We start from the raw sequence: 72,089 nt of genomic DNA, 5'->3' as shown, positions 1-72,089 counted from the left end.
ATAGTCTGAAGTCAGGGAGCCTGATTCCTCCAGTTCCATTTTTCGTTCTCAAGATTGCTTTGGCTATTCGGGGTCTTTTGTGTTTCCATACAAATTACGAAATTTTTTGTTCTAGTTCTATGGAAAATGCCAGTGGTAGTTTGATAGGGATTGCATTGAATCTATAGATTGCTTTGGGTAGTAGAGTCATTTTCACAATGTTGATTCTTCCAATCCAAGACCATGGTATATTTCTCCATCTGTTTGTATCATCTTTAATTTCTTTCATCAGTGTCTTATAATTTTCTGCATACAGGTCTTTTGTCTTCTTAGGTAGGTTTATTCCTAGATATTTTATTCTTTTTGTTGCAATGGTAAATGGGAGTGTTTTCTTGATTTCACTTTCAGATTTTTCATCCTTAGTATAGAGGAATGCCAGAGATTTCTGTGCATTAATTTTTTATCCTGTTACTTTACCAAATTCATTGATTAGCTCTAGTAATTTTCTGGTAGCATCTTTAGGATTCTCTGTGTATAGTATCATGTCATCTGCAAACAGCGACAGCTTTACTTCTTCTTTTCCGATCAGGTCATTCTTATAAATAATTGTTCTGTAAATAGTTGAAATTTTCTTTTGCTCATGGGAGGAGGTGAGCTCAGAGTCTTCTTATGATAGCATCTTGGCCACCTCCATGTTAAGAGGATTTTGAATGGAAAAAAAAATCCACCTTTTTTAATAACTAGAGCAAGCACTTCAAATATACTTAAATTCTGTATCGTGTCAATTAAAGTGGAGTAAGAAAGAAAGGAAGGATGAATTAGAGGAAGTGGGGGTGATGTGAGAGAGAAATAAAAGAAATTGGAATAAAGATATAGATAAGTAACTGATTAAGTGTCTACTCTAATGAACATGTCATATTTCGTTCTGCTTTGCCCATAGCAGTACTTTTCTAAGAATATCTTCCTTGGCTGAGGTCTCCTTTTGGAAATGGTGGTCTAAAATATTTCACCAAAATTTGCTTTCAGATAATCCTGGCATTATGACCACAGCTAATTAGATCCAGATTTGGAGCCACCTGAGGCAAAGTCAATTATCCATGTGCTATTCATGGCCAATGACATACTCTGACAGAAGAACTCTATCTAATCCAGGTATTCTAAACCTGGTTTGTACCTCCTGAGATCCTATTCTTTGGAATGTCTAAATCCAAGACATATGAAAGTTCAGTTAGGCAATAGCATCAAGACCAGTAGAAGTAGAAACAGAGAGTTACCACATAGTAAAATACAAGATCAGGAACAAGAGCTATGTGCTTTGGAAGGTCAACACTATACATCACTGAGTCACCTTCTATTCTGTATAACCCAGTGGTTTCTATTCTAATTTATTTCTCCATATAGCCTTAAAAGAACTTTCCATTACATGAAGCAAAGCAAGCTTCTCTCTATGCCTTGCTAACAACAACAACAACAAAAATCTCTAAAACATCCATTAGAGCATAGAAAGAGACAACATGATGTTTAGAGGGAAAGTTGGGATTTTTAACTTGAGCTCTAGTATGGTAGAAATACAATTAATTCCATGAAATTTTACCTGAAAATGTAATGGTGGTCAATGAGAAAAATTATGTGATTTTGTGTGCTATATGCCATATGCTAAAAACTCCTAAAACTTATCTCTATGCAGCATCTCTTCACTGAACTCTAGACTTGTGTCTATAACCATCTACTTTACACCTTAGCCTAGATGTACAATAAACATCTCTCACTTGCTACATTCTAAGTTGAACTCCAAATCTCCACCCAACATTGTTCCCACCCCAAATTTCTTCATCTCAGTAACTACAACACTCTAGTTGCTCAGGACAAAAACCTTGAAGTTATGACTCCTCTCACACCACCACATCATATCTACCAGCAAGTTCTATTTACTTCTCTTCCAAAATATATCTAGAATCTGACCACTTCTCACCACTATCATTGGTATCACCTTGGTCTAAGCTGCCATCATTTTCCACCTGAATTTATGTAATAGTTTTCTTATTAATCTCTATTCTTCTACTCTTGTTCTTTTATGATTTTAGTCTTCATACAGAATCCAGAAGACAAGATGGCTTAGGCCAGTTTTCCTTACCTTCCTAGTTAAGTACAATTTTAAATCCTGGAAATAATGAAAGAGGCAGCCAAAAGAGAACTATAAAAGGTGAAAGAGGAAGGGAAACTGGTTAGGGGTCTTAAAACTAGAGAAACAACATAGTAGCATGGTGTCATATGATTCTCCCCTTATCCAAAAGAAGAAGGAAACACAGGCCAACTGTTTCCCAACCCAAATATAGCAGGATGATGGCTCAGATATGCTTATTTTTCTCTCAGATCAAACAGAAGTCCACTGATAATACTTAGAGATCCTGGCAACACCAGCAAGGGAGATTAATTAGGAGCCTCACTAGTGATAAGTAGACAGAGGAAAAACTTTCCTTCTGTGCTGGGTCTCAAATTCCCCTTCTGTCACCAAGAGACACTAAGCAACTGATGAAACTGGCAAGAGGTGTCTCACCACAAGTGGTTTAGCCTGGGAAATGCTCTCCTTTCTAGTAGGCATGAGAGTCCCTTCTCTCAACTTAGATGTAATAGGTGACTTGGCCCAGGGAAAAATCTTCTGTCCTTCAGGCAGCACAAACAGAAATTAGTGGAAATATCAGCAGCACCAGATAAGTCAAGTAGACCAAAATAACACCACAAAGGCACTAAAAATTAAATTATCACTGGAACCAGAGCCACAAAAGACAAAAGTAGGCCAAGACCTACAAGCTAAACCTAAGCAGAATGACAGTCGGCAAAAGCAAACAAAAAAACATAGGATGAATATTCTCCTAGTGTAATACCCCAAATCTAGAGGATACAATAAAAAATTACTTTCCATATCAAGAACCAGGAAAATCACAATTTGAATGATAAAAAACTCAACAGACACCAATACCAAGTTGAATCAGATATTGGAACTATGCTGCAAGGATTTTAAAGCAGCTATCATTAAAACACTTCAGTGATCAATTATAAAAATTCCTGAAAGACATGAAAAAATAGAAATTCTCATCAAATAAACTTAAGTTATAAAAAATCAAATGGAAATTGTAGAACTGAAAGATACAATAACAGAAATTAAAAACTCATTGGGTGGGCTCAAGGTAGAATGGATATAACAGTGAATAGAATCAGTAAACTCGAGGGCATATCAATAGAATTTACCCAATCTGACCAACAAAGAGAAAAATAGACTGAAAAAAATAATTGAACAGAGCCCAAGGAGCCTGTGGGATAATAACAAAAGATCCAACATTTTTATAATCAGAGCCCTAGAAAGAAAGGAAAAAAGGATAGGACTGAAAGAGTATTCAAAGAAATAATGGCTGAAAATTGATGAAAAGACCATAAGATTCAAGAGATTCTACTCCCAAAGAGGATAAACCCAAAGAAAAGTATTGCAAAGCACAACATAATTAAACTTTAAAAAAATAAAGGCAAAGAGAAGATCTTGAAGTCAGTAAGAGAAGCAACGTCTGACATATAGAGGAACATCTATTAGAATGATGAGATATCTCATTAGAAACCATGGAAACCAACAGAATGTGACATAAGTTGCAAAGGAAAAGAATAGTCAACAGCAGTTTCTATATCTTGTAAAACTCTTATTTAGGAATAAAGACATTTTCAGACAAGGGAAAACTAAAAAGAGTGTGTTGCTAGTAGACCCACCCTTAAACAATGCCCAAAGAAGTTCTTCAAAAAGAAAAGTAGTGATAAATGATAAAAGAAGGAATCTCATTTCATCAGGGAGGAAGAAATGGCAAAAAGGAACATAAATAAGTACGGGCAATAAACTATCTTTCTCCTCATTAATTTTATAAAGTATATTTGATTAATGAAACAAAAATTATAACACCATTTGATTTGCAAAGCCCCACACAACCTTGAACCCCTGCCTCATTCTCTCTCTAACCTAATTTTTTTTTACCACTGTTTCTGTCACTGTCTTTGCTCCAGCCACACTGGCTTTCTTGCTGTTCCTCAAATACATCAGGTATGCTCATGCTTTTGGTCTTTGGCACTCACAGTTCTTTCTGCTTGGAGTATTCTTCTTTCAAAATTCCACTTGGTCTTTGCTCAAACATCACCTCCTCAGTGATGCCTGACTATTTACTTTAAAATTGATCCCCTGCACCCCTAGCACATTCTATCCACATTTCTTGTTTTATTGTCTACTTTACAAGAATTTCACCTCCATGAATGAAGAGATTATTGTCTTTTTCTTCACTTTTGTATCTCCAATGCTTAAAACAGTATGTAGCATATACCCGAGACTCATATGTTTGAATGAATGAATGAATTCATTAACAAATCCAAGACTCTTCTCTCTGGGAACCCTGGGAATAACTTAATGCCACATTTGGAACAGATTGCATGCCTCGCCTTTTCCTAGGCTGAGAGAGAAATCATTACAGTCTAGAAGGCCCCCAAAAAAGGAGAACATTTACATTTATATAAATATTTATAAATTCATGAACATCTTCCTTTTTATCCTGATTTCACCATCTCCTATTTATTGAGTACCTCCTGTTTTATTGACCTTTATATAAAAATCTTATTTAACACTTGCAACAATCTTATGAAGTAGGCATTGTCATAACTTGAAAAAATATTAGATGCTACAGATTGAAAAATTAATTTCATAAGTTTTTTTTTTAGGAAAAGAAAGAATTAAAAAAGTATGAAGACAAGAAGGAAGGACAGACTCCCACAGTAAATATGCATATAGATTTTAGGATGCTTTCCAATTTCAGAAGCTTTAAAATATTATAACATTTGAAGCAATATGTTATTAACTCCCTTTCACAGATGAATAAGTTGAAGTTCGGTGAGGATAAGCATCTTTTTTGAGTCACAAAGCCAAGTAAATGGACGAATTCAAATACAGGGCTACATGATCCCAAAGCCTGTGCTGTATCCACTACAGTTCCCAGTTTCCTAAGAGGTTTTCCGAGTGGTTCTCAACCAGTGTTCTTAAAGGACTTTTAGAGATGTGGGTTTGATGACTTAATAACTTAAGAATACTTCTGGTATTTAGTAGATGGGGGCCAGCGAGGTTAAATAGTCATACAATGCATGGGAAATTTTTACCCAACAAAAAATTGTGCCCCCCCAAAATCACATGGCAGAGTAATCAACAACATTTACTGAGAGCCCAATCTGTACCAGTGATGGGTTAAGTACTGGAAATACAAAGATGAATAAAACCTGGTTCTTATCCTCAGGAAGCTCATCAGCTAGTAGGAGACTCAAGCAAACAAATAATTTTATCTCATACAGCACAATAAGTAATTTATCAAAATCATGAATAAAGTAACATGGGCTTACAGAGACTCTTAGTCTTTCATAATCTTAGTCTGACAGAGTCAGAGAGGTAATAAGCAGGATAAGTCAGGAAAGGCTTCAGTGAGAGGGGGATCTTTGGTTTGAGTTGTGAAGAATAAGTGTGAGCTTTTGATTTAGAAAAAGGGAGGTGAATGTCTTCAAGAATATATGATAGCATACATGAAGGCACAAGTGTTAAAGGATATGTCAGGAAATGCAGTTATATGATGTATGGGCTGAAAGTGCAGCTCTAGGGCATAGCTGCATTCATATTTTGCCTTTGCTACTTCCTAGCTGTGAATCTGAAAGCAAACTACTGAACATCCCTGTGTTTCAGTTCCCTCCTATGTAAAATATGGATAATAATAATAGAATATATCTCATGAGATTGATGGGAGAGTAAAAGATTTAATATATGTGAAATATTTAGAATGACAACTAGCACATAATAATCTTTCAATTAATGTTAGCTATTTATTATTTTAAAAACAGATTTGTTTGTCTTATTGTTTATACTCTGTTCTACCAAGGATTTAATATAGATGATTGATGGATGGATAGATAGATGATAGATAGATAGATAGATAGGTAGGTAGATAGATAGATGTAAAGGAATAAAGATCTGGAGATATTGGAATTGATGAAACTTTAAGATGTCTGTTTTAACCAAAGCTTGAGTTAGAGTGCATGAGAATGGAAAGGTAGAGTCAAGTTCAGATCACATATGTCTCTATATTTATAACATAAAACACATGTTTAAGTTTTATCCTATAAGAAATGGGGAGCCATGGATGGATCTTAAACAGAACAGTGGCATGATCAGATTTGTGTTCTTAGATTACTCTGACTCCAGTGTGAAAGATGGACTGGATGGGAGAGACTTAAAACAGGGAGACCAAATAGGAAGCTGTTGAATAAATCCAGGATAGAACCTCAGGCAATGGTAGAGTTTCAAAGAGGGGATAGATTTGTAAAGAAATCACAATCCACAAGACGGTTTTTGATTGATCAGGGTTGGAGTAGTATGAAAGAAGAGTGGAAGAATTCAGATCTGGAAGTCTCTTGACTTTCTTCCAATGCTCTTACCATTTCTCTAAGCTGTTTACTTTTCCCTGCTGCTGCTATTAGCTTGTGCTGGACCTCTTCTTTGGCACACGGGCCTGCTGAATATCCTGTGTATTCTTCTTGTCTCTATTATTATACTAAAGGGCTCTAAGCTGGGAGTGCAACTTATCTCTTTTCTCTATGTTCAGAGATTCTCATTAACGGAAGCATTCCTGGAGGTTGGCCATCCATTACCCAGGAGCCCTTAGGCCTATGAGTGGCCTGGGCATAGGGACAAGGATTGAGGAAGGTGCCTACAGCCCTCTGCTGCCTAATGGCACAGTTCTTTGGGATCTACTTCTGTGTCTTCGTGGGAAATCTCTGCAAATACTGTGTGATCCCACCTCCCCTGGAGGCTTTGCCCAAACAGAGAGTGCTCTTGCCTGAGCTGCTGCTCCTTCCATTTCTAAACTTTGTATATTTCAAGGGAAATCTGATCTGGACCCTTCTGATTCATTTACACTTAAATCATCCAAGGGCTCTGTTGTAAGAGTGGATTCAGCTCCAAAAATATCTTATAAGCTTTGGTTATAAAACTCCCTAAGATTTTGTGGGCTAGAATATTTTTACTCCCCTTTTCTTTGAAACAAGATGTTGTGACTTTGCCAAGAGTAAATGGATTTCCAACCTCAAAGAGGTCGTGTTTGGTTCAAGAGTCAAAAATCATGAAGCTCAAAGACTCAAATGCATTCTTCAGGAACTGGTAATAATGAACCCCAGGGGAATGGGATAAATGATGGGATACATGATAAATCTAGGAGGCTGTGGATGAAAGGGTGACAGGGGGCATTCATTTTACCCTTTTGGCTCAGTGCCCAAAAGCCTCAAAACTTTTGTCCCTTAACTGGGGAAACAGGGCCATGAGAGAGCACACTCCTACAAGGCACAAGCAAAATTAGACAGAGAAACAACTCTCATTTTGAACAAGTGCCTGACAGTTTAGAGAGTTCTTTTCACAGTTTTTCCTCTCATTTAATCCTTCAATAACCCTGTGAACCAGGGAAAATTACCCCCATTTTCCAGAGGAACAGAATGAAGTTCAGAGGAACTAAAATGACATATCCAAGGTCACAGAACTGATCTAAGCCAAGTCAACAATTCTCTTTAATTAACTTCAGACTGCAATAGGCTGGGGAGAGATAAGAGGTAATCACTTACCTTGAGGAGCTGACAGACAAGAAGGCAACTATGACAGAATGGCTATCACACTAAAATTGTTCTTAAACAAAATTGGATATGTGGAGTACCAATTCCAACGATGTGCATATGTAGAGTGTGCATGTTTTCTTACTTTTACATGTACTTAGAAATTTGTCTCTACTCCTTTGCTCCTATGTTGCCTTACTTTTGTATTGACTTCCTTAGCCTATCATAGTGGTTAGTACAAAGTAGGTATTTGGGCAGTAATAAACAAATGAGTTAATGGATGCACAGAAGAATGGGTGATAGGTTACAGTGACTGGTTTAGTGTAGGTTAGTGTTTCTCAAACTTCCCTTGTGATAAAAATTACTTTGAGCACTAGTTAAATAACAGATTACTATACTTCTTCCCTGGAAATTCTGATTTAGAGGTCTTGGGTTTGGATTCAGGAATCTGTACTTTAACAAGTTCACCAGGTGATTCCCAACATCAGATAAGCTTTGGACACAGGTCTAGAGAAGCTCCAGCTTAAATTTTACTTAGGTGAGTTCAGTTTTACCTGTCTCCAACACAGTGGAGATTGAGATAGGGACTCAGAGTAGGGTACACATTTAAAAACAACAATATAGTATCTCCTAATATGTACAATTCCTCACAATTGAACAAAAACTTCTTTCTACATTGATGTCAGAGATTTTTGGTACTATTGGTACTCATGAATATTCATGTTTTTATCTTTTTCCTGGGCATAAAGCTAGACTACATTTCCAAGACTTCTTTGCCCTTAGATGCAGCTATATGACTGAGTTTGGTCAATAGAATACAAGAAGTAATGTGCATAATTTTGAATATTAACCCTAACAAACTCTAGTGTGCAATCATTCCTCACTTTACTTATTGATCACTTGAATGGAGAGTACTCCAAGTACTAAGAGGAGTGTAGAGCTACAAGATGGAAAAAGTCTGGAGCTCTGAATGACTGTGTAGAGAAGAGTCCCCTGCTAACCTGTTTTGGATTGTGAAATAAGTGGGGGAAAAAAGTATTATTGTTTTAAGTAACACACTTTAAAAATTTTGTTGTAGATTTTTATTAAAGCAATTAACCTACCTGGACTAATACAACATTCATCATAGCGACTGAACATCCAAAATTTCAACTGAGCTTCGTCACAGTCTTGTAACATAAAAACACCACCATTTTGTAGACAGGAAAACTGAGCCTCAGTGAGAAGGTATTTGCTTACCAAAGGCATTTAGCTATTAAACAATAAAACTGGGATTAAAGAATAGCTTATCTGTCATGTCTTTGGTTTCTTAGGCATATCTTTCAGCCCAAATTTATCCCCAAAGAGCTGGGATAAGTTATGAAAACAAGAAATGATTATGAAATCCTAATTTTTCTTTAGAGCCATTATCTAATGAGATCTCCAGGAAGTTCTTCTTCGATATCCTCTGCTAAGAGTTGTCTCTTGCTGCATTGTAGCCCCACAGGAAGTTTGTTCATGCATTTATAGAGGATGTTTAATATGTTACCTTTGTCTTACAGTTACTTGTGTATTTATCTTATAAACTTTATACTCATTAGTCTCCACACTTTACCAGTCTACAAGCATCTCAAAGGCTGAAATGTACCTTATTCATCTTTCTGTCCAGTTTCTAGTTCAGTGTCAGGCACAGGATAGGGTTGTTTCCCAATAATTGTTGAATAGATATACGTTTAGAGAGTGAATATGTGAGCATGAACAGACATAAATGTGTGTGTAGGTTGTTATGTGTTTGTGAGGGTGTGAGAATGAATGCATTTTAGAGATGTATAGACCTTGGTCGTGGGGATGAGTGTGTATTTGTGTCAGAAAACTGGAGCTATGTGTATGCATGTGTGTCTGTGTGTATACTGGGACAATGCAATTCCGTGAGTGTGCTTTGGGGTGAGGTCTGGACAATTTTTTCCCTGGGACTGGTTAGGAAGGAGACTTTGGGTTTGCTGAAATAATTCTTTAACAAAACCAAAGGGTTTTATGGCTGCTGCTCAGCCCTGAAAGTGACAAAGGCCAGCGCTAAAGGCATGTCCAAAGTCTCTGCTGGTGATTTCCCACAGGGAAATGGGTCACAAAACCAGGAATTAGAAAAAAATGAAGTCAGAAAATTTACACTTAAGGCCCTTACTTCCCCTTTCTGTGGCCTTTATTGCACCCTCCCTCTCCACACAGAGCCTGTAGGGCCCTCAAGTTGTAACAAGTCTCTTGGACAAAGATATAAGTAAGGTTGTGCAGATAGAGACCCAAGGCCTTCCTTTCAAAACTGAAGACTTTCAGGTTCTTCTGGGCTGCTGCTAATTTCCTCCTGCCACCACTCATATGTTCCAGGAGCAACTACAGATTTTCTAAAACCTCTGACCTCTGAGATATAGAGAAGTTGGTTTAGGAAGATAGAAGCCATCTGACAGGATCTTCCTTATTTTTGCATCAATAAATCTGTAAATCTACTTACAACTGGACCTATTTTCTCGCTACACTTCCTATTACAATGAAAGAAGGATTTCTTGTACTATCTAAGACCAATTTTTCTAGCTATATTTTGGATCCTAGTCCTTCTCACATTACCAAAGGTTTATTAATTTTCCATCCATGTCCCTCTTCCATATTTTCTCTCCTACTGGATCATTATCTTCATGCTTCAAGCATGCTCTAGTGCCTTTAAGTTACAGAAATATTTTCCCTTTATCCCACATTCCCCTTTTACTGACCTCTCTAGCTATTTCTTTGTTCCACTGAACCATGTTGAGAAATCCAATGGATATTTTCTATCTTTAAATTACTAAACCTCACAACAAATTTTACATGTTGATCACTCCATTCTTAACTATTAATTCTTTCAGCTCCCGTGATGCTACACTCTCTTGGCTTTCTTTCTGTTTTACTCATTTTATCCTGGGCTCCTCTGATGGCTCATCTTCCTTAAACATTGAGTTTCTCTAGGGCACTCATATGGGTCTGCTTCTCTTCTTTCTTCACCCTCCCTGCATAGTTAATGCTTTCTAGCACCACAGTTTTTAACTCCATCTATTGATGTATTCACTCTCTCTCTCTCTCTCTCTCTCTCTCTCTATATATATATATATATATCCATGTTTGATTTTTCCCTGAGATCCAAATTCATATATCTATCTGCCTACTTGTTATCTCATTATAGATATCTCATTGGCATCTCAAACAAAAACCTGGCCAAAATAGAACTCTTGATCCTCAACTTTAAACCTATTCCTCACAGTCTTTCTCATCACAGTAAATGGTAAAAGTATCCACCCATTTGCTCAAGCCAAAAATGTAAAAGCCATCCTTAATTACTCTCTCTTCCTTATCTCCCACATCCAACACATTAGTATGGCCTGTCAATTCTGCCTCTAAATAGAGAGTTCTAATCCTTTCACTTATCTTTATATCCATTGTTATCATTATCTCTCATCTGGAGCACTTCTTGATTTTACTTTCCCACTGCCACAACCAAATCCATTTTCAACAGAGCAGCTGTAATGCACATGTCACCCTCTTGCTTAACACACTTCAAAAGCATCTTATTGCATTCAAAATAAATTCCAAACCTCTTACCAAGGCCTACAGAGACCTTTATGACCTTGGCCTTGGTCTACGTTTCAAACATCTTATCCCACTCTCTCCCTCATTTACTATGGTCCAGCCAAATTGGTCTCTTGACCTTTCAGACTATTTTTTCAATCAAGCTTTTGTCCTTATGTTTCCTATACTTGGAATCCTCTTCCTATATATTTATCATTGTTGGATCCTTTTTATCCTACAAGTCTAAGTTTATATCTACCTCCTTAGAGTAAGGCTTTCCTGGGCAATCTCTCTAAAGTGTCAGTCCCAAATCCTTATCATTACTATCTCCCACATCGTTTTTTTTCTTCATAGTGCTTATTGTAATCTGTGCATTTATTATCTTGTTTATTTATCTATGTGTTTAATATACAATTTTTTCTACTAGACTATAAGCTCTATATGAGCAGGGACTTTTTCCCATTCAATGTTGTATCCCTAGAATTTAATACAGTGTCTAGCACATAGGAAATGTTCAATAATTTTTGAATAATGTCCAAGGTGCTATATTCAAAAGTATCTGGATTCTTAGCAAAAGAATCTATCACATAATAGAAATTGCTTCTCCATAGCAGTTAGGTTACTGACCATTTCTTATTACGCCAAATGCCTTAAGTGAATAAAGTATTTATTTCAAATGTATGCAGAGAAATTCTGGTGAAGGAAATTATCCTTTGTTTCTTATGTTTAGAACTTTCACTGCAATATGTAAGGTCTTGCTTTTGACATTATACCAGCTCATTACCTGGCCTATGGCAACCTATCCTCTTCTCCCACTCACAGATACCACCTTGAAGAAGATTCTCTATTTCCTGTAAAGATAACACCACATCAATGATTCCTAGATCCTTTATGGTCTCACATCTTAATTATACAAGCCCTATGACACAACCTTCCACACGAACCCTGCTTTTTGTGAAGTTAAAATTATTACCCAACTCCAAGCTATAGTGGATGTTATACTTTTTTCCTTTCTGTTTTCTGGCCTCTCTCTGACTTTTCTCTTGTCACATTATCCATAGGTAGGCATTTCTGAAATTGGTCTCACTGATGCATCAACAAGGGAGTAGTAGATGATGGGATGAAGTATTCAGTGGGAAGCAAATATTTGGCAGGGTGATGAGAGGTATCTTTCTCTTATAGGGCAGAGGATAGAGATGAATAAAAAGGTTAGAATGGGAGAAAAGCAGAGCAGGCAACAATCATGAAATCCAAAGGAGGACACTGGCCAAATAAATTTCCTTCAATAAATCAGAAAATAACACACCATTGTAAAGCAATTATACTCCAATAGAGATGTTAACAAAAAGAATACATCAATCAGGCTGTACTTTGCTAACCAAGGAGTCAGAGCAACTTAATAGTGGATTGGAAAATTTTGCAGTTTGAATCCAGGAAGGGGGGAATTATTAGGCGGCAGGGTAACTGTGGTAGAATATGGAAGGAGAGAGACTGGATTTATGAGAAATGTACATATTTTGACTCCTCTCATGTACACAGACCTTTGCCAAAAGGCTTTCCCATCCATTAGCTCACTGATTCCTCCTATACACCATATACCTGAAGTGCTCAAATTCTTCATTCTCATATCCTGATCAGTCTTTAAGTGAAACTAGGGTAGAAGCACCCCCAATAGCTGGTCAGTGTAGAACCATATGCTAATCAGTTAGGGAAAGATTTATAAGCAGCTTCATTTTAAAAATAGGCAAATGAATCTTGGGGATGTGACTTGATTTGCTTCAGGATATTCTGTTAGTTATTGATACAGCCCAAGTTTCTCCTAATATTCATCCCTCCACACCTTGCAATCTGCCTCTCTGGGAAGAACTGTCATCCAGAACGTGTTGAGGGGTGTCAAAAGGAAAAGGACTCCAAGAAAGCCTGTGTGAGGATCAAGTAGGATAAGGAGCCAGGTTGACAGAAGTGTCCTTACCAGTAAAGGAGATTGACTTCAACTACAACCCAAACAGGCTATGCCACAGGCAATATTCCCTTTGCACTTGAATTTAACTGAAAAATAAATCTAAAACTCAGAACCAAACAACTCATTACCACAAAGTTTCTGTTTGTTTGCTCTTAGAGCTTGAACACAATATAACATTCATTATTCCAAAAGATTTCCTCCTTTGTACTGCCTCTCTCTCATCCTTCCCCTGTCCACATTCCTCACTTCACTCCTGTCCCCAGGCAACTACTAATGTTCTTTGTGTCATTATAAGTTAGTTTGTATTTTCTAAAATTTTTTATCAATAGAATCATTATAATTTGTACATTTTTTGATCTGGCTTCTTTCAGTCAGCATAATTATTTTTAGATTTATCTATGTCATAATGTGTATCAATAGTTCATTCCTTTTAATTGCTGAGTAGTGTTCCATTGCATGGATGTACCACAATTTATTTATCCATTCACCTGTATGTGGACATCTGTTTCCAGTTTTGGGTTATCACAAACAAAGCTACTATGAATATCTATGTACAAGTCACTGTAAGGGCATATGCTTTTATTTCTTTTGGTTAAATACCTAGGAATAAAAAGGCACATGGTAGAGTAGACAGATGTTTAACTTTTTAAAGAAACTTCTAAATCCTTTTTTTCCTCTTTGGTGTCTTTTTAAAAACCTTCCATTATGTGCACTTTCAAAAACAAACACTAAATAGGGAGACTGGCATAATTAACCCCGCAGCACACACATACTTATGGGGTGCAGATGTTCAATGTTAGTATCTTGCTTCATATAATGAGCCTGTGTTTTCTCTTAGAATATTTTAAAGAAAATCCCAAGCATTATGTCATTTCACCTTTAAATTTAAGGTTTTTTGCACAAGTTTTAAAAAATTATGTATTTTGAAATAAGAATTTTATGTATTTAAGGTATACAACATGATGATTTGGTACATGATTTGGTAAAATGATTACTACAGCCAAAGTAATTAACATGATCATCTCATATGATTAACATTTTTGTGTGTGATGAGTGCACGTGTAATCTACTTTTAGCATATTTGTAGTATTTATTGAAGTATTATTAACTATAATATCATGCCAGTACATTAGATCCCTAGGCTTATTCACCTGCATAATTGCAGCTATGTATCCTTTGGTACATCTCCTCATTCCCCCCAGCCTAACCTCCCCAGCCCTCGGTAACCAGCATTCTACACCCTGCTTCTATGAGTTCATAATGTTCTTAGATTCCACGTATAAGTGAGATCATTCAGTATTAGTCTTTTACTGTTTGGTTTATTTTACTTAGCATAATATTCTCCAGGTTCATCCATGTTGTCACAAATAATAGGTATTCCTCTTTCTCAAGGTTGAATGATATATTCCATTGTTTATATACACTACTCCTCCTTTTCCATTGATCTATCAATGGAATTTTGGGCTGTAACCACATCTTGGCTATTGTAAATAATTCTGCAATGAACATGGGAGTGTAGATATCTCTCTGAGTTACTGATTTAAATTCCTTTGGATATATACTAAGAAATGTGGTTGCTTGATCATATGGCAGTTATACTTTTAATTTTTTGAGGAATCTTCATACAGTTTTCCATAATGGCTATAAAAATTTACATTCCCATGTTCATTGTACAAAGGTTTCCTTTTCTCCACATCCTCACCAACACTTGTTTCTTCTCTTTTTTTATAATAACCACTCTAACAGGTGTGAAGTGATATCTCATTGTGGTTTTGATATGCATTTTCCTAATAATTAGTGATGTTGATCAACTTTTCATATATCTGTTGGCTATGTGTATGTCTTTTTTTGAGAAATGCTTATTCAGGTCCTTTGACCACTTTTCAATCAGGTTTTTTATTGCTGATGAGTTGAGTTTGGATACTGATCCTTTATCAGATGTATGATTTGCATGTACTTTTTTCAATTTCATAAGTTGTCTCTTCACTATGTTGATTGGTTCCTTTACTGTGCAGAAGTTTTTAGCTTGACGCAACCCCATGTATCTATTTGTACATTTGTTGCCTGTGTTTTTGGGTCATATTAAAAAAAAATTAGCCAGGGGGTCCCTGGTGGTGCAGTGGCTGAGCGTCCACCTGCTGATGCAGGGGACATGGGTTCGTGCCCCGGTCCAGGAAGATCCCACATGCCGCTGAACGGCTAGGCCCATGAGCCATGGCCAATGAGCCTGCGTGTCCGGAGCCTGTGCTCCACAGTGAGAGAGGTCACAACAGTGAGAGGCCCGCATACCGCAAAAAAAAAAAAAAAAAAAAAAAATTGCCCAGACCAATGTCAAGAAGTGTTTTCCTTATCTTTTCATTTAATAGTTTTATAGTTGTATGTCTTACATTTAAGTCTTTTATCCATTTTGAGTTGATTTTTGTGTATCATGTGAGATAAGGATCCAATTTCATTCTTCTGCATATGGAAAACCAGTTTTCCCAGAATGATTTTTTGAAGAGATGAAGAAACTATCCTTTCCCCATTGTGTGTTCTTGGCATCTTTGTTGATGCTCAGTTGACCATAAATGCATATACAAGTACCATGTTCTTTTAATTATTACTAGCTTTGTGGTATATTTTGAAATCAACTAATATGATGCCTCAAACCTTTTTATATTTGCTCAAGATTGTTTTGACTGTTTGAGGTGTTTAGTGGTTTCATAAGAATTTTAGGATAGATTTCTCTATTTCTGAGAAAATTTTTACTGGACTTTTGATAAAGATTGCATTTAATCTGTAGATTGCTTTGAGTAATATGAACATTTTCACAATATTAATTCTTCCAATCCATGAATACTGGATATCTTTTTATTTACTTGTGTCATCTTTAACTTATTTCATCAGTATTTTATAGTTTTCAGTTTACAGATCTTTCACCTCCTTGGATAAATTAGTTCCTAAATATTTTTCAGATGTTGTTGTAAATGGGATTCCTTCTTAATGTATATTTAAGATAGCTTGTTGTTAGTGAATAGAAATGCAACTAGATTTTTTAATACATTTTTTAATACAGGATATTTATATCCTGCAACTTTACTGAATTCATTTATTAATTCTGACAGCTTTTTTGGTAGAACATTTAGAGTTTTCTGTATACAAGATCATGTCACCTGCAAACAAAGATAGTTTTATTTCTTCCTTTCCAATTTCAATGCCTCTTATTTCTTCTTCCTGCTTAATTGCTCTGCTAAGACTTTTAGTACTATATTGAATAAAAGAGGTAAAAATGGGCATCTTTGTATGTTTATGATATTAGAGGAAAAGCTTTCAGATTCTCATCATTGACTATGATATTAGTGGTGGGCTTGTCATATGTGGTCTTTATTGAGTTTATTCCTTCCATACCTAATTTGTTGAGAGGTTTTATCATGAAAAAATGTTGAATATTGTCGAATGCTTTTTATGTATGTATTGAGAGGATCACATGACTTTTATTAATCATTCTGATAATGTGATGTATCACTTTTACTGATTTGTACATGTTAAACCATCCTTGCACCCAGCTAACACATTCCACTTGATCATGGCACATAATACTTTTAACGTGCTGTTGAATTCTGTGTGCTAGTACTTTGTTCAGAATTTTTGCATCTGTGTTCATCAGAGATACTGGCCTGTATTTTTTCCTTATAGTGTCCTTGCTTAGCTTTGGTTTGAGTGTTATAATGGCTTTGCAAATAAGTTTGGAAGTGTTCACTTCTCTTCTATTTTTTTGGAAATGTTTGGGAAGGATTGGCATTAATTTTTCTTTGAAAGTTGTGTAGAATTCTCTAGTGAAGTCATCATGTCTTAGGCTTTTATTTTTGGGGAAACTTTTGATTATGGATTCAATCTTTTTACTTGTTGGCCTATTTAGATGTTTGTTTCTTCACTATTCAGTCTTGCTAAGTTGTATGTTTCCAGGAACTTATCCATTTCTTCCAGGTTATCAAATTTTTTGGCATATAAATGTTTATAGCAGTCACTTATAAACTTTTTATTTCTGTGGTATCAGTTGTAGTGTCTTTCCTTTAAATAATAATAATTTTATTTATTTGAATCATTTCTTTTTTCTTAGTCTAGCTAGTGTTTTGTCAATTTTGTTCATCTTTTTTTAAAAAATAACTCTTAGTTTAATTGACATTTTCCATTGTTTTTCTAGTTACTAGTTCACTTATTTAATGTTCTTAACCTTATTATTTCCTTCCTTTTGCTAACTTTTGATTTAGTCTGTTCTTTGTCTAGTTCCTTGAGGTAAGCAAAAACAAGGGAGAAAATGGAATATGTAACTTGAAAATCAAGACAGTTTAGTATGGCTGAATCATGGGGTAATAATGCAATAAATAAAAGCTAACCTATCCATATCAACTCATTTAATACTTGTGGCAACTCTTTCAAATAGGTACTATTATTGTCTTCATTTTACAGATGAGGAAAATGAGGTTCAGAGAGATTACTTAATTTACTAGATGTCCCACAGATAAAAGGTGAAGAGGATAGGAGATGAACCAAGAATGATGGTTCTAGAGCTCATGTCCTTAACCGATGAAAAAGGTTTGGACTTTACTGTTAGTAAGAGGAGCTACTGGAAGTTTTAAATAGTGAATTGAATTAAGCCAAGTTAGAATTTTCTTAGGTCTCCCTGGTAACAAGGTGGAGGTTGTACTGGAGGGAGACTGGAAGCATGTTTGTGATTAGAGGGCAGTGGTAATATTGGTGGCTTGGACATGTAAGTGGCAGAAAGGATGGAAAAACACTAGATGGGTTTGAGAGACAGAGTGGTGGTTTCAATAAGTACTGAACAAAGACTTAGGTTTGAATAATAGATTGAAGAGTAATACAACAAGATCAGCAAAGTAGAACAGTTCAGAGCCTCTGCCCCTGAAATCAAATCCAGTTTTAGACTCTGTGACTTGCACTTTCTACAGATGTATGGATTGACTCTGCAAAAAGTAAGGTGATATTCGCAAGTTCCCCCAGCTTGAAAGTGGCTAAACCAGAATTTAAACCTAATTGAAAATACTCTTAAATCCCACACACTTTCTACTTATAGTGCACAACACACTACAGTTACGTAGGTATAGATTATAACACAAACGTGAGTCAGGAGTTCCAGAATCTAGTCCTGGTTTTGTACTGTGACCTTGGACAAGTCCTTTTACCACTCTGATCTTCAGGTTCCTCATATAAAAAGTGAAAATTATAATATCTATTTACACATGTTGTTGTAAGCTAATGATCAAGGCAGACAAATCTCACCATAATCAAAGTGCAAGGTAGAAAACACATCTGAGAGGATTAAGATAAATAAGGAAAGGAAAAGACAGGCTCTGAGTCTTATTCCTGTTTTTCTGAACTTCTAAGGATTGAAGTCTAATGGTTTTTATTTATTTTTTACACAAAATCTTACCTGAAAGCCTGATTTTTTAACATCTTTATTGGAGTATAATTGCTCCACAAAGGTGTGTTAGTTTCTGGTTTACAACAAAGTGAATCAGCCATACATATACACATATCCCCATAATTCTTGTCTCTTGCGTCCCTCTCCCACCTTACCTATCCCAACCCTCTAGGTGGTCACAAAGCACCAAGCTGATCTCCCTGTGCTATGTGGCTGCTTCCCACTAGCTATTTTATATTTGGTACTGTATATATGTCCATACCACTCTCTCACTTCATTCCAGCTTACCCTTACCCTTCCCCGTGCCCTCAAGTCCATTCTGTATATCTGCATCTTTATTCCTCTCCTGCACTTTGGTTCTTCAGAACCACTTTTTCTTTCTTAATTCCATATATGTGCATTAGCATACAGTATTTGTTTTTCTCTTTCTGACTTACTTCACTCTGTATGACAGACTCTAGGTCCATCCACCTCATTACAAATAACTCAATTTCATTTCTTTTTATGGCTGAGTAATATTCCATTGTATATATGTGCCACATCTTCTTTATCCATTCATCTGTCGATGGACACTTAGGTTGCTTCCATGTCCTGGCTATTGTAAATAGAGCTGCAATGAACACTGTGGTACATGACTCTTTTTGAATTATGGTTTTCTCAGGGTATATGCCAAGTAGTGGGATTACTGGGTCGTATGGTAGTTCTATTTGTAGTTTTTTAAGGAACCTCCATATTGTTCTGCATAGTGGCTGTATCAATTTACATTCCCACAAACAGTGCAAGAGTGTTCCCTTTCCTCCACACCCTCTCCAGCATTTATTGTTTATAGATTTTTTGATGATGGCCATTCTGACTGGTGTGAGGTGATACCTCATTGTAGTTTTGATTTGCATTTGCCTAATGAGTAGTGATGCTGAGAATCCTTTCATGTGTTTGTTGGCAATCTGTATCTCTTCTTTGGAGAAATGTCTATTTAGGTCTTCTGCCCATTTTTGGATTGGGTTTTTGTTCTTTTTTTTTTTGATATTGAGCTGCCTGAGCTGCTTGTAAATCTTGGGGATTAATTCTTTGTTAGTTGCTTCATTTGCAAATATTTTCTCCCATTTTAAGGGTTGTCTTTTCATCTTGTTTATGGTTTCCTTTGCTGTGCAAAAGCTTTTAAGTTTCATTAGGTTCCATTTGTTTATTTTTGTTTTTATTTCCATTTCTCTAGGAGGTGGGTTGAAAAGAATCTTGCTGTGATTTAGGTCATAGTGTGTTCTACCTATGTTTTCCTCTAAGAGTTTGATAGTGTGTGGCCTTATATTTAGGTCTTTAATCCATTTTGGGTTTATTTTTGTGTATGGTGTTAGGGAGTGTTCTAATTTCATTGTTTTACATGTAGCTGTCCAGTTTTCCCAGCACCACTTATTGAAGTGGCTGTCTTTTTTCCATTGTATATTCTTGCCTCCTTTATCAAAAATAAGGTGACTCTATGTGTGTGGGTTTATCTCTGGGATTTCTATCCTGTTCCATTGATCTATATTTCTGTTTTTGTGCCAGTACCATACTCTCTTGATTACTGTAGCTTTGTAGCATAGACTGAAGACCAGGAGCCTGAGTCCTCCAGCCCCGTTTTTCTTTCTCAGGATTGCTTTGACTACTCAAAGCACTTTTTGTGTTTCCATACAAATTGTGAATTTTTTTGTTCTAGTTATGTGAAAAATGCCATTGGTAGTTTGATAGGCATTTCATTGAATCTGTAGATTGCTTTGGGTATTATAGTCATTTTCACAATGTTGATTCTTCCAACTCAAGAACATGGTATATCTCTCCATCTGTTTGTACCATCTTTAATTTCTTTCATCAGTGTCTTATAGTTTTGTGCATACACGTTTTTTGTTTCCTTAGGTAGGTTTAATCCTAGGTATTTTCTTCTTTTTGTTGCAATGGTAAATGGGAGTGTTTCCCTAATTTCTCTGAAAGCCTGATTTTTAAAAGAAAGAAAATCAGATCTGTTCAGAGTGGAATGGAGAGTCCAGAGTTCACTCTATCCAGATACTACCAACAGACCCCAAAGGTGGTGCTTGTGGTTTGCAACCCAATAGTGGCCTTAAAATAAATTTTCTGAGTTAAGATCAGTACTTTAAAAATGAAATAGAGGAGAGAAAGTGGCCCAAGCTGGTGGTATAGGAAAATGTTGAGCCCACTTTCTACCATGGCCACACAAAATCTACAGCTACATGTGGGTCAATTCCTCCTGAAGGACTGAGGGCTGATTGTAAAACTACTGCATGAAGAAAAACCTCATTGAAATGGATAGGACAGACAGAGACATGGTATCCATGAGAACCCTACTAATGACACAGCTACCTTTAGTAGGAAGGGATATTGCTGAGAGGCCCAAACACAGACTCACCCATCGTAAGACTCAGCAAAAAGAGCAGCAATTTAAAGGCCACCTAGATTATACTAACTCTGCACCTTCTTCCAAATGGGCAGGGAACTTCCAGAGACCTGTCCAGAGTCAGAGGTGCTGGACTGCACTACTGAGTACTCCTTGGGGCTCCCCATGGTCTGTATCCACTCTACAGGCAGCTGCCCTGTCAAGATGGCCTCAGGTGTGGTGCTCCCCACGGACTTCCCCCAGACCAGGTCCTCTCCACCTCCAGTGGCCCATCAAGGTGACCTTAGTTATGATTTTCTCTGGGGACTGTCCTTGGCCTGCATCTGCACCAGCTCCAGCTGGCCTGCTAAAGCATCCAGGCAAAAACGGTCTACACTAAGCCACTCTTTCAAGGCAAAGAGAGGTAGATTTTTCACCTAATTTGTAGAAAAAAAAAACAACCCAAAATGTCAAACAAAATGCAGAGACAGAGACATGAGTTTTAAATGAACAAGCGAAATAGAATTACTGGAAAAAATCCCTAAAGAAATGGAGATAAGTAATTCACCTGACAGAGTTCAAAGAAATAGTCATAAGAATGCTCACCAAACTTAGGAAAAGAATGAGGAAGCTCAGTGAGGACTTCAACAAAGACTTAAAAAAATATAAGAAAAAAAATCAGAGTTGAGGAATATGATAACTTAAATTTAAAAATACACTAGAGAGAATCAACAACAGATTACATGATACAGAAGAATGAATAAGTGATCTGGAAGATAGAGTAGTGAAAATCACCCACTCAGAACAGCAAAGACAAGAAAAGATTTTTTTAAATGAGGACAGATTAAGGGACTTCTAGGACTACATCAAGTGAACTAACATTCACATTATAGAGGTCCCAGAAAAAGAAGAGAGAGAAAGGGACAGAAAACTCATCTGAGGAAATTATGGCTGAAAACTTCCCTAACCTGGGGAAGGAAATAGACATCCAGTTACAAGAATCAGAGAGTCCCAAACAAGAGAATCTCAAAGAGATCCACACCAAGACATATTATAATTAAAATGCAAAAGTTAATGATACACAGAGAATCTTAAAGGCCACAGGAGAATAACAACTAATCATATACAATGGAAATCCCATAAGACTATAAGCTGATAATTAGGGAGGAACTTTATAGGACAGAATGGAATGGCAGAATACATTTAAAGTATTGAAAGGAAAAAAACCTTACAATCTAGAATACTCTATCTGGCAAGGTTATCATTCAGAATTTCAGAATTGAAGGAGATATAAACAGTTTCCCAGATAAGCAAAACCAAAAGAGTTTATCATCATTAAAGCAGCCTTACATGAAATATTAAAAGGTCTACTTTAAAGAGAAAAGTAAAGGCCATTACCTGAAATTAAGAAATATATGAAAGAAAAATTCTCACAGGTAAAAAAATCAGCTACTTAGAATGTTAACATGAAAGTTAAAAGGCAGAAGTATCTGATTCACTTTGTTATACAGCAGAAACTAGACATTGTAAGGTAATTATACTCCAATAAAGATGTTAAAAAAAGACAAAAGTAATATAAGCAAGTATAAGTAACTACAGCAGGAAGGTAAAAGATACACAAAATAAAAAGACGTAAAGTGTGACATCAAAAACATAAAATGGGGGGGAGGAAAAATCTAGTGCTTTTAGAATGCCTTTGAACCTAAGAGATTATCAGCTTAAAATAGATGGCTATATATACAGGTTGATATATATGAAACACATGGTAGCCACAAATCAGAAACTTGCAAGGGATACACAAAAAATAAAGACAAAGAATCCAAACATAACACTGAAGGAATTCATCAAACCACAATGGAAGAAACCAAAGGAAGAGGAGAGGAATAGAGAAGAACTACAAAAATGAACAAAACAATTAAAAAATGGCAATAAGAACATACCTATCAATAACTACTTTAAACGTAAATAGGCTAAATGCACTAATCAAGTTGCATAGAATAGTGTTTGGTCAAGATGGCAGAGTAGCAGGACATAGAACTCACCTCCCTGTATGAACACATTAAAAATACTCTACATGTGGAACAATTCTTACTGAAAACTAACTGGAAACTGGCAGAAAGACTCCAATACAACCAAATCCTTAAGAAAGATCCACACATAATTGGGTAGGAAGAGAAGAAAAGTAATCAGTTTGGGACCTGTGCCCCTGGGAGGGGACTCAGAGGAAAAGGGAGATTACAGAGTGATATGAGTCCAAAAGACAAAAACAAATATCATATATTAACACATATATGTGGAATCTAGAAAAATGGTGTAGATGATCTTATTTGCAAAGCAGAAGTAGACATGGACATATGGAACAAATGTATGGATTCCAAGGGGGGAAAGGGTGGGGTTGTAGGAATTGAGAGTTTGGGATTGACACATATACACCATTTATACTATGTATAAAATAGACAACTAATGAGAACATACTGTATAGCACAGGGAAATCTACTTAATGCACTGTGGTTACCTAAATGGGAAAAAATCCATAAAAGAAGGCTATATATATATATATATATATATATATATATATATATATATATATATATATATATATAAAATTCATTTTGTTGTACACTAGAAACTAACATAACAATGTAAAACAAGTATACTCCAATAAAAATTAATTTAAAAACAGGGATCAATATAAGAAGAGGATATTACATTCATTAACATATACGCAACCAATACAGGAGCACCAAAATACATAAAGCAAATATTAATAGCCTTAATGGGAGAAATTGGCAGTAATGCAATAATAGCAGGGGACTGTAACACCACAGTTACATCAATGGACAGATCATCCAGACAGAAAATCAATAAGGCAGAAGTGGTCTTAAATGACACAATGGACCAGTTGGACTTAATGAATATCTACAAGAAATTCCATCCCTAAACAGAATAATACATATATTTTTTTCAGGGCACATGGAATGTTCTCTAGGATAGATTCCATGCTAGGCCACAAAACAAGTCTCAACATATTTAAGAGGACAGAAATTATATCAAGCATTTTTTCCAACCACAATGTTATGAAATTAGAAATCAGTTACAAAAAGAAAAATTGGAAAGAACAAACACATGGTGACTACACAACATGTTACTATAAAACAGTCAATGAGGAAATAAAAGAGGAAATCAGATAATACATCGAGACAAATGAAAATGGAAATTAACTTTCCAAAATCTATGGGATGCAGCAAAAGCAATTCTAAGAGTGAAGTTTATAGGAATACAAGAATACCTCTAGGAACAAGAAAAATCTCAAATAAACAATTTAAACCAGCATTTAAAGAAATGAGAAAAAGAAGAGTAAGGAAGCCCAAAGTCAGCATAAGAAAGGAAATAATAAAGATCTGAGAGGAAATAAATAAAATAGAGATGGAAAACATATAGAAAAGATTAATGAAACAAAGAGCTGTGTTTTTGAAAATATAAAAAAATTGATAAATCTTTAGTCATGCTGACCATGAACAAAAGAGAGAGGACCCAAATAAACAAAATAAGAAATGAAAGAGTAGAAATAAGAACCAACACCACAGAGATACAAAAAAATCATAAGAGAAAACTATGAACAGTTATATGCCAACAAATTGGACAACCTAGTAGAAATGGACAAATTTCCACAAATGTCATACAACCTGCCAATACTCAATGAAGAACAAAACAGCAATTTGAATAGATTGGTCACAAGTAGTGAAATTAAAATTGTAATAAAAAAATCCCAACAAACAAAAGTCCAGAACTGGATAGCTTCAAAGCAGAATTCTAGCAAATATATAAAGAAGAGTTAATACCTATCCTTCTTAAACTATTCAAAAAAATTGAACAGAATGGAACACTCTCAAATTCATTATATGAGGCCACCATTACCTGATACCAAAACCAGACAAAGACTCTACAAAAAAGAAAATTACAGACCAATATCTTTTAGGAATTCCAATGTAAAAATCCCCATAAAATGTTAACAAACCGAGTCCAACAATATATTAAAATGATCATATACCATGATCAAGTTAGATTTATTCCAGGGATGCAAGGATGGTTCAATATTTACAAATCACTCAATGTGATACACCACATTAACAGAAGAAAGGATGAAAACCACATGATCTTCTCAATACTACAGAAAAAACAGTTGAAAAAATTCAACATCCATTAATGATAAAAACTCTCAAAGTTAGGATGGGAAAAAATCTTAACATAATAAAGGCTATTTATGACAAGCCCACAGGTAACATCATACTAAACAGTGCAAAGCTGAAAGCCTTTCCTCTAATTTAGTAATAAGGCAGGGATGACTACTCAGGCCACTTCTATTTAATATAGTATTGGAAGTCCTAGCCATTCAAATCAGGCAAGAAACAGTAATAAAAGACATCCAAATCGAAAGGGAGGGAGTTAAATTTTCACTATTTTCAGACTTCATGATGCTACATATAGAAAACCTTAATGTCTCAACCAATAAACTATTAGAACAAATAATTGTATTCAGTAAACTTGGAGGATACAAGATTAATATGCATAAATCTGTTGCATTTCTAAACACTAAAAATAAAGACCTATCATAAAGAGAAAACAAACAAAAAACAATCCTGTTAAAATAGCTTCAAAAAGAATAAAATACCTAGAAATAAACGTAACCAAGGAGGTGAAAGACCTATATGCTGAAAACTATAATACACTGATAAAGGAAATTGAAAATGATTAAAAGAAATGGAAATATATCTGTGCTCTTTGATTGGAAGAATTAAAATCATTAAAATACTACCCAAAGCAATCTATAAATTTAATACAATAACTATCAAAATACCCATGACATTTTTTATGGAAATAGAACAAATTAATCTAAAATTTATGTGGCCCAGAATTGCCAGAGCATCTTGAGAAAAAAAAACAAAGCTGGATGTATCACATGCCCAGACTTCAAAGCTATACTACAGACTACATTACAAAGCTACAGTAATCCAAACAGTATGGTAGTGAGGACCTTCAAGATGGCGGAGGAGTAAGACGTGGAGATCAACTTCCTCCTCACAAATACATCAAAAATACATCTACATGTGGAACAACTCTTATAGAACACCTACCAAATGCTGGCAGAAGACCTCAGACTTCCCAAAAGGCAAGAAAATCCCCATGTAACAGGGTAGGACAAAGGAAAAGAGAAAAAAACAGAGACAGAAGAATAGGGATGGGACCTACACCTCTGGGATGGAGCTGTGAAGGAGGAAAAGTTTCCACACACTAGAAAGCCCCTTCACTGGCAGAGACAGGCCTGGGTGGGGGGGAAGCTTCAGAGCCATGGAGGAGAGCACAGCAACAGGGGTGCAGAGGGCAAAGTGGAGAGATTCCCACACAGAGGTTTGGTGCCGACCAGCACTCACCAGGCTGAGAGGCTTGTCTGCTCACCCACTGGGGTGGCTGGGGTCTGGGAACTGAGGCTCAGGCTTCAGCAGTCAGACACCAGGGAGAGGACTGGGGTTGGCTGCTTGAAGACAGCCTGAAGGGGACAAGTGCAGTACAACTGGCTGGGATGGAATCACGGAAAAAGTCTGGACCTGCCAAAGAGGAAAGAGACCATTGTTTCAAGGTGCGCAAGGAGAGGGAATTCCTTCCCCATGTGCCCACAGGAGGCAGAGCACTGCCTAAGTGAGCTCCAGAGATGGGTGTAAACCATGACTATCAGCTTGGACCACAGAGACGGGCATGAAACACTAATGCTGCTGCCACTGGCACCACAAATCCTGTGTGGAAGCCCAGCTCACTACCCACATCCCCCACAAGATCCTGTGCAGCATGCCACTACCAGGGTCCCTAGATCCAGGGACACCTTCCCCAGGAGAACATACAGGATGCCTCAGGTGCTGCAATGCCACCCTGTCCTATGCCATCACAGGCTCACCCTGCCTTCCAGTTATGACTACTGTACACATCCTGCTCCCCAGCCTGAGAGAGCAAGACAGCCATAATTAGCCACTGCTTTAACCCCCTCCTGTGTGGGTGTGGAAAAGACACCAGAGGGCATCATACACACAGAGGCATGGCCGAAATGAAAGCTGAAATCCAGGAGCTGTTCAAAAAATGAAGAGAAAGGGGAATTTCTCCAGGCAGCCTCAGGAGCAGTGGATTAAATTCCCACAATCAACATGATAAAACTTTCATCTGTGGAATACAAAAATATTAGACAATGAATGTTCCCAAAATTGAGGAAGTGGATTTTGGGAGCAATTGTATACTTGGGGATTGCCTTCTGTGACTGATTTCTTTCTGATTTTAATGGTTATCTTACTTTAGTTTCTAGTGCTAGTTATCATTGGTGGTTTTGTTCATTGGTTTGGTTGTTCTCTTCTATTTTTTATTTTTAAATTAAAAAAATTTTATTTTATAAACTTTTTAATTTTATTATTTTTAATTTACTTTACCTTATTTTATTATTAGTTTTTTCTTTTTTCCTTTTCTTTCTTCCTTTTCTTCTGAGAAATGTGGCTGACATTGTCTTGGTGCTCTGGCCGGCTGTCAGGCCTGAACCTCCAAGGTGGGAGAGCAAAGTTCAGGACATTGGACTACCAAAAACCTCCTAGCCCTATGTAATATCAATTGGCGAGAGCACTCCCAGATATTTCTGTCTCAACACTAAGACCCAGCTCCACCCAACAGCCAGCAGGTTTCAGGGCTGGACATCCTAGGCCAAACACGTAGCAAGACAGGAACACAATCCCATGCATTAGCAGAGAGGCAGCCTAAAATCATACTAAGTTCACAGGCACCCCAAAACACACCACTGGACATGGACCAGACCACAAGAAAGACAAGATACAGTCCCACCCACCAGAACACAAACACCAGTCCCCTCCAACAGAAAGCCTACACAATCCACTGAACCAACAACACTCACTGTGGGCAGACACAAAAAACAACAGGAAATACAAACCTGCAGCCTGAGAAATGGAGACCACAAACACAGTAAATTAAACAAAATGAGAGGACAGAGAAATATGCCCTAGATGAAGGAGCAAGGTAAAACCCAACAAGCCAAACAAATGAAGAGGAAATAGGCAGCCTACCTGAAAAATAATTCAGAATAATGGTACTAAAGTTGATTAAACATCTTGGAATTGGAATGAAAAACATACAAGAAATTTTAACAAGGACCTAGAAGAACTAAAGAGGAAACAAACAGTGATGAACTACAAATTAATGAAATTAAAAATTCTCTAGAAGGAATCAGTAGGAGAATAACTGAGGCAGAAGAATGGATAAGTGACTTGGAAGACAAAATAGTGGAAATAACTGTCACAGAGCAGAATAAAGAAAAAAGAATGAAAAGAACTGAGGATTGTCACAGAGACTTCAGGGACAATATTAAACACACCAATATTCAATAATAGGGGACCCAGAAGAAGAGAAAAAGAAAGGAGCTGAGAAAATATTGGAAGAGATTATAGTTGAAAACTTCCTTAATATGGGAAAGGAAATAGTCAATCAAGTGTAGGAAGTGCAAAAAATCCATAGAGGATAAATCCAAGGAGAAACATGCCAAGACACATATTAATCAAACTATCAAAAATTAAATACAAAGAAAGAATATTAAAAGCAGCAAGGGAAAAACAACACACAAGGGAATCCCCATAAGGTTAAAAGCGTATCTTTCAGCAGAAACTCTGCAAGCCAGAAGAGACTGGCAAGAAATATTTAAAGTGATGAAGGAGAAAAACCTACAACCAAGATTACTCTACCCAGCAAGGATCTCATACAGATTTGATGGAGAAATTAAAACCTTTACAGACAAACAAAAGCGGAGAGAGTTCAGCACCACCAAACCAGCTTTACAACAAATGATAAAGGTACTTTTCTAGGCGAGAAACAGTAGAGAAGGAAAACAACTACAATAACAAACCCAAAACAATTAAGAAAATGGGAATAGGAACATACATATCGATAATTACCTTAAATGTAAATGAATTAAATGCACCCACGAAAAGACACAGAGTGGCTGAATGAATACTAAAACGAGACCCGTATATATACTGTGCAGAACAGACCCACTTCAGACCTAGGGAAACATATAGACTGAAAGTGAGCAGATGGAAAATGATATTCCATGCAAAAGGAAATCAGAAGAAAGCTGGAGTAGCAATTCTCATATCAGACACAATAGACTTTAAAATAAAGACTATTAGAAGAGACAAAGAAGGACACTATATAATGATCAAGGGATCATTCCAAGAAGAAGATATAACAATTGTAAATATTTATGCACCCAACATAGGAGCACCACAAAACATAAGGCAAATACTAATAGCCATAAAAGGGGAAATTGACAGTAACACATTCATAGTAGGGGAATTTAACACTCCACTTTCACCAATGGACAGATCATCCAAAATGAAAATAAATAAAGAAACACAAGCTTTAAATGATATATTAAACAGAATGGACTTAATTTATATTTATAGGACATTCCATCCAAAAACAACAGAATACATATTTGTCTCAAGTGCACATGGAACATTCGCCAGGATAGATCATAACTTGGGTCACAAATCAAGCCACGGTAAATTTAAGAAAATTGAAATTGTATCAAGTATCTTTTCAAACCACAACACTATGAGACTATCAATTACAGGAAAAGATCTGCAAAAAATACAAGCACATGGAGCCTAAACAATACATTACTCAACAACGAAATGATCACTGAAGAAATCAAAGAGGAAATAAAAAAATACCTAGAAATAAATGACAATGGAGACACGACGAGCCAAAACCTAGGGGATGCAGCAAAAGCAGTTCGAAGACGGAAGTTTATAGCAATACAATACTACCTTAAGAAACAGGAAACACCTGGAATAAACAACCTAAACTTGCACCTAAAGAAATTAGAGAAAGAAGAACAAGAATAACCCAAAGTTAGCAGAAGGAAAGAAATAAAGATCAGATCAGAAATAAATGAAAAGAAATGAAGGAAACGATAGCAAAGATCAATAAAACTAAAAGTTAGTTCTTTGAGAAGATAAACAAAATTGATAAACCATTAGCCAGACTAATCAACAAAATAAGGGAGAAGACTCAAATCAATAGAATTAGAAATGAAAAAGGAGAAGTAACAATTCACACTGTAGAAATAAAAAGATCATGAGAGATTACTACAAGCAACTCTATGCCAATAAAATGGACAATGTGGAAGAAATAGACAAATTCTTAGGAATGCACAACCTGCCAAGACTGAATCAGGAAGAAATAGAAAATATGAACAGACCAACCACAAACACTGAAATTGAAACTGATTAAAAATCTTCCAACAAACAAAAGCCCAGGACCAGATGGCTTCACAGGCAAATTCTATCAAAAATTTAGAGAAGAGCTAACATCTATCCTTCTCAAACGCTTCCAAAATACAGGACAGGGAGGAACACTCCCAAACTCATTCTACGAGGCCACCATCACCCTGACACCAAAACCAGACAAGGATGTCACAAAGAAAAAAAACTACAGGCCAATATCACTGATGAGCATAGATACAAAAATCCTCAACATAATACTAGCAAAAAGAATCCAACAGCATATTAAAAGGATCATACACCATGATCAAGTGCGGTTTATTCCAGGAATGCAAGGATTTTTCAATATATGCAAATCAATCAACGTGATACACCAAATTAACAAATTGAAGGAGAAAAACCATACGCTCATCTCAACAGATGCAGAGAAATCTTTCGACAAAGTTCAACACCCATTTATGATAAAAACCCTGCAGAAAGAAGGCATAGAGGGAAGTTTCCTCAATATAGTAAAGGCCATACATGACAAGCCCACAGCCAACGTCGTCTTCAATGGTGAAAAACTGAAAGCATTTCCACTAAGATCAGGAACAAGACAAGGTTTCCCACTCTCACCACTCTTATTCAACATAGATTTGGAAGTTTTAGCCACAGCAATCAGAGAAGAAAAGGAAATAAAAGGAATCCATATCAGAAAAGAAGTAAAGCTGTCACTGTTTGCAGATGACATGATACTATACACAGAGAATCCTAAAGATGCTACCAGAAAACTACTAGAGCTAATCAATGAATTTGGTAATGTAGCAGGATACAAAATTAATGCACAGAAATCTCTCACATTCCTATACAATAATGATGAGAAATCTGAAAGTGAAATCAAGAAAACACTACCATTTACCATTGCAACATAAAGAATAAAATATCTGGGAATAAACCTACCTAAGGAGACAAAAGACCAGTATGCAGAAAATTATAAGACACTGATGAAAGAAATTAAAGATGATACAAATAGATGGGGAGATATACCATGTTCTTGGATTGGCAGAATCAACATTGTGAAAACTAGTCTACTACCCAAAGCAATCTACAGATTCAATGCAATCCCTATCAAACTACCACTGGTATTTCCCACAGAACTAGAACAATAAATTTCACAATTTGTATGGAAACACGAAAGACCCCGAGTAGCCAAAGCAATCTTGAGAACGAAAAGTGGAGCTGGAGGAATCAGGCTCCCTGGTTTCAGACTATACTACAAAACTACAGTAATCAAGACAGTATGGTACTGACACAAAAACAGAAAGATAGATCAATGGAACAGGATAGAAAGCCCAGAGATATACCCACGCACATATGGTCACCTTATCTTTGATAAAGGAAGCAGGAATGTACAGTGGAGAAAGGACAGCCTCTTCAATAAGTGGTGCTGGGAGAACTGGACAGGTACATGTAAAAGTATTAGATTAGGTCACTCCCTAACCAAAAAAAGATCAAAATGGATTAAAGACCTAAATTTAAGACCAGAAACTATCAAACTCTTAGAGGAAATCATAGGCAGAACACACTATAGCATAAATCACAGCAAGATCCTTGTTGACCCACCTCCTAGAGAAATGGAAATAAAAACAAAAATAAACAAATGGGACCTAATGAAACTTAAAAGCTTTTGCCCAGCTAAGGAAACCATAAACAAGAACAAAAGACAACCCACAGAATGGGAGAAAATATTTGCAAATGAAGCAAGTGCCAAAGGATTAATCTCCAAAATTTACAAACAGCTCATGCAGCTCAATGACAAAAAAAACAATCAACCCAATCCAAAAATGGGCACAGGACCTAAATAGACATTTCTCCAAAGAATATATACAGACTGCCAACAAACACATGAAAGAATGCTCAACATCTTTAATCATTAGAGAAATGCAGATCAAACCTACAATGAGATAGCATCTCACACCAGTCAGAATGCCCATCCTCAAAAAATCTAGAAACAATAAACGCTGGAGAGGGTGTGGAGAAAAGGGGGCACTCTTGCACTGCTGGTGGGAATGTGAATTGGTACAGCCACTATGGAGAACAGTATGGAGGTTCCTTAGAAAACTACAAATAGAACTACCATATGACCCAGAAATCCCACTACTGGACATATTCCCTGAGAAAACCATAATTCTAGAAGAGTCATGTACCAAATTTTTCATTGCAGCTCTATTTATAATAGCCAGGAGATGGAAACAACCTAAGTGTCCATCATCGGATGAATGGATAAAGAAGATGTGGCAGATATATACAATGGAATTTTACTCAGTCCTAAAAAGAACCAAAATTGAGCTCTTTGTAATGAGGTGGATGGACCTAGAGTCTGTCATACAGAGCAAAGTAAGTCAGAAAGAGAAAGGCAAATACTGTATGCTAACACATATATATGGTTTCAAGAAAAAAATATGTCTTGAAAAACCTAGGGTTAAGACAGGAATAAAGACACAGGCCTACTAGAGAATAGACTTCAGGATATGGGTAGTGGGAATGGTAAGCTGTGCCAAAGCAAGAGACTGACATGGACATATATACACTACCAAACGTAAAATAGATCGCTAGTGGGAAGCAGTCGCAAAGCACAGGGAGATCAGCTCGGTGCTTTGTGACCATATAGAAGGGAGGGATAGGGAGGGTGGGAGGGAGGGAGATACAGGAGGGAAGAGATATGGGAATATATGTATATGTATAACTGATTCACTTTGTTATGAAGCAGAAACTAACACACCATTGTAAAGCAATTATGCTCCTATAAAGATGTAAAAAGAAAAAAACAACAAAAAACACTGGGGAACTCGGGCAGATAGTATAGAACACACATCACAGAGTTAAGGCAGCCCAAAGAGAGAGATGGGCTGCTAATCTATCAATTGTTGTTTTTTTTTTTTTTTACTGTATATTTACTGCATCCTTTATTATGGAAAAAAATGATATTCCTTGCAAATGGAAATCAAAAGAAAGCTGGAGTAGCAATTCTCATATCAGACAAAATAGACTTTAAAATAAAGACTATTACAAAAGACAAAGTAGGACACTACATGAGGGTCAAGGGATCAGTCAAAGAAAAGGATATAAAAATTGTAAATATTTATGCACCCAACATAGGAGCACCTCAGTACATAAGGCAAATGCTGACAGCTATAAATGGGGAAATCGACAGTAACACAATAATAGTAAGAGACTTTAAAATTCCACTTTCACCAATGGACAGATCATCCAAAATGAAAATAAATAAGGAAACAGAAGCTTTATATGACACATGAGACAAGAAGGACTTAATTGATATTTATAGGACATTCCATGTCAAATAGAATACATTTTCTTCTCAAGTGCTCATGGAACATTCTCCAGGATAGATCATATCTTGGGTCACAAATCAAGCCTTGGTAAATTTAAGAAAATTGAAATCGTATCAAGTATCTTTTCTGACCACAGTGCTATGAGACTAGGTATCAATTACAGGAAAAAAAATTGTAAAGTATGCAAACACATGGAGGCTAAACAATATGCTACTAAATAACAAAGAGAACACTGAAGAAATCATGGAGGAAATCAAAAAATACCTAGAAAAAAATCACAATGATAACACAACGACCCAAAATCAATGTGATGCAGCAAAAGCAGTTCTAAGAGGGAAGTTTATTGTAATACAATAAACCAAAACCAGAAATATAGATCAGTGGAACAGAATAGAAAGCGTAGAGATAAACCCACACACTTATGGTCATCTTATCTTTGATAAAGTAAGCAAGAATATACAATGGAGAAAAGACAGCCTCTTCAATAAGTGGTGACAGGAAAAGTGGACAGCAACATGTAAAGGAATGAAGGTAGAACACTCCCTAACATGATACACAAAATTAACTCAAAATGGGTTAAAGACCTAAATTTAAGGCCAGACATTATAAAATTCTTAGAGGAAAACATAGGCAGAACACTGTATTACATAAATCACAGCAAGATCCTTTTTTACCCTCCTCCTGGAGAAATGGAAATAAAAACATAAATAAACAAATGGTACCTAATTAAACTTAAAAGCTTTTGCACAGAAAAGGAAACCATAAACAAGAAGAAAACACAACCCTCACTATGGGACAAAATATTTTCAAACGAAGCAACTGACAATGGATTAATCTCCAAAATATAGAAGCAGCTCAATATCAAAAAATCAAACAACCCAATCCAAAAATGGGCAGAAGATCTAAATAGATATTTCTCCAAAGAAGATATGCAGATTGCCAACAAACACATGAAAGGATGCTCAACGTCACTTATCTTTAGAGAAATTCTAATCAAAACAGCAATTAGGTATCAGCTCATACCAGTCAGGATGGCCATCATCAAAATATCTACAAACAATAAACGCTGGAGAGGGTGTGGAGAAAAGGGAAACCTGCTTGCACTGTTGGTGGGAATGTAATTTATACAGCCACTCTGGAGAACAGTATGGATGTTCCATAAAAAACTAAAAATAGAACCATGTGACACAGCAATCCCACTGCTGGGCATACACCATGAGAAAACCATAATTCAAACAGAGTCATGTACCACAATGTTTATTTCAGCTCTATTTACAATAGCCAGGATATGGAATCAACCTAATTGTACATCAACAGATGAATGGATAAAGAAGATGTGGCACATATATACAATGGAATATTACTCAGGCATAAAAAGAAACGAAATTGAGTTGTTTGTAGTGAGGTGGATGGACCTAGAGACTGTCATACAGAGTGAAGTAAGTCAGAAAGAGAAAAAGAAATACCGTATGCTAACACATATATATGGAATCTAAAAATAGAAAATGTTTCTGAAGAAACTAAAGGCAGGACAGCTATAAAGACGCCGATGTAGAGAATGGAATTGAGGGCATGGCAAGGGGGAAGCGTAAGTTGCAACGAAGTGAGAGAGTGGCATGGACATATATACACTACCAAATGTAAAATAGATAGCTAGTGGGAAGCAGCCACATAGCACAGGGAGATCAGCTCGGTGCTTTGTGACCACCTAGAGGGGTGGGATAGGGAGAGTGGGAGGGAGACGGAAGAGGGAGGAGATATGGGGATATATGTATATGTATAGCTGTTTCACTTTGTTATAAAGTAGAAACTAACAGACCTTTGTAAAGCAATTATACTCCAATAAAGATGTTAAAGAAATATATGAGAAAACTGAAACCAATAAATAAAAAAATTTAAAAATGAAACAGTAGTATGAAATAGAGAATAAAATATCAGAATGCAGCACACATTGGGTGGGTAGTTATGAAAGTTTGTTTCAGTTATATGTGTATGTGTCAGGTCAAATATAAAATGTATTTTATATTTACAGAGTATAAAAATTTGAAGATCACTTTCATTACGGACCCTTTTGAACTCAGTTTATAAACCATATTTTAATAGATGAAGTAACAGTAGTGTACAGCCAACTAGAATACATAGTTTACAGCCATGGGTACTAGAATAGAGGCCCACATTCTTGTCATTTATGTCAGGAAAGAGGTTTCAAGAATGTGCCGAGGACATGGAATGATAGAATATAATTTCATGGGCAAGGGGAAGGACTTCTACAACAATGATGTGGTGACTTCTTTACTTCAGCATCTTTAATCAAATGGGCTCCTGTCACGTAGAAAGGCTTGGACACACTGAGATATGTAGATGGTGATAGATGTCTCTGTCCTCTGGATGGGAGAGGCAATGCAGTGATCTGGAAGACTCCAGGCTTGAGAACTTGGAAATCCAGACTCTAGGGAAATTGGAACAGCATAGCCTTTGGAATTGGACTCTAGGTAACTTACTCTCCATCTCTGATCCTATCTCTTCAACTATGTGTGAATATTAAGAGCTATCTTTTATTGTACACTTATGTTCCAGATATTCTGAGTGTCTTTCATATATTTTCTCATTAAATCTACTCCAAAATCAATTTTATAGATGAGGAATCATGCCATTTTACTAATGAAAATACAGATATAGAGGAGTTAAGTAACTTGGCCAAAATCACACAACTAGGAAATGCTAGAGCCAAGGTTTAAACCCAGATGGGCTAGAATAGTTTGGCTCTTAAATATTACTCCGTATGCAGCTTGAGCCCAACTATATCATTCAAACACATTTAGCCAATCTGTAAGGTGCACCCACTAGTAATCACTTGGTATAAAAGACACAGAGGAGCTTCCTGAGGAAAAAAAAAAACATTCTAAGGGAAAAGTTATTGAAAAGATAAGTTAGGCCCATTCACAAAACCTTGGGTGTCAAAGAGGGCAAGGGCTATAAATACACTGTGGTAATTTGGTTCTCTCTCCCTAGCCAAACCTTTCCTTGGGGACTTCAACACAATGTCACAGTGCCTAGAGACAGAAGAAATTCCTAATCATAATGCTGGGCTGTAAACACTACGTAGATGACCATAGTAGCAACAGTTTGAATCGTGAAGTGCTCTCAGATAGCATCTTGGGTGGTTAGGTGACCTCACTAAAGGGTGTTAAAGTAGTAAAGGAGAAAATTTGTAGGCCTCACAAAACTGAGGGATAGAGGAAGCAGCTACTTATTAATTGGTATGGAAGTACTTCAGCGTTTGATGTGTATGTGAGTGTGTGGAGACTGTAGTGAAAAGGACATGAGCTTAGGAGTCCAAATGATGCAGTCAATAGAGGTAACCTCTAAGGGAGCACAACATGGTATTGGAGGGTAGAGAGTGGATCTAGGAGAGCTAATAAAGAATAACCAGCACAACTGGGGTTCAAACTCATTTCATCCTTGGACTCCTTATCTGCTTGGTACGAGATGGAGAAATAGAGGGAAGCTAGTTTCTGGGAAGTTTTAATGGGTCAAGGCTGAAAGTCATGCATATCACTTCCACACATCTCAGTTATATGACTATACCTAACTGCAAAGGAGGCTGGGAAATATAGAATATCTGTATGACCAGGAGGAAAAGGGAATGTTTTGTAAACAGCTAGCCAGTCTCTGCCATAGCACCATCCTTAACACTTTACCTATGCCATCTGGTGCCATCCTCCAATAACACTTTAAAGGTGATTATTATTATTTTCTCTATTTTACAGGTGATCAAACTTATAAGGCATAGAGTCATATGCTCATCATCAGTCAGCTAGTACATGGAAAACTTGGGATTCAGATCTATTGAAATTCTGAAGAATAAGCTTTTTTATGTCTACAAAAAACTCAGGAATTTCAAAAATAATTGAATTAAACCTATAGATCAATTTGGGGGAGAAATGACATATTTACTATGTTGTCATCCAATCCATAAACACAGTGTGTCTATCCCCATTTATTTAGGTTTTCTTGATTTTTTCACCATTTTGTAATTTTCATTATATATAACCTATACACGTTTTGTTAAGTGTATATCAAAGTATTTCATTTTATTTAGAGTGACGGTAAGTGTTTTTAATTCTGGTTTATTACCCATTGTCATTTTTAGCACGTAGAAATGTCTTGATTTCTGTGTGTTGATCTTGTATCCTGAAACCTTGTTGAAATCACTTATTACTTTATAGATTCATTGATATTTCTACATAAAAAATCATGCTGTCTCTAAATAAGAACGGTTTTATTTCTACATTTCCAATCTTTATGCCTTTTATTTATTCTTCTTGCTTTATTTAAGTGGGCAGAATTCCAATTTATATGTTGGATTAGTGATAAGAGTGGGCATCCTTGTCTTGTTCCGAGCATAGGAGGAAGCTCTCAGTCTTTCACCATCAAATATGATGTTAGCTGTAGGATTTTGGAGATGATTTTTATCAAGTTCTAATTATTCCTATTCTTAATTTCTTGAGAGTTTTTATCATGAATAGATGCTTTTCTGCATTAGTTGATATCACCATATGATTTTTCTTCTTTAGCCTATTGATATGGTGGATTTCATTCACTGATTTTCAAAAGTTGAACCAACATTGCATACCAGCAATGAATCCCATTTGGTCACATTGTTGGATGTAGTTTGCTAATATTTTGTTCTGCACTTTTGTATCTATGTAGTTTACTTTAAAAATATTGACATTTTTTGTCTGGTTTTGGTATCAGAGTAATACTGTTCTCATAAAATAAGTTGGGAAGTGTTTTTTTCTTCTATTTTCTTGGAGAGAATATGGAGAATTGGTGCTTGTTTAATAATACAGTGAAAATATACATGTAAGGAAATTTATTTTTTGGAGTTTTTAAATTCTAAGTTCAACTTCTTTCGGTTATAAGACTATTGAGAAAACCTCTTTTATCTTGGTTGAGATTTGGTAGTTTGTAGTTTTCAAGGAACAGATCCATTTCTTATAAGATGTCAAAGTTGAGTACTCCATTATTATCCTTTTAATGGCTGGAAGATCTATAGCATTATTCCCTATTTCATTCCTAATGTTAATATTTTGGTCTTCTCTCTTATTTTTGTCGGTTTTGTTAGAGGTTTAGAAATTTTACTGATTTTCTTTCAAAGGAACAACTTTTTGTATTATTGGGTTTTTCCTATTGTTATGCTGATTTCAATGACATTGATTTCTGCTCTCATCTTTGATATTTCCTTTATTCTGCTTATTTTGGGTTTAGTTTGATCTTTTTTCCCCCTAGTTTATTGAGTTAGGAACTTAAAGTATTGCTTTGAGAATTTACCTTGTTTATAAATGTAAGATTTAGATTTATGAATTTCACTCTTAGCACTACTTTAGGTTCATCACACCTCTTAAATAATTTTATCAGATATTAATTTAGCCACTTCTGCTTTTTTATTATTAATATTTTGGGTATATTTTGTTTCTTCCTTTTATATTCAATTTCCCTGTCTTTGCTTTCAAGTGTGTTTCCTTGAATAGCATGCAGTTGGGTCATATTTTTAATTACTCTGCTAGTTTCTGTCTTTCGGTTAGCGTACGTAGTTTATATTATGGTTTACATTTACATTTAAGGGAATTATTGATGTAGTTGAGCTTTTTTACTGTTTACTGTCTGCTTTTTTACTGTTTCCTGTTTGTTTCCTCTATTTCTCATTCTTTTCTTGCCTGTGGATTACTTGAACAGTTTTTTAGAAATCCATATTGATTGACTGATAGTGCTTTTTTTTAGTGTTAATACTTTGTATAGTTTTTGCAGTGGTTGCTCTGTGTATTACCCTAAATCTTATCAGTCTATTGGTATTAACTAATATTAACATTTTATCACTATGTGCGAAGAGTAGAAATCTTCCTCACTGTAAATTATCATTGTGTTGAGTATCAGATAGTGTTATAGTTTTTTCTAGTCATCAAAAATGATTTAAAAACTCATGAGGCAAAGGATAATCTATTGTCTGTACTCAAATTTCTCCTCTTTCTCTGTTGCTTCTTCTTTCTTGATGCTCTAGGATTCTTTTTTTGTTTGTTTCCTTATATTTGAAGAATTTCCTTTGGCCAATGTTTAAGGGTATATCTGCTAGTGGCAAATTCTTTTAGTTTTCCTTTGTCTGACTATGTTTTATTCCCCTTTTATTCCTGAAGGATTATTTCACCAGATATAAAATTAATGATTGACGGGATTTTTTCTTTCATCACTTAAAAATATTATGCCATTTCTCTCTGGCATCCATGATTTCAGCTGAGAAATCCATTGTTTTTAATCTTGGCCTTTTTGTATAGTTATTGCCTCTTTTCTCTCTTGGCTGCTTTAAAAATGTTATTTTTCTTTAGTTTTCAGAAGTTTAATTATGATGTTTCTTGTCATAAATTTCTTTGGGTTACTTCTGTTTGGGTTCTCTCATTATCTTGCACCTGTAGGTTTGTATCTTTAGTCAAATTTGAGAAGTTTTCAGCTGTTATTTCTTCTAATACTCTTTCAGTCCCACTCTGTTTTTCTTCCCTTTCTAGGACTCTAATGATACAAATGGTGCACCTTTTTTTATTATCCCACAGGTCCCCAAGGTTCTGTTCATTTGTTTTTCTGTCTATTTTATCTCTGTTATTAAGATTGAGTGCTTTCAATTGATCTTTCCTCAAGTTCACTAATTCCATCCTCTGCTATTTCCACTGTACTATTTAGCTCATAAAGCAATCTTTTTGTTTCTATTTTTTTTCAGTTCTAGAATTTTTATTTGATTCTTGAGCATGTCTGTCATTTTACTATTTATTTCCTGATTCATATTTTTTATTGAGATTTTTAAGTATTTTTTCATGTTTTCAAGAGAATTAAAAAATTTCCTACAGGGGTGGGATAGGGAGGGTGGGAGGGAGATGCAAGAGGGAGGAGATATGGGGATATATGTATATGTATAGCTGATTCACTTTGTTATAAAGCAGAAACTAGCACACCATTGTAAAGCAATTATACTCCAATAAAGATGTTAATTTTTTTTTCTTTTATGATGGCTGCTTTAAAATCTTTGATGTTTTGACATGTGATTCATTTTTATGTTGGCATCAGTTGGTTGTGTTTTCTCATTTATGTTGTGATTTTTCTTGGTTGTCGTTTTAATGGGTGATTTTCAATCTGTATCCTGGAATTTTGTCTATTATTTTAGGGGACCCTTGATCTTATTTAAACATTTTGTTTTAGCAGGCAGTCACCTTGTTTAGGTTCACCTTGTTTAGGTAGGTCCTGTTATACTTTTGTTGCTCTGGTTTTGAGCAGAACCTTTGTGGTGTTATTTTGGTGTTGATGGGATCTCTATTTGGTCTCTGCTGTTGCTGCCCAAATGATGGAATGTGTTTTCCCAGGCAGGGTCATTTGCTATCTCTCTTTGGGAGAGGGGAGTTTGAGGATCATGAAGTTACAGGAACAAAGAATCTTCCTGGCCCTTGGACACTTGTTTGGTAGGAAATCCCTGCCTGTGGCAGATGCATAGTTTTTCCCAGGCTAGGTGCTTATTGTGTCAGGGTCCCTTTTGCTAGTTCCACCTGGCTGCTCTGGTAAGGCCCATGGGGAAAAAGACCTTCTGGGAAAGGCTTTGCTTATGATTAGGGTGGGGTGGTGAGGGTAAGAGTTGGGGGGATGTTGTCAGTCCCCACCCCTCATCTCATCCTCAGGAGGTTTTGACATGTAATCTTAGTTAATAACCCCTGGACTGTGATCCCTGAGGCTCTCTCATCTGTGATTCTGTAAATTTTTGTGAGGAGAATCTTGACCTTCAAAAGGAGGTTCTGGGTAGTTAGAAGATTGACTTTGAAAGGAATCCCCTGTTTTCACTGTGCTTAGGAGCAAACAGGAGCACACAGGCTCATATGTGACAGAAGCTGTCACTTTATGATCTGTCCTGCAGACTGAGCAGGAGCCTACACAAACAACGAGACATAATGTTTAGACTGCTTTGAAGGCTGTAATAAGGTTTAATTGAGATTGAGGGATATGAAAGTGCTTTGTGAATGCTCACAGCTCAAGAAGTGCAAATTATGAAACAAGAATATTAAATTCTATATTTCAGAATGGTTTTGAGAATGAAATTGAATCATACAAAAGTTCTTGGCATGAATTGGAATCATGTAGATGGCATGACTGTGGTGTGGGCACATATCACACAATTGTTAAGTAGCCCCAGTTGTGTACTATGCATTTACACATCAGTTAGTAAAGTCCTCAGATGTCAGGATCCTAAAATGTCTCTGGGTATATTCCCTCAGAATGCCAAATGGTTACTCCAGAGTCATAAATTTGCCCATTGAATAAAGAATCAGAGCCATGGAAGTTCAATGAATTTATGAAATGTTCCTGAAGTAGCTATGGACAAAATTAGGATGGTTTTGTAAATTAAACCAGAATATGTAAAGTTTGGGGACCAGTGGATCGTTTCCCCATTTGGTGCCCATACCAACCCCTTTGTTTCTGTTTTGTTTTTATAACAGAGAGGTTCTTCCCCACACACTCTCCACCTCAATCTCTACGACCTTTTCTAATAGACACATTTTAAAAAAAATAAACATATACATTCAGTTGTTTTCCTCTTGTTCTTTAAGGCAGGAGATTTAAATTAGAGTACATGGTAAAACACAATTTTTGTAAATCAATATTTTTTTAAGGAGCAGGAAGACCATAGATTTTGACCAACTATCAAAGGGGTCTGTGATCTAGAAGGTTTAGGAAGTACCAGTTTTAAGATTACTTAAAATTTTAAGATGACAACTTTACTTCCTTCCATTCAGAGTTCTCAGAGGTCTCTTAACTAATAACCAAGGTCACACAGCTAGGAAATGAAGCTCCTGAGGTTTGAATCTAAATTTAATGGGGTTAAATGAAGGTCAGAAACCATTCTTAGTCAAAAACCCAGGTCACTTTCACAAAACACTGTTCTGGAATGATGTGGTGGCATCTTGCCAGCTGCTGGCTCATTCTAGCCCTTCCTAATGTAGGGCAAGGCCTGGGCAGCCCCAGATTTCCCAGAATGCTTATCATACTTTTATCTTTCTCAAATTGAAATGTTTTCCACAGCCTAAGTTATAGATCTCAACATTTTCAAGAACATCATTAAGTCTATCCCCCCTGCCCACAGGATCATATAAAAGATTCATGTATCTATTGAAGTGTCAGATAACTTCCAAAATTTTTGCTGAAAGTAACCAACAAAATCAAATGTCCCTATTTTAAGTTGTTTTCCTATGAGTCCAGTACTTTCTCAGATTCTTAGAAAATCAGAGCCTGAGGGGTCCTGAGCCAGAAGAGACCATTTTACAGGTAAAGATGGGAAGAGACTTATCCAGAGTCATTGAATAAGTTAGCAGAAGGTAGATCAGAAACCAGAATCTTTGGCTCCCAGTCAAATGCTCATCAATAGACGAGTGGCACAGCTTCTTACCAACTTTCCCTTTCTCCCCTGCCCCACTTTCCACCAACTCACCACCAACCTTTAACTTATGCCAGTTGCTGGTGTGGGGAAATGTATGAGAAGGGCAAAGGGAGAGGTAATAAGTACAAACGAATGGGCCAAGGAAAGAGTCATGCTCTGGCCAGTAGACTTCCTTGGGGTGCTAGGCCTTTTTCTGTCTTCCAGGAATCCCTGGGACAGTCTGACCTCACTTTAACCAAGCTTAGCTTATTAGGGCATCAGATCATCATCTTGTGGGAGTGGAAGAGTACAGTCACTCCACCAAGCTGCGCATGAAAACCCCTGGGGCCTAATACAGTGAGCAGGGGACTGAATAAGATTTCATAACAATTAGCAAAAATACCTACTATATGATAGACCATGTGAGAGGTACATTTAATATATTTAGCTCATCTATTTTTCTATATACCTTGGAAAATACATATTGTTAATATCTCAGTGAGAAAACTGAACTCCCGATTAATGATCTGACTTGCTCAAGGTTACACAGCCAGTAAATGCCAATGTTGGAACTAAAACCCAGAGAGCTGCCTGCAATAAGCATGCAGTTTCTTGATAATATTTAATTTTTTACTGTGTGACAGGCACTGTACTAGGCTTTTTGATGTAGTATTAAAATATGTGCAATAAACCTGTGAGTTATATATTGTTACTCTCATTTTACAGGGAAAGACATGGAGGTTCAGAGGGTAAATGTGACTTGCCTAAGATCCACAGAGCTAGTAAATATTGTGCTGTCCAAAAAGTTCATTCGGGTTTTCCATGTTATGGAAAAGCCCAAACAAACTTTTTGGACAGCCCAATAGTTGATCAGGATTTTAAGCCAGATTTACGTGACTTTGAAGCTCATATCTTCCACCATGCTGCCTCTTTCAGAGATTTGGGAGCATGGTATAGAAAGGATGAATGAGGCTTTCAAAGGAGAGGCTCCTCTTGATGACTTTGGGGATAGATTAAATCTTACATGCTCAATCTATATTGTAATTCTAGGAGTCAGGAACAAACTCAAGTAATAAGATTGGGTGGCTGCGATGTCTGGATCCCAGAGTACTGATAAGTCTTTCAGTCATACTCTACATTCTAGAAACACTTGGATACAATCAAATTGGGCAAGTGAACAGATTGGGAAACTGAAGGAACTCCCACTGGGGTCAAAATGAACTGAGACCTCTTAAGAGTCTAAAGATCAACTCCACCCTTAGAGCAGTATGCTGCATTGTGCTTCCAGGGGCTGCTACCCTGGAGTGAATTGTTATAAATAAGGACGCTTGTTGCTGATTTTCTGCTACTTCTATTCAACTGATTCATTTCAGTCTGTAAAGCACTATCTATCACCTCAGCTTGTGTAGCAGTTTTCCAAATCAGATAAATGCCACCTGTGCTCTACCGCTCTTAGACTTAATCTTCAGAAGGGAGAGCTAAGGCCTTGCAGCTGGCCCATAGGTTTCCATATTTATGGTAAATCCATCCCTTTTAATTTTTACAGGAGCTTCTGGGTTTCAGTATAATCCTCTGTAAAATTATGGGTGATGAGTTTATGATCTCTTTAATAGCGTGGTGGCCTGGATTTGCACTTTGGAGCCCCAGTAATTTAGCATAGTGCCTGACCCCAAATAGTTCTCAGATGTTAGATAAATGAATAAAATCAACTTCACAAAGCACTTTTCTGTCTTTTGTCTAGTAGGCAGGGCAGGCAAAACAGAAGCTCAAGATTTGACCAAACCTCCAAATTCAGCTTATCTAATCCCAAACCTGATTCCTTCTAAGCATTTCCACCCAACCAGTCTTTCAAGCCCTGCTTGGAAACCTACAGTTACAGGAACTCATGAGTAGACATCTCCTTACAAAGGTTTTCCTAGTGAAGAATGAACTCTTTCACTCTGTGGCTTCCACCTATGGGTTGTAGCTCCTTGGTACCACACAGACCCTGTCTTTTCTGTCTGCCCTGTCACAAGGCCTGAGCTCCAGTTCATTCAATGACTCTACATAGAGCCTGGGACCTTGCCAACTCTTCACCCTACTGACCTCTCATCTGTACCCACTCTACTTTTTCTGTATCATTTTTGAAGAGTGAGGGCCAGAGCTGGAAACAGAATACTTGTTGGACAATATAGAATAAAGAAGAATGTCACCTCCTCTGCTCTGAAAAATCTCTATTAATAAATAACTAACTATATACTATATACTAATTAAATAACTCTATTAATAAATCCTAAAATGAAATTTGTTTTATAGGAAACCATTTCACCTTCTTGACCAGAGATCTACAAATTATAACATATGTGCCAAATATGGCCCACTGCCTATTTTTGTAAATAAGGTTATACTACAACACAGCCATGCCCATTCATTTACTTATTATGTATGGCTGCTTTAATGCTCTAAGGGCAGAAATGAGTAGTTACTACAAAGACCATATGCCTCACAACAACTAAAATATTTACTATATGACCCTTTAAAATTTTGTCAACCCCTATTCTTGATTTATACTGGGGTCCTCATACCAAGCTCATTGGTAAAAACAAAAATGAAAACATAAAATGAGACTCAGAGAGCTGAAATGAGTCGTCCAATTCACACAGCTCAAATATGACGAGAGATGGATTTTTAACCCAGGTCTCTTGGTTCACAGTCTGTGTTCCTTCACCTCATGGTCCCTTAAGTGTTCACCACCAACTACTTCAAGCTGGGACATGCTGTGGTGCTATGATTTTATGGTCTCTAGTTGCCCTAGTTGAGTTCTCACTATCAGCCAATGCTTGCCTAGATCAAAGCTGCTGGGCTCAGGTCAGTTCTTGTCAGTCATTCCCTTGTTCCATCCATGTTTACATTGCTGCTGGGGTCACAGTGTTCTTGGCCAGCGATCAGGATAGGCTTTCTAGAGAATAAGCCATTCAGGACTCTTTGCCTACAGTGGTAAGGAAACCAGGCTGGCTGAACCTCAAGGCACAACAGGGCAAGGAGGGAGCCCCACACAATCTGTGTCGCAGTCCAGGAGAAGAACTAAGGGCTGACTGATGGGGTCATCTCTCAGTCACCATCACTCATGTCCTTGACTCTAGAAATATTTCTAAGGAATAAAAAATGAGGAGAGAGAGATAGAGATAGAGATAGAGAGAGAGAGAGAGAGAGAGAGAGAGAGAGAGAGAATGAGAATGGATATATACCTGATCAGCAAGAACAAATTCCTTTGATTTATTCATTTCCTTATTAATTAATCCTACTTTTTGTAGCTGAGCACACATTTAGACAATTTTCTGGCTTCTAGCAGAGCTGGCATGGCTGACTAGACATTTCTCCCCATACTCTGATAGGACCTGGCTGGACCTCAAGAAAGGGGCCCATCCATGGCCAGTTCTATATGGGCAGTCCTACTCCAGGACACACAGGCTACTGGGGTGGGGGAGGGCAGTCAAAGCAACCAGTGTAGGTTTCTATGAAACCTTCCCTCATCCACGATCCCCTCTCCCCAACCCCACATTCATCCACAAAAGTCCACAGCAATGAAATTCAGGGATGAACAGGAATACTAGGAGCAAGGCATTATAGGTACACATCTACCATCTAAACTGTAGTACCAAAAAATACCAGAACTCAAGAGGCCTTTAGAGATCATATTGTCCAACCATCTAATTTTACAAATTGGATAACTCATGCTGGAGAAGTGAAATGATCCACCTAAGGTCACACAGAGATCAATTCACAAGCACAGAATCATTGGATTCTTCAAGCTGAAAGAGTCTGTAGATGTCATTTGTCAAACTTCTTCATTTTAAAGATGGGGAAACTGAGGCACAATCTCCAGGACAGAAATTGTGTCTGATTCATTTATGTATCCCCACACATAACAAAGTGCATTGCATAGAGCAAACACTCAAAAAATCTTTCTCGAAATAAAGAGGCATCAAATCTTAAGAAAGTATCTTTTACACTGTGTTTTGTCCACTTCTCATTTTATAGGTGAATAAATCAAGGCTCAAAGAGGGAAATGGTTTGCCCTACATCCAGAAAGAATTAGAGCTGAGACAAGAACTCAGTTACCCTAAGGTTAAGCAATGTGCCCAAGGTCCCACTCTTAATATATGACATTGCAAAATGAGCCCATTTTTTTCCCTTGCAGTATTTTAACATTTATGCCTTCATTTCTTCCTCTCTTTCTTTTTTCCTTCCTGAAACATCTCCTGAGCATCTGTCATGCATGGGGGAATACAGTAATCATAAGATCCAGTTCCTGCAAACAAGTATTTACAAAATGCACTCCAGTTGAGATCTGGAGGCAAGAGTGCTTAAATCAGAATGGAAGAACCATGGACAATTTCTCAGAGGGACAGACATTTGAACTGGTGGGATTATAAGAGCTTACAAAAAATATAAAGTGGGAAAGGACATGTCTGGTAGAAATAATAGCAGGTAAAAAGGCATGATGTATTTGGAGAATATTGAATAGTAAAGCCAGGCTGCCACATAGGATACCTTGGGCAAGGGAGGAAGAAGCTTTCAAGGGGAAAGAAAAATGAGAAAACCAGATTATAAGAGCCTTGAATGACAGAATAAGGAGCATAGCATTTAGTCTGAAGATCAGTAGGAAAAGTTTTGAAACAGGTGATGGATGTAGTCAGTTTTGTGGTATAAACTGACCATTATATAAGAGTAGAGGCATCTCTTATCTCTGTCATAAGATAGCTTTGACTCTATTTTTGTTTACTCTTCCCCAGTGTTTGGTCCATAGGGAGCTTAGTAGGCACTAAGTGTAAGATTCCCACTATGCTTTTCAAGACTTTTCTATCTTTAGGCCACGCAGAAACTTCTCTCCTCTTACACTGCCACCTCTGATTGTTTCTTTCGTTCTTTCTTTCTTTTTTTTTTTTTTTGATGATAAGGAATGTTTATTTTTAAAGTAAAAATTTTTGTTTCATATTTTTTAACACCTTTATTGGAGTATAATTGCTTTACAATGGTGTGTTAGTTTCTGCTTTATAACAAAGTGAATCAGTTATACATATACATATGGTTCCCATATCTCTTCCCTCTTGCATCTCCCTCCCTACCACCCTCCGTATCCCACCCCTGTAGGTGGTCAAAAAGCACAGAGCTGATCTCCCTGTGCTATGTGGCTGCTTCCCACTAGCTATCTATTTTACGTTTGGTAGTGTATATATGTCCATGCCACTCTCTCACTTTGTCACAGCTTACCCTTCCCCATCCCCATATCCTCAAGTCCATTCTCTAGTAGGTCTGTGTCTTTATTCCCCTCTTACTCCTAGGTTCTTCATGACCTTTTTCTTTTTCCTTTAGATTCCATATATATGTGTTAGGATACGGTATTTGTTTTTCTCTTTCTGACTTACTTCACTCTGTATGACAGACTCTATGTCCATCCACCTCACTACAAATAACTCAGTTTCGTTTCTTTTTATGGCTGAGTAATATTCCATTGTATATATGTGCCACATCTTATTTATCCATTCATCCAATGATGGATTGTTTCTTCTTCTCTTATCAGATTCAAAGTTCTGGGGCAGTGCAACGTGCTACATGAAATGTGAACTGGAAAGGAAAAGACCCAGATTCTGATGCTTTTTCAGTTAGTTTTAGATGTGGCCATGCAGGTACATATGCAAAGAAAAATTTGGCAGAGGGTAAAGTCAGGGATAATGGAGAATAATGGATGAGAAAGTTTCTCTCAAAGAAGAGAACGTGTGTCTACCAAAGAAAGTAACTCCACTATCAGGGCAGGGAGTCTTTGCAACTCCTGCCCAGCAAGATTCATTTATTGTTATAGATCAGTGTCTGTTGTGCATTTTTTAAACATCTTTATTGGAGTATAATTGCTTTACAATGGTGTGTTAGTTTCTGCTTTATAACAAAGTTAATCAGTTATAGATATACATATGTTCCCATATCTCTTCCCTCTTGTGTCTCCCTCCCTCTGCCCTCCCTATCCCACCCCTCTAGGTGGTCACAAACCACCGAGCTGATCTCCCTGTGCTATGTGGCTGCTTCCCACTAGCTGTCTATTTTACGTTTGATAGTGTATATATGTTGTGCATTTTTCACACTTTATTATCCTAAAGAGTTTTTAGGAAACAATAATATTTTTATTTTGTTGTTTTAGGGTATGGACAAGGAACGGATAACATATCTTTTTGTTTATAGTTTTACTGGATCATGGGAAACCATATCTGGGGTTGAAGGAGATGACTGCAAGTTACCCAAAGATTCTGGACTTTGTGATAGATGCAGTAACTCGATGGAACTTTGGGTTGTCTCTTTTGGGGAGGAATTGAACATATTCTATGTGGGTTGAGAAGTGTATGTGAGTCGGCAGACTGTGGCAGAGTCTGCTGGTTGTCCAACAGTCTCCATTTCTCCCTTTTTCCTCTAAGGAAAAAGCTTAAAATTTAGATGGGCACATAGCCACACACTGAGAGACTATATTTCATAGTGTTCCTTGGAAATTATTATCTCTGTTTTCAAAAGAAGGAAAAGAGGCTCTGAGAGGTTAGGTAGTTTAACAAAAGTAAACTGCTTTAAACTGTTAAGTGGCTGAGTTGGGATCCAAGTGAAGAGTTGTCTCATTGCTGCCTTTATCCTCCTCAGTTTTTATTCACAATCATAGGCTAGTTTGATGGATTGAGGGCATGAAGTATGTGGAATTAATCTAAGACTGAAAGGGATTTATCATTTGTGATAACCATAATATTTCTTCCAAGACCAGATTGCTTAACTGCTTTCTTTCTAGATTGTGATTCTCAGTTACTTGCTATGAATCTCAGAACGTAAGGGCTTTCAAAAAGTATTTAATTGTTTCTGTATAGATGGGAATTCTGAGGTCTAGAGAGGAGAAATGATTTGCCCAAAGTCACAAGGCAGTTTTGGTAGACTAAGGACTACAGTAACGTCTGATTCCCAGCGTGGTGCTCTTTATCCTCCAGTTTAGTTATCACTCTTGGTGTTGTTAGAGCTGGAAATACCTTCAAACCATTGAGTTCAGCATTCCCAAAACTGTGTTATATAGACTTGATAGGTGTCATGCAACAAAAAAGTTCTTCACTCAGATAAGTTTTTGAAATTCTGGGTTAAACAAACATCTAGACAAAATTAAATAGGTTTTCTTTCTGGTTCTGCTATGTTGCCATAGCCAAGTAGCTTAATCTCTCTGTGCTCTGTTTCCTCAATACTAAAATGGGGAAAATGAAAGTATTTACTTTGTTTAGTTGCTGATAGTATTATATGAGTTAATATTTTCAAATTTCTTTGTCAATTAAAAAATAGTTATCATGCATAAATAAATCACAATATTTTTATACAATGGAATGCTACATGACGACGAAGATGAACAAGTACTGGTATACTCAATAACATGGATGAATAACACACATAATGTTGTGTAAATGGAGCCAGACACAAAAGAGTACAAATTGTGTAACTCCATTTGTGAAAAATTTAAAAACAGAAAAAGATATCTAATCTATAGTGATAGAAGTTGTGATATTGGTCACCTCTGAGAATGTGTAGAGGTTATTACCAGAAAGATGCTCAAACAGGGCTTCCAGGATGTTAGTAATGCTGTTTCTTGATATAGCTTCTGATTATATGAATGTGTTCATTTTGTGAACATTTTGTTTTTCAGGTACGCGGTCCTCTCACTGTTGTGGCCTCTCCCGTTGCGGAGCACGGGCTCCAGACACGCAGGCTCAGTGGCCATGGCTCACGGGTCTAGCCGCTCCGTGGCATGTGGTATCTTCCCAGACCGGGGCACGAACCCGTGTTCCCTGCATCGGCAGGCAGACTCTCAACCACTGTGCCACCAGGGAAGCCCCTTTGTGAACATTTTAAAGCTATACTATCATGGTTTGTGCTTGCTCCTCCAATTTCTTCAGGTATTTACTAAAATGCATGAAGGTATCCCTGGCTAGTCTCTCTAAAATTGCAAGCTTATCCCATGTACACAAGTCCTATCTCACTTCACTTTATAGTATGTATCATTAACTACTATATATTTAACTTTTTATATCTTGGGGTTATGTTTCCCCCTACAGAATGTAAGCTCTGTGATGATGTTGCTACTGAGTTCACTATTTTAGAACTCAGAACTCCATAGAGTCTGACACATGGTAGGTGACTGGTAATTATTTGTCAAATGAATGAATGAATGATTGAATAAATTGGATACCTGATGCAACTGGTGAAGATAATCAGACATGAGATGAGGCAGTTGGAAAAATCATCCTAAGCAGCAGGAGCAGCATTTACAATGTCCCATAGGTCAAAGAGAAATTTTGGTGAGCTACAGATTGTTCAGAATGGCTAGAGTATATTAATGTAAAAACAAGAGAGGAGAGAAATGAAACAGGAGCTAAATCTTGAAGTGTTCTGTAGACCACAAAAAGGATTATAGACCTAATCCTAAAGGCAATGCTGAGCCAGTGAATAGTTGTAAGTAGGGGAGAAGCAAGGTGAGGTTAACCCTTAGCAATACCTTTAAGCCCTTGAGTGGTTTATGCCCTTAATAAATGAGAACATTGATTTCTAATAGCCATATGAATAACAAAATTGTTGTGATTGGAAAATAATTCTAGACTCAGTTTCATCTGTTAAAGAGAAACAATGAAAATACTTACCCTATGTAGTTGTCACAAGTTTTAAATTAAGAAAATCTCCTAGTTCAAATATGAAGCATATATTAGGTGCTTAATAAATGATTGTTGACCAAGAAGCTCTTCTCCCCAGTTTTCTTTTGGAGAAGTAGTACATTGCCACAAGTGGAAGAAACTCAAGAGTTTCTGAGTCATACATAGATGGACTCCAATTTCATCTCTGCTATTCCCTCGCTGTGTGGCTTTTGGAAGCTACATACTTTTGACTCTCAGCTTTCTCCTTTTTACGAAAGTGATAGAAACACCTGACTACTCCCAGCTAAGGGGCTGAAGTCACAACTTTCTTATGCTACATTGAGTTGCTGAGCTGGGGTGCAGCACTGACAGGAACTTGATGATGGAAATTAAGACATGAACAAGGAAGAGGTAAAGACACATGCAGTCTGTCAGTCTTGGTAAAAGCCCCTGCCTGCTAAGATCTCAACCCAGTCACTGTTTACACTTCAGCATCACTCTCCCAAAACTACAGCATCAAAAGGTAGAAAGCATGAGGTTCTCAAAATGATTCACTTGATATTTGTCTTTCTTATAAAAAAAGGGTACAAATAAATTTATTTACAAAACATAAGTAGAATCATGGATGTAGAAAACAAACTTATGGTTACCAGGGGATAAGGGGGAAGGAATAAACTGGGAGATTGGGATTGACATATATACACTATTATTTATAAAATAGATAACTAATAAGGACTTAATCTATAGTGCAGGGAACTCTACTCAGTACTCTGTAATGGTCTATATGGAGAAAGAATCTAACAACAACAAAAGAGTCGATATTTGTATATATATAATTGATTCACCTTGTTGTACACCTGAAACTAAAACAACATTGTAAGTCAACTATATTCCAAAAAAATTTTTTAAATTAAAAATAAAAAATGAAAACCATGAGAACATTTCTAAAAAACAGAAAAAAGTAAAAATGGTTCACTTGTAAAAAAATTCCCAGTGTTAACCATAACAAATGATACAGTATTGGATTTAATCTCACCAACAAATCAGTAGTGGTAAAGCTTAGACACTCACTAAGAATGATCTAAGGGGTTTTTAAAAGCATAATTATTTGGGTCCCACCCTCAGAAATGCTGACTTAGTTGACCTGGAATGAGTCAAATGTCATATAGGGTGAAAAATACATGTTTAAAGACCTGTGTTGTATGAGACTTGAACTCACTGAATCTTTACAACACACTAGCAATGTAAATATTATGTACCCCATTTTACTGAGGGAAATGAAGCTCAAATAACTAAAATAAGTTGTCCAATATCACACAGAGAATAGGTGGAAGAGCCAGAATTCTAGCTTACGCCTATCTGAGTTCTAGCCCTCCAGCTGCCTACCATAAACTCTGCAAGCCAGAAGGGACTGGCAGGACATATTTAAAGTGATGAAGGAGAAGAACCTGCAACCAAGATTACTCTACCCAGCAAGGATCTTGTTCAGATTTGATGGAGAAATTAAAACATTTACAGACAAGAAAAGCTGAGAGAGTTCAGCACCACCAAACCAGCTCTACAACAACTGCTAAAGAAACTTCTCTAGGCAAGAAACACAAGAGAAGGTAAAGATCTAAAATAATGAACCCAAAACAATTAAGAAAATGGGAATAGGAACATACATATCGATAATTACCTTAAAGGTAAATGAACTAAATGCTCCCACCAAAAGACACAGATTGGCTGAATGGATACAAAAACAAGACCCATATATTTGCTGTCTACAAGAGACCCACTTCAGACCTAGAGATACATACAGACTGAAAGTAAGGGGATCGAAAAAGATATTTCATGCAAATGGAAAAAAAAGAAAGCAGGAGTTGCAATTCTCATATCAGACAAAATAGACTTTAAAATAAAGCCTATTAGAAGAGAAAAAGAAGGACACTACATAATGATCAAGGGATTAAACCAAGAAGAAGATATAACAATTGTAAATAATTATGCACCCAACAGAGGAGCACCTCAATACATAAGGCAAATACTAACAGCCATAAAAGGAGAAATTGACAGTAACACATTCATAGTAGGGAACTTTAACACCCCACTGTCACCAATGGACAGATCATCCAAAATGAAAATAAATAAGGAAACACAAGCTTTAAATGATACATTAAACAAGATTGACTTAATTGATATTTATAGGACACTCTATCCAAAAACAACAGAATACACATTTTTCTCAAGTGCTCATGGAACATTCTCCAGGATAGATCATATCTTGGGTCACAAATCAAGCCTTGGTAAGTTTAAGAAAATTGAAATTGTATCAAGTATCTTTTCCGACCACAACGCTATGAGACTAGATATCAATTACAGGAAAAGATCTGTAAAAAATACAAACACATGGAGGCTAAAAAATACACTACTTAATAACGAAGAGATCACTGAAAAAATCAAAGAGAAAATTAAAAAATACCTAGAAACACATGACAGTGGAGACACGATGATCCAAAATCTATGGGATACAGCAAAAGAAGTTCTAAGAGGGAATATTATAGCAATACAATTCTACCACAAAGAAACAGGAAACATCTCGAATAAACAACCTAACCTTGCACCTCAAGCAATTAGAGAAAGAAGAAGAAAAAAACCTCAAAGTTAGCAGAAGGAAAGAAATCATAAAAATCAGATCAGAAATAAATGAAAAAGAAATGAAGGAAACGATAGCAAAGATCAATAAAACTAAAAGCTGGTTTTTTGAGAAGATAAACAAAATAGATAAATCATTAGCCAGAATAATCAAGAAAAAAAGGGAGAAGACTCAAATCAATAGAATTAGAAATGAAAAAGGAGAAGTAACAACTGACACTGCAGAAATACAAAAGATCATGAGAGATTACTACAAGCAACTCTATGCCAATAAAATGGACAACCTGGAAGAAATGGATAAATTCTTAGAAATGCACAAGCTGCCAAGACTGAATAAGGAAGAAATAGGAAATATGAACAGACCAATCACAAGCACTGAAATTGAAACTGTGATTAAAAATCTTCCAACAAAGAAAAGCCCAAGACCAGATGGCTTCACAGGCGAATTCTATCAAACATTTAGAGAAGAGTTAACACCTATCCTTCTCAAACTCTTCCAAAATATAGCAGAGGGAGGAACTCTCCCAAACTCATTCTACGAGGCCACAATCACCCCGATACCAAAACCAGACAAAGATGTCACAAAGAAAGAAAACTACAGGCCAATATCACTGATAAACATAGATGCAAAAATCCTCAACAAGATACTAGCGAACAGAATCCAACAACACATTTAAAGGATCATACACCATGATCAAGTGGGATTTATTCCAGGAATGCAAGGACTCTTCAATATACGCAAATCAGTCAACGTGATACAGCATATAAACAAATTGAAGGAGAAAAACCATATGATCATCTCAATAGATGCAGAGAAAGCTTTCGACCAAATTCAACACCCATTTATGATAAAAACCCTGCAGAAAGTAGGCATAGAGGGAACTTTCCTCAACATAATAAGGCCCATATATGGCAAACCCACAGTCAACATCATCCTCAATGGTGAAAAACTGAACGCATTTCCACTAAGATCAGGAACAAGACAAGGTTCCAACTCTCACCACTCTTATTAAACATAGTTTTGGAAGTTTTAGCCACAGCAATCAGAGAAGAAACCTAAATAAAAGGAACCCAAATCAGAAAAGAAGAAGTAAAGCTGTCACTGTTTGCAGGTGACATAATACTATACATAGAGAATCCTAAAGATGCTAGCAGAAAACTACTAGAGCTAATCAATGAATTTGGTAATGTATCAGGATACAAAATTAATGCACAGAAATCTCTGGCATTCCTATACAATAATGATGAAAAATCTGAAAGTGAAATCAAGAAAACGCTCCCATTTACCACTGCAACAAAAAGAATAAAATATCTACGAATAAACCTACCTAAGGAGACAAAAGACCTGTATGCAGACAATTATGACACACTGATGAAAGAAATTAAAGGTGATACAAAGAGGTGGAGAGATATACCGTGTTCTTGGATTGGAAGAATCAACATTGTGAAAATGACTCTACTACCCAAAGCAATCTACAGATTCAACGCAATCACTATCAAACTACCACTGGCATTTTTCACAGAGCTAGAACAAAAGATTTCACAATTTGTATGGAAAAACAAAAGACCCCGAATAGCCAAAGCAATCGTGAGAACGAAAAACGGAGCTGGAGGACTCAGGCTCCCTGACTTCAGAGTATACTATGAAGCTACAGTAATGAAGACAGTGTGGTACTGTCACAAAAACAGAAATATAGATCAATGGAACAGGATAGAAAGCCCAGAGATAAACCCACGCACATATGGTCACCTTATCTTTGATAAAGGAGGCAGGAATGTACAGTGGAGAAAGGATGCCCTCTTCAATAAGTGGTGCTGGGAAAACTGGACAGGTACATGTAAAAATATGAGACTAGATCTCTCTCTAACACCATACTCAAAAATAAACTCAAAATGGATTAAAGACCTAAATGTAAGGCCAGAAACTATCAAACTCTTAGAGGAAAATATAGGCACGACACTCTATGACATAAATCACAGTAGAATCCTCTTTTACCCATCTCCTAGGGAAATGGAAATAAAAACAAAAATAAACAAATGGGACCTAATGAAACTTCAAAGCTTTTTCACAGTAAAGAAAACCATAAACAAGACCAAAAGAGAACCCTCAGAATGGAAGAAAATATTTGCAAATGAAGCAACTGACAAAGGATCAATCTTCAAAATTTATAAGCAGCCCATGCAGCTTAATAACAAAAAACCAAAAACCCCAATCCAAAAATTGGCTGAAGACCTAAATGGACATTTCTCAAAGAAGATAAACAGACTGCTAACAAATGCATGAAAGAATGCTCAACATCACTAATCATTAGAGAAATGGAAATCAAAACTACAATGAGATATCATCTCACACCAATCAGAATGGCCATCAACAAAAAATCTAGAAACAGTAAATGCTGGAGAGAGTGTGGAGAAAAGGGAACCCTCTTTCACTGTTGGTGGGAATGTAAATTGATACAGCCACTGTGGAGAACAGTATGGAAGTTCCTTAAAAAACTACAAATAGAACTACCATATGACCCAGAAATCCCACTACTGGGCATATACCCTGAGAAAACCATAATTCAAAAAGGGTCATGTACCAAAATGTTCATTGCAGCTCTATTTACAATAGCCTGGAGATGGAAACAACCTAAGTGTCCATCATCGGATGAATGGATATAGAAGATGTGGCACATATATACAATGGAATATTACTCAGCCATAAAAAGAAACGAAATTAAGCTATTTGTAATGAGGTGGATAGACCTAGAGTCTGTCATACAGTGTTAAGTAAGTCAGAAAGAGAGAGACAAATACCATTTGCTAACACATATATATGGAATTTAAGAAAAAATAATGTCATGAAGAACCTGGGGTAAGACAGGAATAAAGACACAGACCTACTAGAGCATGGACTTGTGGATATGGGGAGGGGGAAAGGTAAGCTGTGACAAAACGAGAGAGAGGCACGGACATATATACACTACCAAAGGTAAGGGAGATAGCTAGTGGGAAGCAGCCGCACAGCACAGGGAGATCAGCTCGGTGCTTTGTGATTGCTTGGAGGGGTGGGATACGGAGGGTGAGAGGGAGGGAGACGCAAGAGGGAAGAGATATGGGAACATATGTATATATATAACTGATTCATTTTGTTGTAAAGCAGAAACTAACACACCATTGTAAAGCAATTATACTCCAATAAAGATGTTAAAATAAAAAAGTCTTAGAAGCCTTGCCAGAGGAGCGTTTAGGGTTCAGGGAGAGCTACTTGAAGTGGACCTCATGAAATGAATAGGTATTACCTGTCCTTGAAAGTCTCATAGGCAGCAATATAGCACAGTGATTGAGATCATATCTATAAAGCCAGTAATTGCCTTGGTTCATTTCTTAGTTGTGCCACTTTCTAATTACATGGGCAGGCTAATTAACCTGTCTCAGTCTTGTCAGCTATTAAAATGGCAATAATAATGATATCTATTGCACAGGGTTATGGTGAGGATTAAAAGACAATATTTATAATGGAGTTAAAAGAGTGTGTAGTGTATAAAAAGAGAAATGTAAGTTCTTGGAAATCAAGTAAAATTAGAAATACAGACCTGTATGCAGAAAATTATAAGACACTGATGAAAGAAATTAAAGATGATACAAACAGATGGAGAAATATACCATGGTCTTGGATTGGAAGAATCAACATTGTGAAAATGACTCTACTACCCAAAGCAATCTATAGATTCAATGCAATCCCTATCAAACTACCACTGGCATTTTCCATAGAACTAGAACAAAAAATTTCGTAATTTGTATGGAAACACAAAAGACCCCGAATAGCCAAAGCAATCTTGAGAACGAAAAATGGAACTGGAGGAATCAGGCTCCCTGACTTCAGACTATACTACAAAGCTACAGTAATCAAGACAGTATGGTACTGACACAAAAACAGAAAGATAGATCAATGGAACAGGATAGAAAGCCCAGAGATAAACCCACGCACATATGGACACCTTATCTTTGATAAAGGTGGCAGGAATGTACAGTGCAGAAAGGAGAGCCTCTTCAATAAGTGGTGCTGGGAAAACTGGACAGCTACATGTAAAAGTATGAGATTAGATCACTCCCTAACACCATAGACAAAAATAAGCTCAAAATGGATTAAAGACCTACATGTAAGGCCAGAAACTATCAAACTCTTAGAGGAAAAAATAGGCAGAACACTCTGTGACATAAATCACAGCAAGATCCTTTCTGACCCACCTCCTAGAGAAATGGAAATAAAAACAAAAGTAAACAAATGGGACCTAATGAAACTTAAAAGCTTTTGCGCAGCAAAGGAAACCATAAAGAAGACCAAAAGACAACCCTCAGAATGGGAGAAAATATTTGCAAATGAAGCAACTGACAAAGGATTAATCTCCAAAATTTATAAGCAACTCATGCAGCTTAATAACAAAAAAACAAACAACCCAGTCCAAAAATGGGCAGAAGACTTAAATAGACATTTCTCCAAAGATGATATACAGACTGCTAACAAACACATGAAAGAATACTCAACATCACTAATCATTAGAGAAATGCAAATCAAAACTACAATGAGATATCATCTCACACCAGTCAGAATGGCCATCATCAAAAAATCTAGAAACAATAAATGCTGGAGAGGGTGTGGAGAAAAGGGAAGCCTCTTACACTGTTGGTGGGAATGTAAATTGATACAACCACTGTGGAGAACAGTATGGAAGTTCCTTAAAAAACTACAAATAGAACTACCATATGACCCAGAAATCCCACTACTGGGCATATACCCTGAGAAAACCATAATTCAAAAAGGGTCATGTACCAAAATGTTCATTGCAGCTCTATTTACAATAGCCTGGAGATGGAAACAACCTAAGTGTCCATCATTGGATGAATGGATACGGAAGATGTGGCACATATATACAATGGAATATTACGCAGCCATAAAAGGAAACGAAATTGAGCTATTTGTAATGAGGTGGATAGACCTAGAGTCTGTCATACAGAGTGAAGTAAGTCAGAAAGAGAGAGACAAATACCGTATGCTAACACATATATATGGAATTTAAGAAAAAAAAGTGTCATGAAAAACCTAGGGGTGAAACAGGAATAAAGACACTGACTTACTAGAGAATGGACTTGAGGCTATGGGCGGGGGAAGGGTAAACTGTGACAAAGCGAGAGAGAGGCATGGACATATATACACTACCAAACGTAAGGTAGATAGCTAGTGGGAAGCAGCCGCATAGCACAGGGAGATCAGCTCGGAGCTTTGTGACCGCCTGGAGGGGTGGGATAGGGAGGGTGGGAGGGAGGGAGATGCAAGCGGGAAGAGATATGGGAACATATGTATATATATAACTGATTCATTTTGTTGTGAAGCTGAAACTAACATACCATTGTAAAGCAATTATACTCCAATAAAGATGTAAAATGAAAAAAAAAAAAAGAAAGAAATACGTATTCCAATGTCACCTCACACCCCTGCTGTTGCCACCTCTGAAGACATGGTTCTGATTAGTACAAGCAATGTAAAATGGAAGATATGCTACTTCAATACATAAAACCTCAATAAAACTTCTAACCTGGTAATGCAACCAAGAAAATAATGGCACTTAAGCAGCCCTACACTTCCCAAATGGAAATGAATATACAGAAAAGGTGGAAGAGCAGCTCTGCATGAGAGAGAAGGAAGAAAGCAGAAACACTGGGCTTATAAAGATCAAAGCCTGACTCTGTCACTTGGATTAAATAATAAGCTTACTAATATCATTTCTCCCAAAACCTTGGTCATCTAAGGGAAAGAGAAGTGGGATGAAAGGACTTGAACCACAATTGAAAAACATTTTTATTTTTTATAATAACAACTGACATTTATATAGAGTTTTACACGGTTACTTAGCATGTAGTGAATCCTCAGTAAATGAGAATTTTATTGTGGCTGCTGTTAGTATTTCTTTGTTACTCTTACAGATGGGGGAAAAATTTAAGGGACTTGTTCAAGGCCATATAATACAAGTGATGAATTGGGGAGCAAATGCTGGAAGCCAGGGCTTCTGCCTGACTCCAAAACTTAATTATTTTCACCATACCAGTTTCTTATGGCATTTTAAAAGATACTGAAGCAAGCCAAATGTGTGACTAATATTCCCCAAATTGTACACTACAATTGTATACTACAGGATTTTCACAGATATTCTGTAAGAAACAAAATGCTTCCTTGGCCAAATAAGCTTGTAAGTGCTGTGTTAAACATTAAACACATTTCTTTTTTATTCTTCTTTTTTTTTTTTTTGGCTGCATTGGGTCTTCTTTGCTGTGCACAGCCTTTCCCTAGTTGCAGCGATCAGGGGCTACTCTTTGTTGTGATGCACGGGCTTCTCATTGCAGTGGCTTCTCTTGTTGCGGAGCATGGGCTCTAGGCGCGCGGCCTTCAGTAGTCGTGTCTCACAGGCTCTAGAGTGCAGGCTCAGTAGTTGTGGTGCACAGGCTTAGTTGATCCGCGGCACGTGGGATCTTCCTGGACCAGGACTCCAACCCATGTCCCCTGCATTGGCAGGTGGATTCTCAACCACTGTACCACCAGGAAATTCCTAAACACATTTCTTTATGAAAAGACTCCTCGGAGCGGTTTAAATGTGTTGGTTTTTATGAGTCACCACAGAAGGACTAGAAAATCCAGGCTTTTCCAAACATATTTGACTGTAAAATCTTCTGTTCTATAGTACACTTTTTGATACTTTTCAGAATTCTAGTATTCTACTGAATGCAACTTGGGAAACACTGCTCCAAAGATGCCTTGAGATTTGCTAAGGGAAATTCTACCAGGTTTTTCCAAGTGAATAGTCTCACTCCTCAACTGGTAGGCACTATGGAGATGGGCGGGGAGGGAGTGTCAGAAGTTTCAGTATTACACAGGATTTGCAATAAAGAAGGGTCAATCATGTTCAAAAGCCTTTGGTGATTCCAAAAGCTGGACACCAGAGCCAGGAAAGGGTGATCAGGAAATAAGGCCAAGTCAAAACAAGTTAGGAATCCAAAATCCAGGGCAATAATGGGTAGCAGAGTTTAGTGAGAGGACCAGGCCCAAGGATGGGTCAGGAATGTTTTCAGAGCCAGCACAAACCAACTTTATCTAATTTTTTAAAATTTAGTTTTACAGTCAAGTTCCATAGGAGCACAGCTGACCCCACTGAGAGGGGTACCTCAGATTAAATGGATTTTGGCATTTGAGGTCTCTATTGGGGAAGATTCCAGAAGACTTTGATTGATGGGTGATATAAGAACACAAAGTGAGAAAATTGGACAAATGGAATTATGAAGCATCCTTATATAATATCAATAACATATGAAAGGCAAAAGACACAATAAGTGTACCGGCAATCCTGTACCCACTTAACCGGGAAGCTAAGTTTTTGGCTCTAGATAACACAGGGAGCAACTGCAACTTCTTCAGCTTCTGTTGAGGCTTGTTTAGACCCAAATAGTTTCTTACCTGGACTCCTAATTAATTTCCTTGTTGTCTACTTACATGCCACAAATACAAGCACTACACTTCTACCAGAGTATGTTTGCCCATCATAACTTTCACTATATTATTTTCCTGTTTAGGAGCCTCATCATTGCTTTCTGGGTTGCCTGACATGTATTTCGAGTATCTTCTTTATCCTGACCTTGCTTTCCCCCAGGTCTCTTCTTAATTCATCATACTGTAGCTTTTAACTCTAGTATTTCTATTTGATTTGTGCCTTTGCTTAAGTTCTCCTAATGCCTGTGGTGCCCCTACCTCACCCTACGCTGAACCACGTCCTTTGTGAATTAATAAATTCTGTTCATCCTTCAAGTGGTCTCCATGTCCTTCCTGAAATATTCACTCACCACTCTTGTTTCTTCTACCACTTCTGGGCTGGGTTCTCCCAAATGTGGTCCCATATTACTCTGTGCTTATATTCATCTTTGCACTTATCACATTGTATGGAACATTTTTCTCTGTGTACCTGTTTCATTCATTACAGTGCCTTATTCACTAGACTGAGAGTAGGGACATAGGTGGATGGTTCAAGCCAGTAGGAAAACTTTCACCTGCTCATCTCTATTGGCACCAGCATCTACCATCTCCTAGCCTACCATCACTTTGCTTTAATTTAGTCAATGTGCTGTGCATCTCAGAGACTATGAACTTTCTCTTTTTCAGAGGAAGAGAGGATGATGGATTTTGTATCAAGAAGTAGAACACTGTGCTTATAAGAATTCCAAGTAGGGTAAGGAAAGGTAGACTGGCCTAGCAAGGCTGTTCCCAGAGACAGGAACAATCAGAGAGAAAGTGATAGGAGTAGAGTTCCCAAGAGGCTGCGTCTGTGGAGAAGGTCGCATTTCAGATCTATAAACCTGCCAGCAAAGGGCCAAACCAAAACAACATGGATGGGGCTGGAGTAGAGAGAAGAGTTAATTTCAGGGACACATTCTCATATATATTAAGACATAAATACAGAGTATTTTAAGGCATCCACATATATATCGATATATTCTATACTTATATAAATATGTATAAAATATGTATACTTATATAAAGACTAAGATATTCTGATATAAATATGCCTGTTTAAGAAATATTCTCCATTTTTTGGGGAAAAATCCACCATTTGATTTTAGTTTATCTGAAAAATGACTGCCTATTTTTGAAGTATACCCTAGGTGATATCAAAGAGAATTTCAAGCACATGATGAACCTATATTGTAAAGTAGATCATCCTGAACATATTCTCTAAATTTGATGAAAATACGGCTAACAGTATTTCCCCAAATAAATATAAAATTTTCTTTTGATTTATATAGATTTAATATTCACAAAGCCTTATAAAATACTTTTAACTTCTATTTTTTACACATGAAGAAACTCAGACTCAGACTCAGATTGGTGAAAAGACAGAACTTGAACCCTGGTATGTTTTAATTCTGTATCCATGGCCTTTCAATGCCATCATGCTATATCTTCAAACATGTTTGTCAAATTTTGTCTTGTACAGCACAGTATTTCCATGGAGTGTTTTTCAAAGCATAGCCACCTGAAAATATTTTTTTTAAATTGAAGTATATTTGATTTACAATACTATATTAGATTCAGGTGTATAACATAATGATTCAATATTTTTTATAGATTTTACTCCATTTGCAGTTATTATAAAATATTAGCTATATTCCTTGTGCTGTACAATATATCCTTGTAGGTTATTTATTTTATACATCGTAGTTTGTACCACATAATCCCCTACCCTTATTGTGCCCCTTCCCCCTTTCCCTCTCCCCACTAGTAACCACTAGTTTGTTCTCTATATCTGTGCATCTGTTTCTGTTTTGTTACATTCACTCATTTGTTTTATTTCTTAGATTCCACATATACATGATAATATTCAGTATCTGTCTTTCTCTGACTTATTTCAGTAAGCATAATACCCTCCAGTTTCATCCATGTTGTTTCAAATGGCAAATTTTCATTTTTTAATATATAATATTCCACTTTCCTTCTTTCCCTCCTTCCCTCCCTCCCTCCCTCCCTCTCTCTTTCTCTCTCTCTGTAGATAGATAGAGAGATAGACCGCAGCCTCTTTATCCATTCTTCTGTTGATGGACACAAGTTGCTTCCATATCTTTGCTATTATAAATAGTGATGCGATGGACATTGGGGTGCATGTATCATACAAAATTAGTGTTTTCATTTTCTTTGAATACATACCTAGGAGTGGAATTGCTTGATCATATGGCATATACATTTTCAGTATTTTTGAGGAAACTCCATACTGTTTTCCACAGTGGCTACAACAGTTTACATTGCCCTGTACAAGGATGCCCTTTTCTCGGCATCCTCACCAACATTTGTTATTTGTAGATTTTTGATGGTAGCCATTTGGACAGGTATGAGGTGGTATCTAATTGTGGTGGGTTTTTTTTTCATTTTACTTCAAAATTGTATTTATTTTTAAAATTTATTTTCATTGAAGTATAGTTGATTTACAATATTATGTTAGTTTCGGGAGTACAGCATAATGATTCAGTAGTTTTGCAGATTATACTCCATTATAAGTTAATATAAGTTAATATAGGATAGTGGTCATAATTCCCTGTGATGTACAGTACATCCTTCTTGCTTATTTATTTTATGAATAGTTGTTTGTGTATATGTTTGTTAATCATATACCCCATCTCACCCATCCCCCTTGCCCACAAGGGTAGCAACTAGTTTGTTCTCTATGTCCGTGAGTCTGTTTCTGTTTTGTTATATACATTCACCTGTTTTATTTTTAGATGCCACATATAAGTGATATCATACAGCATTTGAATTTATCTATCTGACTTATTTCACTAAGCATAATATTCTCTAGACCTATCCACATTGCTGCAAATGTCAGTATTTCATTCTTCTGTTTTTTTATGGCTGAGTAATATCTTATCATATACAGAGGGCTCTGTGCACACGGGGGGTGGTGACTGACCATCCTGTCACTGGCTACTCCCATTCACCCTGGCTTTTTGCAATGCCACCCCCACCACACCCATGGTTAGACCCATGATTCTCCCAGAGCTGTGATAGGGTGAGGGTGGAGAAGCATTTGTTATTAGATGGCTGTTGTTTTGCAGCCAATTGAAAATGTATATTTTTGTCCAAAAACTTTGTTCGGGTTTTTCCATTACATCTTACAGAAAAACGTGGACAAACTTTTTGGACAACTATCTATCTATCTACCTATCTATCATCTATCTATATCTGCCACATCTTCATAATCCATTTGTTTGTTGATGGACACTAGAGTTGATTCCATATCTTTGTTATTGTAAATAGTGCTGCTATGAATATTGAGGTGCATGTATCTTTTTGAATTAGCATTTTTGTTTTTTCCAGGTATATACCCAAGAGTAGAATTGCTGGAGCATATGGTAGTTCTCTTTTAGTTTTTTGAGAACCTCAATACTGTTTTCTATACTGGCTGCACCAATTTACATTCCCACCAACAGTTTATAGTTGTTCCACTTTCTCCACATCCTCTCCAAATTACATGTGTAATTTGTAGACAATTTCATGATAGCTATCTTGGCAGGTGTGAGGTGATATCTCATTGTTGTTTTGATTTGCATTTCTCTAATAATTTAGGGATACTGAGCGTCTTTTCACAGGCCTGTTAGTTATCTATATGTCTTCACTGCAAAAATGTCTATTCAGTTCTTCTGCTCATTTTCAGAGTGGGTTGTTTGGCTTTTTGATATTGAGTTGGATGAACAGTTTGTATATTTTGTATATTTACCTCTTGTAAGTTGCATCATTTGTAAATATTTTCTCCCATTTCATAGACTGTGTTTTGGGGTTTTTTTTTTATTTGGTTTCCTTTGCTGTGCAAAAGTTTTTAAGTTTAATTAGGGATGATTTGTTTATTTTTGCTTTTATTCCCTTTGCCTTAGGAGAGATATCCAAGAAAATATTGCTGTGGTTTGTATCAAAGTGTGTTCTGCCTATGTTCTCCACTAGGAGTTTCAATGGTTTTAAGTTTTTAAACCATTTTGAGCTTACTTCTTTTTTTAAAGATTTTTAGAAATTTCATGTAATGTCTGAAACACTTATATTAACATATTTCCATACAAATAACCCAAAGGAAATATAGTATTAGTTGTTTTGTTTATTTGTTTGTACTGCAGGTTCTTATCAGTCACCAATTTTATACACATCAGTGTATACATGTCAATCCTAATCGCCCAATTCAGCACACCACCATCCCCATCCCACTGCAGTTTTCCCCCCTTGGTGTCCATACGTCTGTTCTCTACATCTGTGTCTCAACTTCTGCCCTGCAAACTGGCTAATCTGTACCATTTTTCTAGTTTCCACATATATGTGTTAATATACGATATCTGTTCTTCTCTTTCTGATTTACTTCACTCTGTATGACAGTCTCTAGATCTGTCTACATCTCAATAAATGACTCAATTTCCTTCCTTTTTATGCCTGAGTAATTTTCCATTGTATATATGTACCATATCATCTTTATCCATTCATCTGTCGATGGGAATTTAGGCTGCTTCCATGACCTGGCTATTGTAAATAATGCTGCAACAAACATTGGGGTGCATGTGTCTTTTTGAATTATGGTTTTCTCTGGGTATATGCCCAGTAGTGGGATTTCTAGATCATATGGTAATTCTATTTTTAGATTTTTAAGGAACCTCCATATTGTTCTCCATAGTGGCTGTATCAATTTACATTCCCACCAACAGTGCAAGGGGTTCCCTTTTCTCCAAACCCTCTCCAGCATTCGTTGGTTGTAGATTTTCTGATGATGCCCATTCTAACTGGTGTGAGGTGATACCTCATTGTAGTTTTGATTTGCATTTCTCTAATAATTAGTGATGTTGAGCATCTTTTCATATGCTTCTTGGCCATCTGTAGGTCTTGTTTGGAGAAATGTCTATTTAGGTCTTTGGCCGATTTTTGGATTGGGTTGTTTGTTTCTTTAATATTGAGTTGCATGAGCTGTTTATATATTTTGGAGATTAATCCTTTGTCCGTTGATTCATTTGAAAATATTTTCTCCCATTCTGACGGTTGTCTTTTCATCTTGTTTATGGTTTCCTTTACTGTGCAAAAGCTTTTAGGTTTCATTAGGTCCCATTTGTTTATTTTTGTTTTTATTTCCATTACTCTAGGAGGTGGATCAAAAAAGATCTTGCTGGGGCTTCCCTGGTGGCACAGTGGTTGAGAGTCCGCCTGCCGATGCAGGGGACACGGGTTCGTGCCCCGGTCTGGGAGGATCCCACGTGCCATGGAGCGGCTGGGCCCATGAGCCATGGCCGCTGAGTCTGCGTGTCCGGACCCTGTGCTCCACAACGGGAGAGGCCGCGGCAGTGAGAGGCCCGCGTATCGCAAAAAAAAAAAAAAAAAAGATCTTGCTGTGATTTATGTCAAAGAGTGTTCTTCCTATGTTTTCCTTGAAGAGTTTTACAGTGTCTGGTCTTACATTTAGGTCTCGAATCCATTTTGACTTTATTTTTGTGTATGGTGTTAGGGCGTATTCTAATTTCATTCTTTTACATGTAGCTGTCCAGTTTTCCCAGCACCACTTATTGAAGAGACTGTCTTTTCTCCATTGTATACCTTTGCCTCCTTTGTCATAGATCATAGGTGCGTGGGTTTATCTCTGGACTTTCTATTTTGTTCCATTGATCTATGTTTCTGTTTTTGTGCCAATACTATATTGTCTTGATTACTGTAGCTTCGTAGTATAGTCTGAAGTCAGGGAGTCTGATTCCTACAACTCCGTTTTTTTCCCCGCAAGACTGCTTTGGCTACTCAGGCTCTTTTTTGTCTCCATACAAATTTTAAGATGATTTGTTCTAGTTCCATAAAAAATGCCATTGGTAATTTGATAGGGATTGCATTGAATCTGTAGATTACTTTGCATAGTATAGTCATTTTCACAATATTGATTCTTCCAATCCAAGAACATGGTATATCTCTCCATCTGTTGGAGAGATCTGTTTAATCTGTTTAATTTCTTTCATCAGAGTCATATAGTTTTCTGCATACAGGCCTTTTGTCTCCCTAGGTAGGTTTATTCCTAGGTTTTTTATCCTTTTTGTTGCAATGGTAAATTGTAGTGTTTCCAAAATTTCTCTTTCAGATTTTTCGTCATTAGTGTATAGGAATGCAAGAGATTTCTGTGAATTAATTTTGTATCCTGCTACTTTACCAAACGCATTGACTAGCTCTAGTAGTTTTCTGGTGGCATTTATAGGACTGTCTATGTACAGTATCATGTCATCTACAGACAGTGACAGTTTTATTTCTTCTTTTCCAATTTGTATTCCTTTTATGTATTTTTCTTCTCTGATTGCCATGGCTAGGACGTCCAAAACTATGTTGAATACTAGTGGAGAGAGTGGAAATCCTTGTCTTGTTCCTGATCGTAGAGGAAATGCTTTCAGTTTTTCACCATTGAGAATGATGTTTGCTGTGTGTTTGCCTTTATTATGTTGAGGTAGGTTCCCTCTATGCCCACTTTCTGGAGAGTTTTTATCATAAATGGGTGTTGAATTTTTTCAAAAGGTTTTCGGCATCTATTGAGATGATCATATGGTTTTTATTCTTCAGTTTGTTAATATGGTGTGTCACATTGATTGATTTGTGTATATTGATGAATCCTTGCATCCCTGAGATAAATCCCATTTGATCGTGGTGTATGATCCTTTTAATGTGTTGTTGGATTCTGTTTGTTAGTATTTTGTTGAGTATTTTTACATCTATATTCACCAGTGATATTGGTCTGTAATTTTCTTTTTTTGTAGTATCTTTGTCTGGTTTTGGTATTAGGGTGATGTTGGCCTCATCGAATGAGTTTGGGAGTGTTCCTTCCTCTGCAATTTTTTGGAAGAGTTTGAGAAGGATGGGTGTTAGCTCTTCTCTAAATGTTTGATAGAATTCACCTGTGAAGCCATGTGCTCCTGGACTTTTGTTTGTTAGAAGGTTTTTAATCACAGTTTCAATTTCAGTACTTGTGACTGGTCTGTTCATATTTTCTGTTTCTTCCTGGTTCTGTCTTGGGAGGTTATACCTTTCTAAGAATTTGTACATTTCTTCCAGGTTGTCCATTTCACTGGCATAGAGTTGCTTGTAGTAGTCTCTTAGGATGCTTTGCATTTCTGTGGTGTCTGTTGTAAATTCTCCTTTTTTTATTTCTAATTTTATTGATTTGAGTCCTTTCCCTCTTTTTCTTGATGAGTCTAGCTAATGGTTTATCAATTTTTTTTATCCTCTCAAAGAATGAGCTTTTAGTTTTATTGATCTTTGCTATTGTTTTCTTTGTTTCTATTTCATTTATTTCTGCTCAGATCTTTATGATTTCTTTCCTTCTGCTAACTTTGGGTATTGTTTGTTCTTTTTCTCTAGTTCCTTCACGTGTAAGGTTAGATTGTTTACCTGAGATTTTTTTGTTTCTAAAGGTAGGCTTGTATAGCTATAAACTTCCCTCTTAGAACTGCTTTTGCTGCATCTCATACATTTTGGATCATCGTATTTTCATTGTCATTTGTCTCTAGGTGTTTTATGATTTCCTCTTTGATTTCTTCAGTGATCTCTTGGTTATTTCATAACGTATTGTTTAGCCTCCATGTGTTTGTGTTTTTACATTGTTTTCCCTGTAACACATTTCTAATCTCATAGTGTTGTGGTCAGAAAAGATGCTTGATATGATTTCAATTTTCTTAAATTTACTGAGCCTTGATTTGTGCCCCAAGACGTGATCTATCCTGGAGAATGTTCCATACACACTTGAGAAGAAAGTGTAATCTGCTGTTTTTGGATAGGAATGTCCTATAAATATCAATTAAATCTATCTTTTCTATTGTGTCATTTAAAGCTTCTGTTCCCTTATTTATTTTCATTTTGGATGATCTGTCCATTGGTGTAAGTGAGGTGTTAAAGTTCCCCACTATTATTGTGTTACTGTTGATTTCCTCTTTTATAGCTGTTTGCAATTGCCTTATGTATTGAGGTGCTCCTATGTTTGGTGCATATATATTTATAATTGTTCTATCTTCTACCTGGATTGATCCCTTGATCATGATGTAGTGTCCTTCCTTGTCTCTTGTAACATTCTTTATTTTAAAGTCTATTTTATCTGATATGAGTATAGCTACTCCAGCTTTCTTTTGATTTCCATTTGCATGGAGTATCTTTTTCCATCCCCTCACTTTCAGTCTGTATGTGTCTCTAGGTCTGAAGTGAGTCTCTTGTAGACAGTATATATATGGGTCTTGTTTTTGTACCCATTCAGCAAGCCTGTGTCTTTTGGTTGGAGCATTTAATCTATTCACGTTTAAGGTAATTATATGTATGTTCCTATGACCATTTTCTTGATTGTTTTTGGTTTGTTTTTGTAGGTCATTTTCTTCTCTTGTGTTTCCCTCTTAGAGAAGTTTCTTTAGCATTTTTTGTAGAGCTGGTTTTGTGGTGATGAATTCTCTTGGCTTTTGCTTGTTTGTAAAGCTTTTGATTTCTCCATCAAATCTAAATGAGACCCTTGCTGGGTAGAGTAATCGTGGTTGTAGGTTCTTCCCTTTCATCACTTTAAGTATATCATGCCACTCGCTTCTGGCTTGTAGAATTTCTGCTGAGAAATCCGCTGTTAACCTTATGGGAGTTCCCTTGTGTCCTATTTGTCATTTTTCCCTTGCTGCTTTCAATAATTTTTCTTTGTCTTTAATTTTTGCCAATTTGGTTGCTATGTGTCTCTGCGTGTTTCTCCTTGGGTTTATCCTGTATGGGACTCTCAGCACTTCCTGGACTTGGGTGGATATTTACTTTCCCATGTTAGGGAAGTTTTCAACTATAATCTCTTCAAATATTTTCTCTGGTCCTTTCTCTCTCTCTTCTCCTTCTGGGACACCTATAATGTGAATGTTGTTGCATTTAATGTTGTCCCAGAGTTCTCTTAGGCTGTCTTCATTTATTTTCTTTCTTTTTTCTTTATTCTGTTCCACAGCAGTGAATTCCACCATTCTGTCTTCCAGATCACTTGTCCGTTCTTCTGCCTCAGTTTTTCTGCTCTTGATTCCTTCTAGTGTAGTTTTCCTTCCAGTTATTGTATTGTTCATCTCTGTTTGTTTGTTCTTTAATTCTTCTAGGTCTTTGTTAAACATTTCTTGCATCTTCTTGATCTTTGCCTCCATTCTTTTTCCGAGGTCCTGGATCATCTTCACTATCATTATTCTGAATTCTTTTTCTGGAAGGTTGTCTATATCCACTTCATTTAGTTGTTTTTCTCAGGTTTTATCTTGTTCGTTCATCTGGTATATAGACCTCTGCCTTTTCATCTTGTCTATCTTTCTGTGAATGTGGTTTTTGTTCCACAGGCTGCAGGATTGTAGTTTTTCTTGCTTCTGCTGTCTGCCCTCTAGTGGATGAGGCTATCTAAGAGGCTTGACGGGAGTCTCTCTTGAGTTTACTTTTGTATATGGTCTGATGGAATGTTCAAATCTCATTATTTTGCATGTGGCTGTCCAGTTTTGCCAGCACCACTTAAAAAATATTTATTGAATTATAGTTGATTTACAGTGTTGTGTTAGTTTCAGGTGTACAGCAAAGTGAACCAGTGATAACACATACATATATCAACTCTTTTTTATGTTCCCTCCCCCATAGGTCATTACAGAGTACTGAGTAGATTTCCCTGTGCTATAACATAGGTCCTTATTAGTTATCTATTTTATATATAGTAGTGTATATATGTCAATCCAAATCTCTCAATTTATCCCTCCCCCCACCCCTTTCTCCCCCAGTAACTATAAGTTTGTTTTTTACATCTGTGACTCAACTTTTGTTTTGTGAATAAATTTCATTGTACCATTTTTTTTGGCTCCACATACAAGTGATATCATATGATATTTGTCTTTGTCTGACTTACTTCATTCAGTATGACAATCTCTAGGTCCATCCATGTTGCTGCAAGTGGCATTAGTTCTTTCTATTTTTATGGCTGAGTAATATTCTATTGTATATATGTACCACATCTTCTTTATCCATTCCTCTGTCGATGGACATTTAGGTTGATTCCATGTCTTGGCTATTGTAAATATTGCTGAAATGAATATTGGGGTGCATGTATATTTTCAAAATATGGTTTTCTCTGGATAAATGCCTAGAAGTGGGATAGCTGCATCATATGGTAGCTCTAATTCTAGT

This window comes from Pseudorca crassidens, chromosome X (genome assembly GCF_039906515.1).
Source record: "Pseudorca crassidens isolate mPseCra1 chromosome X, mPseCra1.hap1, whole genome shotgun sequence".
Classification (NCBI taxonomy): domain Eukaryota; kingdom Metazoa; phylum Chordata; class Mammalia; order Artiodactyla; family Delphinidae; genus Pseudorca; species Pseudorca crassidens.
This window is presented reverse-complemented; position numbering follows the sequence as displayed.